The sequence below is a fragment of the Peromyscus eremicus genome, chromosome 1 (genome assembly GCF_949786415.1).
Source record: "Peromyscus eremicus chromosome 1, PerEre_H2_v1, whole genome shotgun sequence".
Classification (NCBI taxonomy): domain Eukaryota; kingdom Metazoa; phylum Chordata; class Mammalia; order Rodentia; family Cricetidae; genus Peromyscus; species Peromyscus eremicus.
In genome coordinates, this window is record NC_081416.1 from 28,227,503 (window position 1) to 28,299,591 (window position 72,089).

General features: G+C 41.5%; 1 protein-coding gene across 1 annotated transcript; it reads right to left on the reverse strand.

Annotated features, from left to right (window-relative positions):
* Window positions 1-11,731: 11,731 nt before the first annotated feature.
* On the reverse strand, window positions 11,732-50,356 carry Fas (Fas cell surface death receptor). The gene is made up of 9 exons (XM_059258872.1): window positions 50,156-50,356; window positions 27,808-27,961; window positions 23,229-23,366; window positions 18,414-18,522; window positions 16,336-16,397; window positions 16,120-16,185; window positions 15,567-15,631; window positions 14,265-14,289; window positions 11,732-13,576 (listed from the first exon to the last, which is right to left on the reverse strand). Exons 1-9 carry the CDS (start codon window positions 50,183-50,185, stop codon window positions 13,227-13,229), a joined length of 999 nt encoding a protein of 332 aa, XP_059114855.1. The 5' UTR covers window positions 50,186-50,356; the 3' UTR covers window positions 11,732-13,226.
* Window positions 50,357-72,089: the final 21,733 nt, after the last annotated feature.

Here is a 72,089-nt window from a genome sequence, read left to right on the forward strand (position 1 = left end):
GTATGCTATTGAAACCAAGAAATGGTGACCAGAATTACCAACTCTAACTGCAGATGGTCAGGTGGAAGACACAGTACACCCAGGACACTAAAAAACAACACTTAGAGCAATGCAGAGCTTTTGGTACAGTGGAGACAGATGGACAGTTGTGGAGGTAGGTGGAGACGGATCTAAAGGGATACATGAGGTTTGTGTGCCATACACAAGCCTCCCTTGGCTGTCATTGCTATAGGTACCACACTAGGGTCCTGATTTAAAAGAACTCTATATACCGTTTTTACCTTTGGAGAGGTTAAGCCTCTGAGATGTTATGTATTTGATCAAGGTTACATGGCTAGTAGATGTTGAAGCTAGGATTTAAATTGAGATTTGCTTGGTCCCACCTTAGTCTATCTTTTGTTGTTATCACAGGACGCCAAAGACGAGGCTTTTCATAAGAAAGCATGCAATTGCTTTGCCTTCGGTAGCTGGAAAGTCTGAAAAGCATGATGCAGGCGACTTCTTGGTATTGACAACTTCCCCTCAGACACAAAGTCACATTGAGCTGCACGAGGAGGACAAGGGAGATGTAGGGAGGGAAGTTCGAGGAAGGGTAAGAGCGTTTATTTCATGGTTTTCATCTTAACAGAACTGAAATCAAAGTTATAGTCACAGAGCTTATGAAAATCAGTAAGATAAAAATAGATGTTTTCCTGAAACATTTATTTTGATTTAATATTGGAGCTACAATAAGGAAGCTAAATAAATAAAATGCTACTTTTTCAATGAAATGAACATGATTATAAGTGTGAAACTAAATGAAAGGCTGAATTAAACATTTTTATGAAAAATACAGGCTCACTTACCAGATCTGAGAGACAGACAGCATTTCTGTGCTTTGGATATTCTGGTGGCAATACTCAACACACAGGCAGCCTTTGACTTTGTCATGGCTGGTCAACATGGCCATAAGTATGAAGTGTTGCATTTCACTAGCAGAGTCCATTATTGTTGCTCATGACTTAGAGGTAAGAACGTCGTATTAAGGAGGAGGGATACAAAATTGGGTGGGGAAATAGGCAGAACCATTTGAAACATATTAAAACTAAAAATGACTCTATCGGTTTTGTTTTCTTTATTTCAATTTGGTGGCAAGGAACAGATGATGGCATGGAGAAAACCTCATTAATGACTCACCAAGCTGCAGAATTCTTGTCCTAAATTTGAGTGTGGGGTGGGGAAGACAATAACCAAACACGCTTGAGTCAGTGGCCATTCTTGGGTGAGAGAAGAAATGAAAACTTAACTTGGGTGTAAAGGAAATTGTTTCTTTATGCCCAATAAAATTATATAGTCCAATGGTTTGAGCAGCCAGCACCGTACCTGTTTAGAATGCTTTCCCCATCTTAAGTCTTCACCCTTCACCACATGGAATGCCCTTCCTCAACCCAGCCTCAGCCACCCAATGGAATAGAATTTGCCCATTAAAAGAAACAAAGTACTGAAAGGCTGCAATTAGGTGAGTATTGAAAAACGGTAAGTGAAACAACATAGTCACAAAAGACCACAAATCACATTCCATTTCCATGATGTGTCCAGACTGCTGTTTCTGCACCTCAATACTAAGGACCTCATGGTAACCTATCAGAATGGCTACTTAGTATTAGAAAGATTTTTAAAATTTTTGCATGTGTCATAAATTGAAGAGTAAGACCACATCTGTGCTCTTCACTCATACTATCCACAGAACACAAGCATAGCAAACCTCCCAGCTCTAGTCTGTGCTGATTTTGATAGGGCAGAAAGTAAGTTATGGTGGCTATGATATGATGTGTCAATGCCATTACCAACGTCATCCATTTTTTCTGAATCTTTGTCCAAGCACAGGTAGAAACCCAAGGAAACAGAAGGGCTCACATTACATCCCACCACATACATTTATATTTGAGAAGCATTAAAAGCATCTTATTTCTACCGTGCCGCTTTGTAAAATTGAGGAAAACTGGGAGATTTGAATTCTGTTTTCACATGATCTAACTGGTTGCCATTACATTCCTTGTCTTACTGTGGAGCAACTAAAATCTACATCTTCATTTGACTATGTTTTTACTGCTTATAAATGCTTTCTTGAATGATGCCCCACATATAAGGCTGCTCAGACAATGACTTTTCCTGTGAAATGCTCAGAACAGTTGAACTTACAGACATAGAAATCTGAATACTGACTCCTGATGGGGGATTGGAGTTAGGGGAGAGCTGCTTAATGGATACCAGTTTTCTTTCGAAGCAATGAAATTTTTTGGAACTAGATGGAAGTAAAAGTTGTGCAATGTTGTGAAATACTAAATACCACTGAATTGTATACTTTATGATGGTTAGTTTTTATGTTATGTGATTTTCGTCTAGATTAAAACAAAAGGGATGGGAAGAAGGGACTTTCCGAATTCCAAGTTCTGAAGAAAGTTCTTTCTCAGTGAGAGGATGAGTAAGGTGTGATGCGTAGGTCAGTCAAGTGCTAGGGCTATGAGAGAGGAATGTCAAACCCCACAGGCCAAGTGTGCTCTGCACAGGAACGCAGCAGACCAGAGTGGAGAAAGTGCTTCAGTGCTTCAGTCCTGCTGATTCAGCCAGTGGTCTCTGCAGACCACCCCCCTCCAAGCCACAAGGAGTTCCCGCATCTCATCAGAAACCATTTCCCATAACCTCTCCATTCCTAAAAGAACATTCATTTCCAGAAGGCCTGTCCTGCAACCTTGTCCTGTCTCTCCCCCTGGATTTCTTTTAAATAATAAGACTACACAACATAGATATCTGGTCCCTGAGATTAATTTTTGCATTAGTTGTTGGGAATAGAAAGATGCATTGGCAAGGTCTTTGTTCCTCATCAAGATCAGCTCCAGACATCTAGAACCTGTTATCTCTCGTCTCATCATGTATCACATTTCCCCACTTGTACACTGCAGCCACACTGATATCTTTGCTATTCCTCATAGGTGCCCGGCTTGCTCTGGCTCTGAGAACTTGTTCTAGGCCTTGCTCTACTTTGGACCCCCTTCCTGAAGATCATTGCTTCATCTCACTGAGGCTTGTTCTGATCACCCTATTTAGTAATATACCTTGCTTTTTTTCTCTCTCACTGCCCTTGCCCTAATCCTCCACATCCTCATCTACTAACCACAGAGTTTATAATCTTATGACATAATGTCCTATACAGTCATGACACAGATTCTTTATCTGTCTCCTGCTGCAAGAATTCCAGCTCCACATTGGCAGAGTCTTTGGATATTTTATTGGCATTTTAGCCTGGAACAATGCTTGGCTCCAAAAACTAAGAACTATTTCATAAATGGCTATAGAAAGACTGAGGATCCTATAGCTCAAAGCAGATTCCTTCTTTTGTTGATCAATGTTGAGTACATTTCCAAATGAAGCCAGTTTCACAGCAACTTCTAAAAGCTTTGCTGCAGATGCTACCTTAGAAGGGATTTGTACACCCATATCCAGGTTCTGAGGCTAACACATGCAAGTTGTTACACACTGGCCTCAGGCCTAGAGCTGGACTTTCAAATCTTCCCCACTGTATATTTCTGGGAACCAGACTGAGAACCCCTTGAGATGGAGATGAAGGAGGAGGAGGGATTAGGAAAGTTCCATTGAGACTAGCCAACAAGCCCTGGCCGTCTGTAGCCATGGTGACAAAGAATTCCAAGAAGTTCAGGGGACACTATTGCTAAGTTTTCTCACTATTTTAGCAGAGTAGACCACTCCAGCCTTTATTAGAAGACACCAAGTCACTTGTTTATAGGCAAATGTGAGTGCATCAGGGTCCAAAGGCAAAGCCAAAGAGGATTCTAGCAATTCTGTCAGAGGTCTATGTCATGAGTATACCTGTGAATCAGCTGGCCTTTGTGTGTTCTACACCTAGCTTGCCATCTGCTTGTCACCCAGGGGACATTTCCTTTCCAAATGTGTTCTGTTAACTTAAGAGGGTGGTGACAAAATAGACTTATATCTTTAGTTCGTCTAAAAATGGTAGAGCACTTGGTCAACTTTTAGTAAATGGTGAAATTAATCTCTAAGTTGAAAATAACTTCTTTCCATGGGTGTTGGAACAGTGAAGCCTCTCAAATTGTGATCCAAGGCCTTGTACATTTTCATAATTGCAGATTAATAGGCAGAATATGAATATTTACAGTGTCAAAACTCTTGTTTTACTCTATTCTATTCTGTTCTGTTCTTGGTAAGTAGAGTGGGAGAGTCAAACTATGACAAAATTTGGATAAACGGCCAACCAGGGTCTGAATCAGTGCTGGAGACACAGTGCCATCTTGTGGCTATGTAGAGCCACAGCACCGTTTTCCTCTGACTTGTGCATCTTTCGGTGATGGGTTTGGAGCCAGATTCAACCTTCACTGTTGGCATTTTCTTAACAGATCCTTGAGCCTTTGATTTTTATAGTTGAGACATTTTTATCCTAGATTATGTGAATTTACTGATCCAGAGCAAGGACCATAAGGATCACTAGAGTCATGTGATAGTAACCAATACTCAGGTGATTCTGGTGAAAGACGTAAATGTAACATGTCTCCAGCCTAGATCCTAGCGTCTTAAAATTGCTTGTTGTTTAGAGAACTTCTTCTTATTCTTGTCTTTTTTTATTTGTTGGGGAGTAGGACCATTTTGTCCACTTGTGTGATTCTGGATTTGTGGCTCAGGTAAATGCTTCTACCCAATAACTGGAGGCATCTTCCAGTGACACTCAAAGTATCAGAGACGTGTGTCCTCTCACTAAGAAGCAATAATCTTTCCCTTCAAGCATTATTGTAGTAGAAACAAAGTTAGAGATTGACCACAATTTTACTGATGGTGAACATCTCTGGGATGGAGTTCTCATCTTTCTGAAATTAAACATGTAATGTTAAAGCTGGATATGTTTTTTAAAATTGTCATGTCTCCTTGCTGCCACTTGGTTACATAACATCTTCTGTAACTCAAATGTTAAATGGTCTTTAAATAAATACTTGGAACGAGATATTGGGATGAAAGCTGAAAGATCAGAGAAGCTGAGCAAGCCATAGCCAACCTCACCTCACCAACTCCTCAGCCTGAAAGAGCCTCAGTGGAAAGCCTCTAGCTGAATGAGTTTCCTCAATTGAAAGGGATGCTTCTGCCGAAAAGCCTTTAGTTCCTGTCTCCTCATGTCTTATATACCTTTCTCTGCCCAGCTATTAATGGCGAGTGTGCTTCCCAAGTACTGGGGTTAAAGGTGTGTGCCACCACTGCCTGGCTCTGTTTGTCTCCTAGACTGAGTCAATCTCATGTAGTCCAGGGTGGTTTTGAACTCACAGAGATCCAGACAGATCTCTGCTTCTCAAGTGCTAGGATTAAGGGTGTGTGCCACCACTGCCTGGCATCTATGTTTAATTGAGCAACTTGCTCTGTTCTCTGATCTTCAGGCAAACTTTATTAGGGTACACAATATATTACCACAATTTTCCCTTTTTCTTATTTAATGTGTGTGTGTGTGTGTGTGTGTGTGTGTGTGTGTGTGTGTGTGTGTGTGTTCAGGCAGGCACGCTTGCCTGTGCAGGTGCATATGGAGCCCAAAGATTTACTTCAGTATGTCCTCCTCTATCACTTCCCACCTTTTGGTTTTGAGATGGTCTCTTACTCTTACAGTTTTGGCTAAACCAACTGGTCAGGGAGTTTCTGCTATCACTTGTTTCTGCTCTGCAATGCTGGGGTTGCAGGTACATGACACTATTACCCTGATCGTTTCCTTTTGTAAATATGTGCCGGGGATTCGAACTCAGCTTGTTGTGCATGTGCATCAAACACTTTACTCTCTGAACCATCTTCCCATGCTCTACCCCAACTTGTACTTTAAAATACAAAGTTGGATGAATCTAAAGAAAAAAAACCCGAATCTCTTCTGTCCCCAAAGCTTATAAATAAATATAGCATCTGCATCTCAGATCATCAGTGTCTCAGATGACTGCACCAACTTCTTTGGTGTGTTTCTATCTTTGGGGTCTTCCACTGGAGGGTACCTGGAAGGGGGTTACTACCCACAAAACCACTACACAGGGTCAATGCTTTATATAATGCAGCAAAACAGCTCTTTAAAGTTTCTTCATTGTCTTCTTTCTGCCCAAGAGCAGGTTATTCATCCAAGCACTGAACTGCCACATGGTTTAACTGAACAACCATGCCAACCAAAACTTAAGCTAACAAATGTGACACATGGCCTCCTACATCTTTCTGTCTCTGTGATCTGTCCTCAGGCAGATCACCAGAGACAGGATGACAAGCCAGAGGTATTCAGGAGTTAAAGCCTCAGTGGGATTCCTTAGTTACCAAGGGATCAGAGTTGGTGCCAGAAGACAGCTTAAACCAAGCTCCTACCAAACACTGCCATGGCATTAGGAAGTGGGACCAATAGGTGAGCAAGCTTCCCCTGGTGTGCAAATCTATTATAACCCTGCAATCATTGAAAGGGATAAGCCCCAAGATACTAAGAAATCCTGGCTCAGAACAGGAGTCCCTGGAGGAGTTGGCAAACAAGCCCACAAAACTGCTACACATGAAGTTAGTACCGATAAATAGAAAAGATGTCATTCAAGAGACCTGCAATCCAAGTTCAAAAATACATCAAGAATGTCACACAAAAATAGTTAGAGAGATGGCTCAATGGGTCATTTTAGTTCAAGTCCCCAGAACTCATGCAAAAAGCCACCGGGTGTGGCACGTGTGTTTCTGTAACCTCAGTCTGAGTCCAGGTTCAGTGAGAGTCCACGTCTCAACAGAATAAGGTGGAGTGTGCTAGAGCAGGACACCTCTTGTTCTCCTCTGGCCTCCCTCTTCCTATACATAGGCATGTGTGTCTGCACACAAACATGTGTACAGTGCACATGAGCATGCACATGCACACATATACAGAGATCACATGAGAAAAGTGAACTCACAATTGGCAGCACGAAGTCACAACAAATAAAATTTAATTAAAAAAACCACTTTTGGAAAGGACTTCCAGAGAACTACAGAATTTTTAAAGAAACAATGGTGGGATAAAATTGTGATGATTAATCTTGATGGCAACCTTGGCTGGATTTAAAGTCACTTAAGAGACACACCTCTGGATAGGTCTGTGAGGTTTTTCATGATAGATTTAGTTGAAGAGGGAAGACCCATTCTGAAAGTCGGCGGCCTCATCCTATAAGCCATGGTCCTAAAGACAATAAAAGGGAAACAGAACAGGATAGAGAGCAGCAATACTCCTGTCTCTACCTCCTGACTGCAGTCACAATGGGACAGATACCTCACAGTCCCTCAGCCATGACCTACCTTGCCATGATTGACTGTCCACTCAAACTACAAGCCAAGCTTTCTCCCTCTGGTTTTTTTTTTTTTTTTTTCGAGACAGGGTTTCTCTGTGTAGCTTTGCGCCTTTCCTGGAACTCACTTGGTAGCCCAGGCTGGCCTCGAACTCACAGAGATCCGCCTGGCTCTGCCTCCCGAGTGCTGGGATTAAAGGCGTGCGCCACCACCGCCCGGCTCCTCTGGTTTTTGTTTACAACAAAAAGTAACTAACTGATAAAATCTCCCACATCATGTTAACATGTCATGAGAAGCAAGCAGAAACAAAATTGTACAGGTGAGCATTTAAAAATAATCACAAATGTTAAGAATAATAAACAAAACAGTAAAAGAAATGGTTTATTTTAGGAAAATATGAAAACATCTCCCTAAATGCAATATATATATATTTTTTTTTCCAAGAGAGTAGAGAGGAGCCCAAGAAACTTCACTAGGTAGTACTGTGTTTTGGAAGGAAAGAATGGGGGAAACACACAGCAGCATGGTCAAAGAGAAAACAGTTGAGTTTTCAGAACAGAAAAAAGAAAAAAGAAAAGGAAGAAGGAGGAGAAGGAGGGGAAAGGAGGAGGAGGAAGAGGAAGAGGAAGAAGAAGGAGGAGAAGAAGGAGAAGAAGAAGGAGAAGATACTTCTGCCTTTCTTATAAAAGACAAAAGAGGATCAAAGTGCTTGCTATGAGATGATGTCTTCTATGAATGTCAGAAGTTACACCATGAAACCTCACCAACTGGACTACCTAAAGATGGTCTGAACAAGAATGACGTCAGTAGACATGCTGATGTGGTTAGAGGAAAGCTTATGAGCCTCAATTCTGCACAAAGGACTACAGACAACTACAGAATGCTGAGAGACAGAGAAATAGTCTTTCCCAGGGAAGACACACAGTTGATTATCCAATACCGGATGGTCAGCCCTGAAAATATACATAAAAGTAATATTATACAGACTGAGCTGTATGTTTATGTATATAGGAATGTGTATGTATTTACATATATCCATGTAACAGCAATTAATGGGAAAAAAGGCCATGAGCTTGAAAGAGAGGGAAAACTGGATGGTTTGGAAAGAGAAAAGTAAAAGAGAAATTATTTAATCATATTATAATCTCAAAAAATAAAAGAAATAATCTTTTAAAAGATGCACTACTGTGGGGCGTTTACCCAACCACCCCCACAGTTCCCCAGAGTTTTCTTGAGTGTGAGCAGCAGGAAATATTAGACAGAAGGATTTATTGCAGAGAATCTTGCGGAGATAAACAGATAGAAAATAAAGGATAGCCTCGAGAGGGCCTGGACCTATTCCAATGGGCCCCGACTGCCTCTGCCCCAGGGTTTTTATAGAGACGCCAAGGGGTGGAGCAAAAGACCTCCTCCCCCAGCACAGCCAAGTGCAGACCATCTCAGACACCTGCACTCAGGCCGGTGGTCTAATCATCCTCTATGTGGACCTGCTGGGTAAAGCCACGAGGAACCCGAGAACGGGCTCCCACACACTACTTAGGAAATGAGTTAAAAGTAAGTCCCCCATAATTCCAACAATAAAAAGGCTGAGGCAGGAGGATTGCCACAAATACTAGGCCAACCTAGACTACAGAGAAAGACCTCAAAAAGACAAGGTGGGTGAGGGGTGGGGAAAGGAGAAGCAGGAAGAGAAGGATGGAGGAGGTGGAGGAGGAGGAAGAGAGGAGGAGGAAAAAGAGGAGGAAGGGGAGATAAATAAGTCCACATGGAAACTCTTTTAAGTGAAATTGCAGAACATCAAGGAAATGTACCAGATGAAGCTTCAAAATCTATCAGAGGGGAAAAAGGGGTTAGCTAGAAAGGCATATTTAGGTTAGCATTGGGCATGTCATCAGCAACAAACATGAAACAGTGTTCATGAACAGGTTTTAAAGTACTCCCAAGAAACTGCAAGTATCTTGCATTGTGTAGACTTTCCCTTTCCATTGTTCCTTCCTTCCTTCCTTCCTTCCTTTCTTTCTTTCTTTCTTTCTTTCTTTCTTTCTTTCTTTCTTTCTTTCTTCCTCCTTTCCTCCCTCCATCCCTCCCTCCCTCCCTTTCTCCGTCCCTCCCTCCCTCCCTCCTCCTCTCTCTCTTTCTTTATATATTTATATATTTACCTTGAAAGTAGGGATTTATCCAAGGGCCTTAGGAATGCTCAGAAAGTGGTCTTCTACTGAGGTACACCCCAGCCCCTGGTATAAAATTCTGATCCAGATATATTTACATCCAGAGGAGCACATGGAAAACAATTATAAATAATGCTGCATTGTATGCCTTATCTAGATCACTGTACAGAAACTGGCAATTCAGTACTACATGGTGTGGTGCCTGGTCAAACCAAACACCGGAAGACTCTGTGGACTTACTAAGGATGTCAAAGTTTGCAACACCCACGAGGTCTCTAACCTTCTTTTGTCAATAGCCTTTTACTGCAGCCCATAAGGGACATTTGGGTGATATTCCTGCTCAGGATGTCTACCACAAACGAGATGTGGATCACTAAAGCAAGGTAACTGGACCAAGAAGCCACTTGAAGTCCAGAACACAGCCATGATTATTGATATGGGAGCAGTCATTTCTGGAGTCTCTGGGTGAAGCCAAAGGGGAAAGAGTCACATCCTCAAATACAAAGCCTTTTCAAAGGGACTCAAAGTTCTTGGTTCAAGTTCAAACTCATCAAAGTAGGCACAGGAAGTTCTCACAGCTAATTTCACCTTGAAGAGTGGGAGTTTCATTGCTAATGCAACAACTGTACTAGGCTTGCCCTTCTGCTGTTTCCAACTAGAAAGCTATTCAGGACAGCTCAGATTGTCATCTCTCAGAGAGACATGGAGGCAGAGCCCAATATGAGTTAATCTTTCTTCCGAAGGCACTTTGAGACCACAGTGGTCAGATTCCTTAAAAAAAAAAAAAAAAAAAGCAATCATTTGCCAAACTAGAGAGTGGAGATTGGAGTTGAGGAGGCTGTCACCATTGGAATGGAGAGAATGGAGTCCTGAGGAAAGAAAGCTGAACAGAAGAATAGGTTGTAATCTACTCAGATGTTCCTCCAGGTCTGAGACAGTGAGGCTCCCAGAGCCAGGCGAAGAACAATTTTAGGTTAAAGAACAACTACTGATGGATGGAAGCAAAACATTTCCCTAAAGCTGACTCATGGATGAGAGATGCTGGACTTCCAACCCACTACAGGGAAGCTGTCTAGTACGACATATCCAGAAAATCCAGACTTCCGGTAGTAGAGCTGACTGGTCATAGAGTTACAGTTATTTTAAGGCTCTATAACAAAGATAAAGATGAAAACTATCTTCTGCAATAGCCACTGTCCCCATGTGGCTACCGGATCTATGAAATGTGGGTAAACAAAAATGAGATGTACTTATAGGTATAATAAAACACAAGCTATAGTTTTAAGACTTTATGAGGGAACGTAAGCTGTCCCATCAATAGTACTTTGTTAGGGTGTTTTTTAAGGGAGAGTTGCTTTGTTTAATTGTGTGGCTGGGGACTGAATCCATGGTCTTGCTGTGCAAAGCTGTTCTTCCAGTTCTAATTAATAGTTTTAATACTGATTGCATGCTAAAATGTCAATTCTTGGAAATATTGGGTTAAATAAGCCTATTACTATAATTAAAAATATTTAAAGACATGAAAAAAGTCAATGATAGGAAAAGAGGGTTGCTTTTTCAAATATTGACTTAAGAGGGGGAGAAAGGGGCACCTCCCACATACAGCAGAACCTCAAAAGGCTCCTTTGGTTGTTTGCTATGGTGACGTAGGAGCCATAGTCACACTTCCCATAAATACTAGTGTGCTTTCTCTATGTGACTGTTAAACAGCTTCAGCTAAATTTGATTTTAACATGAAAGCTGTTGTTTTATGAATGTCTGTGTTGAGATGATATTCTCAAAAGGAGAAGAAAAATAAGGGGATAAATACATTTTAAGGGCTTCTTGGAGAGAGAGAGAGAGAGAGAGAGAGAGAGAGAGAGAGAGAGAGAGAGAGAGAGAGAACCTAGTGATCACCAAGTAGCCAGAGTATAGTGTTTGAATTTCCTCCTTTCAGCTCACTTACCCCAAAAGAGCAAAACAAAACAAAAGAAAAAACAAAAACAAATAAACAAACAAAAACTCACCCCTTAACATTTGTATTTGGTTACCAGTATTTCAGTGCCCCTGGTTGACAAATGGTTGTGTTCTATTTGGGAGTATTCTTGGCAGGAACAACCATGGAATGAACCATGTAACTATCAAAAGGCTTTACAAAAGGAATTTCCTCCTCAGATGTCAAAGCAAGCTTTAACGATTCATCGAACAGGTAACATTTAAGTGGTCGGTGGAGTGAAGGAAAATAAAACAACGGGCAAGACAACAGAGAATCAGAAATGCCAAAATGGTACTTTAATTAAAAAAATTCCTCTGTTATACATTTCCATACATAGAGGGAAAGAATCATCCAACAGTGGAAGGTCTTTAGGTAACTGCAAATATTTGTTTCCGTTTATAACTCTCCTCAGTTCACAGCACATGAATATAAACACAAGCACTGCAGATTCCAATTCACATTTAACACAACTTTCATACAGGTTTAAGTGTGAAAATAACAGCATCACAGTAGACGGAGGAAATGGTTTGTCTCAGAACCTGAAGAGAATATCAGAAGCAATTCCTAGAACCTTCTGCCTATTTTATCTTTGCTGGACATCAGCTGGCATTTGTAGGTGAAGAGAACACACCAGAAGTTGACACATGGCAATGAAGTGGCCTTTCATATCGTCCCCACCTTTGGTGGTAGGCACAAGTCCATAGCATGCCCTAAAGCTACTCCCCAGAAAAGCAATGCACTCCTCCTTCCAAAACAGGTCAGAATTTCCAAGGCAGTTCTGGGTTTTTGGGGATGGGGGGCAGGGACCATTATTTCTTTAGAAATGTTTCCAGGTTTAGGAGTACATAAAGCTGTATCGGATTGAACAACAAGGAGAAAGCAGAGAGGTAGTGTGGCTGGAGTAATACACTCTTACTCAAAAACACTTTGACACCTGAGACACAAGCAAATTATTTTGGAAGAATAAAATGGTATATAAATAGAATATATTCAAGCATTTGGATTTATTCTACATTTTCCACACAAATTTAAATTAGAAATATTACATCACAAAACACCAATGGTCTGCACACACACCCAAAAAAAATCTTTGAGACAGACCTTATTTAATTCTACATTTAAATACATGTGCAAGCTTTGCATGGATATGTTCTGAAGATGGCTAACCAAGTCTCTATATATAGTAAAATCTCTAGGATTATCTTGGAGTTGGGGTTGGGACAAAGTATCCTTACAGTGTGTGTGACTTCATAGCCAAAGTCATGCCTTCTGTGACCATGGAACAGAGTAGACTATCACAGGCCAGCATACAGTAACTACTCATGCCTAGAGCATGCTCTTAAGTTAATGTGCTTTTGTGTAGACTTCTGTCTGGGTACATAAATCACTACTGCAGTTACTCTAGCACCTGTCCATCCTCCACATACATATAAACATTACTCAAAACAGAATCATGAAATCTTCCAATGTTATAAATATATTGTCTCTAGAAATCTAAGGAAATAGAAAATATACTCAATAAAAAGTCAAACACCATTTATAGATTTCCATTATTAAAAATGTTCTTCTTTGCTTTGTAATTTTTCTTTTGTTATATTTGAGACAAGGTTTTACTTTGTGATCCAGGCTAGTCCAGAGCTCACTATGTTGTACGGTCTGACCTTGAACTCATGGCAAGACTCAGACACCAGCCACAGCGCTGGTTTAGAAGATTCTCTCTCTCTCTCTCTCTCTCTCTCTCTCTCTCTCTCTCTCTCTCTCTCTCTCTCTCAACAGCTAGAACTGAGGTAGTTTTCACTTGAGTCTTGTCTTTCATTTTCATTTCTGAAAGTTGAATTTTCAATGTCCTCCCGGACTATGGCCTGAATGTTCTCTACAAGATCACAACAGTTGATTCTTTTGAGGCCTCTTATTAAAGTGTGATACGCACCCTTCCTCCCATGAGACTGATACCAGTGCTGAAGCAGCTGGATTTTCTGCTCCCCTGTGTTTTGGATATTGTCATTCTTGATCTCATCTATCGTCGTTTCAGAGATCCCATTCTTCCGAACAAATTTTTTAACATCACTTAATTTCATTTGTTCGGCAATATTCGAGATGTGTTTACTCAGGTCAACGTCTGAAAAACAGAAAACAGTCTCCGAAAATGTCTTTCTAAGAGGGATTTCCATTACTGAAGCCATGTGCACTTACTTCTTCCCTTAAAATTTGGAGTGCAGGTGAGTCCTATTGCTCCAAACAGAATGAGCTTGAGTTGTACTCCCAAGCTTGCTGTGGCTCTTATACTTTTACTCTTTGGGCGTGATACAAGACATCTTTATGTCTTCTTACCTCATTCATGAAATCAGAAAATTAAAAAAAGATCCAATCTAGTACCCCCTAGAGACCTAATGACCAGACCCACAAACCTAAAAGGACAGTTCTTCCTGTCTCTGAGTCACAGGTCAAAGGACAGGAGCAAATAGAATTGGACATGTTGTTGCAGAGGTGAGAACATGCTAACTGAGGCTATGGTTCCATTTGACTTGGACATCAATTTACAAGGAGTTTTGTGATACAGCTGATTATGAAGAAAATTTTTCTTAAACCTCTAATGATATACTGTCTTATCACTACCTGGTTTATTTTTAATTAAGAATGTTACAGATCTAAACTTTTGATAGAACTGACAGTTTAAATAACAGGAAAGCCTAAAGTGTCACTGAAATTCAAACATTATTCACTCTAAAATCTTAGTGTTTGTTCTAATTTAGGCTTATTCTGACAAAGAAAGCCACTTCTGTGAAATAAATAATAGAAGAACTTACCTGAGAAATTAATTGGCATGTTTTCCTGGGAAGAATAAAACAGAGGCAGAGAGACAAATACACACTTAAGTGTCATTTAATTCTTTCTAAATTCAGAAGGAAATATTTTACAATTGCCTACTACTACTACTACTACTACTACTACTACTACTACTACTACTACACACAAAATTAGGAAATTAGACTTTATGGTTAAGATGAGTTCTTTTAATCATTCAATTTAGATACTGAAAGGTTCCATCTGCCTGTATTAGATACTATCTACCATTAGCTCCAGGGCTAGAGAGAGCCATACTATGCCTGTTAAGTGTTAAAAGCAAAGTCTTGGCTGGGGTTTGGAATCAGAGTCGTGCACTATGGCCAACGGCATTTATGCCGGGAAAATAGCAAGGTGAAATGTGGCGCTTCGCACAGCACATCCCTTTTCCAGCTCACACTGGTAGGCTTCCAAGCTCCTTTACTGTTCCTTATAGTATTTATGTAAAGCCTTGTAAGGATTTATTTTATTCTGGAAATGCCTCTTATAAGCTTGCCTTCAGAAACCCAGCTTTTTTGAACCAAGTTAGGAATATGCTTTAAGACCATTTAAAACTATCTATTCAGTCTGTTTCCTTTCTCTTGACATTTAACCCACCTTTGAGAAGACAATCCAACCAATCCAACTATGCCTTGGACTCCCCATGTAATTCGTTTTTTACAAGATAACTTTAATGCATGACTTTAATCTTAAACTGTGCTCCTTAATCATGTCCCTCACCCATATAATGCACGTGTGCATGAGCACTATGACAATTCAGTGTAACATCATTCATTCCCTGGCAGCAGCCAGTAGACTGACAGCAACCTTGACAAATATCCACTGTAAATGCTGAAGGCGACATGTAAATACAGGTTGAAAAAAAGTCTACTTGTGGTTTTGAGTGCTCCTCTGGGTCAGTAGGGTCCAAAACCAACTTCTTCTCTTGGAAAACTCTGGTAAAAGAGTATTTCCAGTACCATGCTTTATTGTACTGTCCAATAGATAGTGCACATGGTCTTCTCTTTAAGAAAGACATGAACAGGTCAGCACGGGCTCCATCTTGACTCTAATGACTATAGAGGTAGATAATGCTTTTATATAGCACCCCACAAAAATGTACTAATAAATTAGCTGCTGCTGTGTTAATTCATTATTAATGTTGTTCTGACTTGTGGACAATGGACAAACACATATTTGTTTTAAAGAAAGTACTAATTTTTGTTTGTTTGTACCTTTATTTCTTTTGTTTTTCCAAGAAAGCCAATGACACTTTGCATACTCACAGGCTTTGAGATCCCAGACTCAGGGTCATCATGACCTCTTCTCCAATACTTTTTATATAAAAACCCTGAAAAATCAAAGAGATTGCTGTCAGACTCACATGCCATTCTGACAGGAAATCCTCACACTAAGCGAAGTGAATTGAAGAGACAGTTACTTGTTCCGACAAAAAAGGAAAAATTGCAAGATTCTCAGTCACTGAAAGTTGGTATATCTTGTCACCCCTAGGCTTCAAGGGGATTTTCTAGAACAACTATGATGATACCTAGCTTTCCCTTAACTACTGTCATTATGAAGTAGTTTTTGGATAAAACATGTTGTCATAGATTTTTAAGTTAAAGACACAAAATAAGAGAGAGTGATCAAAAATAAATAAACATAAAAATTAAATAAACATTAAAATAAATGGTTTATTGAGGGAGGTCAGGCCCAGAGAAGGTCAGGTTTATCAGGTGTCATTGTCACACTCTCCCTGGCTTTCTGTGGTTCTCTATGGGCACACTGGCTATGTCTCATGTCATTTTAATCTAAAGTTTAAGCAAAGAGAGAACTTACCAACCAACAATACTACCAAAAGGAGGATGACGATCAACCATAGGAAATGGTATCCAGAACCTGTGGCTGGAAATATTGGACATTTCATATGAAATTAAGCAGCTTTTAAGATAAAGCGAAGCTCTGTTCTCTCAATTAATAATAAACCAATAAGCATTTACTCTGACACGATGATGGGGATGGGGAAGGAATGTAGTCATAAAAACAAATGATTACTTTCTCTCTTGCATTTGGTATTGCTGGTTGGTGTGCACGGCTCAAGGATTCCATGTTCACACCTGGGGGGGAAAGGCAGAAGAAGCTTAGAAGGCCTGTGTAGAATCCTCCCGTGTCTTTCATGTACATGACACATCAGGATTCATTTCATTTGCCCTTTTATCTCTGGCACTTGTTTCCTCTCAGACATTTCCAGATCACCATCAAAAGCTGGTACCACCTAAGAACTGTGATTGGGTGTTTGATTGAGCAATGTTAAGTCTGCCTTAAGATATAGGGGCTAGAGAGATGGCTCAGTGGTTCAGAGTGCTTGCTGCCTGTTGAGGGGATCAGAGTTCAATTCCCAGAACCCACACCAAGCAGCTCATAGCCACCGCTAACTGCAGCTCCAGGGTGTCTGACAGCATCTTCTGGCTTTCCCAGCATTGCAGTCACATGCATATCCCTGTGTCACATGTTTAAAAATAAAAATCCTAATGGTACCAAGAGTTTTAAAAGGCAATAAATACTAATATACAAAAGAAATGGATAGACAAAAATAAACTTAAAATTGGTAATAAATTGAATTCTTAAGTTCAATACAATTAAATTGATACAAGAGCTTAAAATAAGCTGTTTTAAAAATGACTTATCAAGAGAAATTTGAAAAAAAAAAGTCTTATAAACCATTAAAATGGCCTGAAGGGAGCGACTGCCTGGGATATTGCCCAGGGCCCCAGCTAGGAGTGATCAGGACGGATCAAGAGGCACTTGTGGGATTTTCTTCAGATACATAAACTCTGACAGTCCAAGTTCACAGCCCACCTCTTCCTTGAAGCCTAAGCAGGTATGTTGAGAGATCAGGTAATCTCCCGGAGCCTGTAATCTCACTGACAGCATTACACTATACTTCAACCAGTACCAGCACGAAGAAAACTGAATTGTGATTATAAAGTGTACAGAGCTATTATTGTGCTATTACTTTACCAAGTTAACTACTTCCCTGCATTCCCCACCTTGCCCCTCATCACTCTCAGACACTTGGAGCTAGAGAACAGAGCAAAGGTAAGAACACAAATGTTTTTCCTAATAAATAAGATAGGAAGCATCATGTCTCTGCTTTTCAACCAACCTATTAGATGAATGCCCATAGGTTCCAAAGGTGAGTTACAGGATTACAGAATGGCAAGGGAATAGCAGTCCTAAGCATTCTCCAGAAAACCAGCATCTGACAAACCAAAAGCTGCTTTTCTTTCAGTGCTGGGCATTGAACCCAAGACCTTGCACTTGCTGGGCAAGTGTTCTACCACTAAGATTTACCCTGAGATGCAAAAGCTGTCTTTGCAACATGTACTACCTAATGTGATCTCCAGAGAAATGTGGCAGAAGGGTGGTGCTAATTAAATATTCTTTGCATTCCACGAGAGAGAAAACTGAAGTTCAAATGGGTTAAGTGATCTGCTCAAACTAGTCCAATTAATCAGCAGATAGGTGAGCAGTACAAGCAGGTTTTCTAGATTTGAGTCAAAAGCAAGCCCTTTAGCATCAAGGCAAAGTTCTCATGATCTGATTCATTTCCAGGCTTTTCTACCCTCCAGTAGATATGGAAGTATCTTATGCCTCTTTAGAGCTGTTGTTCCCTGCCTGAACACACTTCCCACCGACATGTACTGCTGTCTCTTGCCTCCTCAAGACTCTCACCTTCCATACAGAGTCAAAAGGTCTTCTTGCATAACTTGCACCACTCCTAGCACAAATGTTTTATGCTTGCCATACACCATAAAGTATTGACATGCAATAAGCATTTGTTTTTTAGCTTTCTTTGCCCCTAGAACCAAAACCATGATGACAGTCGCATCTCCCATAACCATCACCAACCTAAGCAGCCAGCAGTGTAACTTGAACAGAATGGTTTTGGTAATGTTCAGAAACTGGAGACTACTCAGTGATGTCTGGTGTTGATTGGTGGTAACTGAGCAAATAGAAAAGACAAGAAGAGAACTCAGTTCCTAACTCCCCATTCAGTGTGGCTCTTCTCTAAGAAGGTAGGATGTCCCAAGTTACAGCTAATGTTTTAGGCACTGAATACTAAAACTTACGTGACGCAGCGATCACAGTGTTCACAGACAGAAGCATTACAATAGAAGTCCTGTTTGCACTTGCACTTGGTATTTTGGGTCCGGGTGCAGTGTGTTTCCACTTCTAAACCTAGAAATCCAGTTTATAAAGTATTAATTATAGCAGCTAGTTAAAAATAAGCAATGAAAATAATGACTGGATTCTGCATAGACTTTTTTTAGATCTACTGCTTATTATCAACTGTTACACTATCACATCTTTTATAACAATGTTTTGTGCTGATATATTGGGTGCCCCAATAAACTAGCCTGAGGATCAGAGGACAGAGCCAGCCACTAGATTAGACATAGAGGTCAGGCAGTGTTGGCACACACCTTTGATCACAGTAATTGATATCTCATACCTTTGCTTAGGAAGCACACATGCCTTTAATCCCAAGAGGTAATACAGCAGGGCAGAGAAAGGTATATGAGGTGGGAGAAAACAGGAACTCACTTTCTTTAGACTGAGGATTTCGTAGAGGTAGCTCCTTTGAAACCCATTCAGGCTTCTACTGTTCTACACAGAAGCCCTCAGCCTCACATCTGAATCTTCACCATTGGCAGAATTGGGGGAGACAATTGGGATTTCTTAAAGGGAGAAATTAGTTAAAAAAGATTTTTTTCCCATATTAAAAAATGGGAAATATTTTTACAAAGGAAGTGTTTTGGATATTGCTCTGTATAAATAAAACACTGATTGGCCAGTAGCCAGACAGGAAGTATAGGCGGGACTAAGAGAGAGGAGAGAGGAAAAGAAGAGGAAGGTAGAGGAAAGGGAGACACTAGCTGCCATTCAGGGAGCATCATGTAGAGGCAACAGGTAAAGCCACGGAACACGTGGAAACATATAGATTAACAGAAATGGGCTTAGTATAAGAGTAAGAGCTAGACAATGGTAAGCCTGAGCTAATGGCCAAGCAGTTTAAATAATATAATAGTCGATGTGTTTATTTTGTAAGTGGGCTCCAGGACTGGCGGGACTTGGCAGGAGCTGGAGAGAAATTCTCCAGCTACAAGGAAGGAATTTGATCTCTGTTTGATAATATAATTGACAGTCTGAAAATGGAACAATTAAAAGAGAGAATAATTAATGTAGATGGGATTTATGTAATGTCAATGATAAATATTATTTGTTTTATCATTTAAAAAGTTGGTTAATATGATTGCCAAAATAAAAGTTTTAGAAGAACTTGTTAAAACAGATCATAGAGAAATTCAGACCCAGACAGAAGAATTTAAAGGTGAACCAATCTCAGCATTGCATTATAAGGTTTCAGAGAAACAGCCTAAGGCTTTCAAACAGCCAACCTTAATCTATTCAGTAACTTTACAGGGACTGCCAAATGCTCAAGGCTATATACAAGCTAACTTTACTTCTGTGGAAAATGTTAGATTTGAGGGGATTCAAAGAAGCTATAGTGCCATATGGTATGCATTCCCTGTTTGTGAAGCAGATGTTAAACTTGTGGTCAACTTGTAATAGAACTATCTCTCAAAACTGGAGATATTTGGTTACAGCCGTCTTAGAGGCTGATCCACAATTACAATAGAGGACCTGGTGGAAGGATGAGGCTAAGACCATTGAACAACAATGTAGAGCTAGAGGTACAGAAATCTCCAAGATCAACTTCTTAGAGAGAGAGACTATGCTAATATAGAAAGGCAATCTTTGTATGATGACCACACCCTGGCTTATGCTGAGTGGTAGCCTTGAATGCTTGGGACAGAACTGAATAAGTAGGAAAGAAAATTGAGTCATTTACAAAATTTATGCAGGGCCCAAAAGAAACCTTCATGGATTTCTTACAGAGGCTGTCTTCAGCAGTAAAAAGAATGATACCAAATTAGGAAGCTAGACAGATAATATTTGAATCTCTAGCTTTTGGAAATGCTAATGTACAATGCAAAAGGGTAATTAGGCCATTAAAGGCTAGATCAGAACCCTTGGAGGAATGGATATGAGATACAATTAATATTGAATCTCGTGACCATGGTGATACTTTGATAGGAGAAATGATTTCCAGAGGTTTGAAGAAAAATAGTAATGTCAGATGTTTCAAATGTGGTAAACAAGGTCACCTAAAAAGGAACTGTAAACAGGGCATTCCTAGAAACAATGTTTTTTCAAGGAATAATCCCAACAGAATGCCCCTCTGTTCTGGATTATGCAGAAGGGGTGGCAAAGGCAAACATTGGACTAATGAATGTAGGTCAACGAGGGACAGACAAAGTAATCCTTTGCCTTTGCCATTGGAAAATGCCCTGAGGGGCCTCTCACAGGCCTCCATGAAAAATTCAGTTCAGTCCTTTCCTGCCATCATGGAAGAAACCTCTTCTCAGAGTAATTAAAGAACCTAATGCCTTTTGTAAAAAAAAAAAAAATCATACTTCTCTATATGATAGAACAGCTTTAGAAAATAAAGCAAAAAAAGTTGAGGAAAAGCCATAAATCAAAATTGATAAAGATTAGATTTGGAAACTCCCCCAAAATTAGGGTTGGGGAAGGGTTTTGTTTTTGTCTTCCAGGAGAATAAAGGCATCCAGTTAAAAAATCTGAAGAACACTGGACAAATGAGACAGCTGAAGAAAAATGACAAATCATCCAGAAAAAAAAAGTGTTCCACAAAAAAGATTTTCTGCAGTGAACCATGACCATGCCTAACAGCAACTTTGAAGTCTCCAAAAAGATGTTTCTGTCATTTCTCATATTTTTTTGGAAGTTGCTTGCTTACATTTCCTGCTTACTTAGGTAGTATTATTTCCTTCTTGGGTCTCTGAGGGAGTTGAAGACTGGATAATTATAGTCTTCTTTGTTAACAAATTCAGAAAAGAAACTCACTAATGAGGTGTAAAGTGTGTAAGTTTGAAAGACATCAAAAAACAGTATTTGGTTGATAATACAAATTAAGATAGAAAGTGAATTAGGTACAACATTTTGGACTCACCAAAATAGGATAAATAATGGAATATTTTCTCTAAATCCATCAAATGTTAATGGACTGGACATTGTTAATGTAATTCTTTTTTTTTTTAAGATTTATTTATTATGTATTATATATATATAGTGTTCTGCCTGCATGTATGCTTGCATGCCAGAAGAGGGCACCAGACCTCATTACAGGTGGTTGTGAGCCACCATGTGGTTGCTGGGAATTGAACTCAGGACCTCTGGAAGAGCAGCCAGTGCTCTTAACCTCTGAGCCATCTCTCCAGCCCCAAGTAATTCTTGACTGTATATATTGTATATACTTATTGTACTTAAATTGTATATATGTTTTCTTATATTAGTTATAACCTTTTATTATTTTAGGCAAAAATAATAAAAGGAGAAAGATGATGTATTGTATACACTAATAAATTTGCCTGAAGATCAGAGAACAGAACAAGCCACTAGATTAAACATAGAAGTAGGCAGTAGTGGCACATACCTTTAATTCTAGCACTCAAGAGGCAGAGATCTGTCTGGATCTCTGTGAGTTCAAAGCAACCTTGGACTACATGAGATTGACTCAGTCTAGGAGAGAAACAGAGCCAAGCACTGGAGGCAGACACCAATACTTGGGAGTCACATGCCTTTAATCCCAGCACTAGGAAAACTGAGACAGGAAATGATATGGGTGAGCAGAGAAAGGTATATAAGGCATGAGGAGACAGGAACTAAAGTCTTTCGGCTGAAGAAAGCTTTTCAGGCTGAGGAGTCCTAGAGGTAAGAGGTGGCTTGTTCCTTTGTCTCTCCGGTCTTTCAGCATTCACCCCAATATCAGGCTCTGGTTTTTTTTATTAAGACCATTCAGGAATTTGTGTAACAATATTTACTAACAAAAAAAAAGGCAGTACCAGGTTGAAAGGACCATCAATCAAGTAGAGTTGTTAGTGGATAGATATCCAGAAAGCCAGACACTCTCCACCATTGCATGGACGGCCCCTTTGTTCCTTTAATTGAGAGCCTTGTGCCTTAAATACATGGTCTAAAAATCATCATCATTGTCATCATCATCATCATCATCATCATCATCATCATCATCATCATGTCTAGCACGTTAGAATGCTACATGGTAAGCCTGAACTAAGCTTAAACAGACACATTTTCAGGCTCCACTTGGAGACTGATTTAATTGGGAGCTGAGACCTAAGCATTAATATTTCAACAGCTCCTTGAGCAGCTCTAATATATAACCGGGTTTGGCATCGCTTCTTTACAGTCTGGTGTAAAAGCTTTACGCTGAGAGAAAGAGAGAGAGAGAGAGAGAGAGAGAGAGAGAGAGAGAGAGAGAGAGAGAGAGAGAGAGAGAGAGAGATATCTAAAACTTGATGCCAAAGTATGGCCATTTTTTGTTCTGTTCTGTTTTGTTTTCACCTTGGTCTTGAGAAGAGATTGAAATAGCTGCAAAAATTCCAGTCCCCAAGTAGAATGATGTTGACAGACCAGATCCCCAAACATGAGGGGACATCCTCCCCACATTTGGGGTTTCTCTGTACAGCTGTGAACAAGAACCACAAGCCAAGTTTAAATAGAAGTGGAAAAATAGCTTCTATGGGTGGCTTTGATTGCAGCTGGTGCATCTCCACTCAGGGTTATTAGTCCTTTGCCTCCACTTGGGAGTATTGCTGAGAAGACCCTTAAACGTGATTACTACCTAATGACCTGGCTAACATTACCTAGCTAGCCTCATTCTGCTCCTTCCTATATGTTAGCACAGTACCAGAGTAGACCCCAATCTCAAACTGTGCCATGTGTGGTTCTACATGAAGTATGGGGATCGGATTATTTCAATTGCTTTCTTAGACACATACCATGTTCTCCATCACAGAGTGCACATCTTCTGCATTTGTCAGAATAATGTTCCTTGTCCATGTATACCTTCCCTTCCGTGCAGAGAAGGCACCTTGGTTTGCCACCATTGAATGTACAGTCCATATGTTTTCGTTCACCTGTCATAGGAAAAAAATATATATTAAATGTTTGGAGCCAGGGCAGTTGCCATGTAACAGCATGGGAAGTATGCGAAGATGATAAAACAAATCTTAAGATCAGGGAACAATATGTCAGGCTAATTACATGCAAATGCAATGGGAAAGACAAATAGCTATTGGGAAAAAAATCATATTAAGAGCCTTCCAAAAACAGAAGGCAAAACAATATTCCCATAAAAAGCAGGATAGTTAGCAATAGAAACACAGGGAAAGAGTCAATCAGAGTGACCAAATGCACTTCTCTGAAGAGAAGAAACTAGATAGATGGTGGAGGTGGCTGTCCTTGGCTCTGAGATGACCAGACAAACTCACTTTGTTCTGATTCTCATTTTGTTTTCCCAAATCCACAAATCCTGGTCACAGGCAATACATTTTAAGCAAAAGAACTTTGGAAGTTTCTAGAAATTTCCATCAAATCTTTGACAGAGCACTTAGTGTCTGTAAGCCTAAGTTTTTGTCATGCAAATGATGAAGTCTCTGTCATTACTATCAGAACTGTGCACATGCCACCCAATAAATAGTCACAGTTCCTTCTTCTCTCCCCTTTCTATTTATTTTCTACCGAGGAACACAGCACATTTTGTAGACAAGCACATGTATTTCTAATAAAATATCATAGGGTTTGTTATTATTGCATACAATCTGAAATAATATTCATCTTTGCTTTGATTTATTTAAAGTAAGTCATTCTATTTCTGTGACTAATCATTATAGAACAATGCCTTCTGGAAATATGGTCACATATTGAACAAGTGTTTATTAAATGTCCATTGTGTGCTAAGGGATCTCTAGGAGCAGAAGGAAGTCCTGCAGGAAGTAAGACAAAACATTAGCTTCCGGGGTCTTCCCCTTCTCAGGCAGAGAAGCTAAGTGGCAGCAAGTGGCAGTGGGCAGTGAATAGAGAGGCAAGTGCTGCAGAATATGCAGGGAAGTGTGGCAGAGATGCAGCACCAGCAACTCTAGTCACCAATGGTGTAAATAGTGATAAAGGCCAAACACAGTCAAATCTGCTCACCGTGCACAAAACAGCAAATGCAATCTATTCTGTGTTTCCTATTACATGACTTGGTGAATTTCCTCATAGAATTCTTGTTGTCCAAACACAACATTTACTATGTACAGTCAATTATTAAACTAAAATATAGATGACATTTTGTGATGTTTTAGTAAACAAAAACAAGTCTACTTTAAAAAGGAAACCATGAAAATCTAGAGCAAAATTTAAAGGGCGCATCAGAGCTACACAACCTCACAGCAGAATCTACTGGGGACAGAGCAGAAGAGCATTGCGTTGCCTGCAGGTGGTATGACACTATTGTTTAAGTGAACTGAAATATCTAATGAGCTGGCTTAGAGATTATGCCTAGCTTTATATGGATACAATTAAGATTCTTTCCCCAAACTACACAATCTAAATTACCTAAAATACAAAAAAAAAGTTACTAAAAATAATTAAGATTTCAAAATGCATCATTCTCTGATAGTCACATACTTGCTTATCACAGAAAATTTGGTAGGGAGGGGAAATTATTAAAAGCACCTACATACCAACTGCCTTGAGATATTTATTCTCTTACTTTGTTGCATTCTTATGCATACAAATACAATACATATATACACACACATATGTATGTATATATAGTAATATAGAGGCAGCAGTATATATAAGTGTGTATATGAAGATATAATAAATAATAAATACACTACTGGATTTATCCTATTGGATATCAAGATGTGGTGAGGACTTTTCAAGTATTTGATTTTTATTTATTTTTTAAATTTCTGTAAATGTGCACAGTGTATTATAATAAAAAATATCAGTTCACAGGTGAGATCACTGAAAAACATATTTTATTTTCATTTTTAAAGAGTCTCTATATAAGTATGTCAATCATTTGACATGGAGATAAGACTCTTTCCACTTAAGTCATATCCACAGTGCATTGCCTTGGTTTCTGTTTGACTTCCCTCCATCCCCTTCTCCTACTTTCCTTCATTTTGATGAAAAAGAAAGCTTCATCACACCAACAGTCTGTATGAATTCATGAAAGTATCCAAAATATTCAACCTAGTTTTCTTAAAAGTAAAATTTATCATTTCCCAATATTTGATGTTCACTGATGTATTTCATCATTAATATTACCTATTACTATCCGATCATCAACACTATAAACAGACTTGAAACTAACTTGAATGTTGGTAAGTCTAAAATTCAACCAGAGAGACTAATGGTGGGGAGAGTGTTTGGTGGGTGTTGAATGCCATGTGGGATATACTAGTGAAGGGGCAGAGAAAAACCTTTAACACAGCCAGAATGCCAGTTAGCAACTGCTGAAAGAAATCTGTACAACTGAGGATTAGACTAGAAATATATCAGAAATGTTGGTGCACTTAGGCTATGATCGACACAAACTATTCCAGCCTTTGATTACTCCAGAATTTACATGCACAATCCGACATTGTTGGGTATCAAAATGAAATGCCATACACACAAAACTTTCCATGTTTAATGCACTTTCCTATAAATAACTCATTGCTGTGTCACTGAGTAAAAACATTGTCAAGTTCTCTGCTGTGGGATGTTCTGTATGGCAAATGTATTGCTCTGATTGGCTAGTAAATAAAACACTGATTGGCCAGTAGTCAGGCAGGAGGAAGTATAGGCGGGACAAGGAGGAGAAGAATGCTGGGAAGTGGAAGGCTGAATGAGAGACACTGTCAGTCGCCACCATGACAAATAGCATGTGAAGATGCCGGTAAGCCATGAGCCACATGGCAAGGTATAGATTTATAGAAATGGATTAATTTAAGATATAAGAACAGTTAGCAAGAAGCCTGGTACGGCCATACAGTTTGTAAGCAATATAAGTCTCTGTGTTTACTTGGTTGGGTCTGAGCGGCTGTGGGACTGGCGAGTGAGAGAGATTTGTCCTGACTGTGGGCCAGGCAGGAAAACTCTAGCTACAGTTCTCGACATAGGTCCCATTTTCTTTCTTAAAAGTTTGCAGCAGGCTGAGATTCCCTTTTAAAATACAAACAAAAGTACAGTAAAAGCACACAGCAGAAATCTTCGACAGCTTAACATGCAAAACACACCATTTTTGTTTTAGTTTGCACTTTAAATTTTAAACATATAAATGCAAAATTTCAACTATGAATACAGATTTCAATTCATAGGCTAAATTGATTGTCATTAGCAACTTAAAGAAAAAAGCAATAGATGGTTTCCACTTCCTGTTTGGAAAACAGTAACTGTATAGGAATTTAGGTAGGTATAAAGTAGGTTATATTATAGGGAAAACTTTCTTGTTAGGCTTAGTAAAATCTGGACAGGAGAGTGTCTCATGGACACTGTTGGAGGAGTCTTTGCATGTGCGTGACCTGGGCCTGCTTTGTACTTTTAGTACTGCAAGCCTGTGAAGCCAATGATGGAATCTACAGAAGCCTTTTGGAGGTCTATGACTATAGCCTGACACTGTCACACAAACCTAAACGCCATTGGGTCACCTTCGTTTTTTGTTTTTTTTGTTTTTTTGAGACAAGGTTTCTCTGTGTAGTTTTGGTGCCTGTCCTAGATCTTGCTCTGTAGACCAGGCTGGCCTCGAACTTACAGAGATCTGCCTGCCTCTGCCTCCTGAGTGCTGGGTTAAAAGGTGTGAGGCACCACCGCCCAGCTTGGGTCACCTTCTTATCCTCTCAATGCACCTGAGACAGATCTGCATTTATAAGTAACTGTGGTCAACCCCAAAGTAGAAACGAAGTTTACAGAATTACATTTTCCTTAGCCTCTCATTTGCTGGTGCTTGAAAAAGTTCCAGTCTGAAAGGGATTTGCATTTCAAAATACTGATTTTTGAAAAAACTGCTGGTGGCTGTTCATTGCTTTTCTAGCTCATCTGGTTATTCAGCTGCAAAATGCAAATGTATTTTGCAGGCTTCAGTGCTGGGACAGAGAGCCTTAGCGATAGACCGAAGAGAGGGGCTGAGAAATAGCACTGAGGGTGGAAGTTCCTTGCTAAGGGAGCCCCAGAATTAGTCAGATACACTCTGGTCAGCTTTGAGATGACAGGCTTTTAACCCTCCCAAATAAGTTTTCCTTAGCTTATGAGAAACAGCTAAATAGATGAATCTTCTCATTTTAGACATATATGCCATTTGTAAATTATGTTTCTTCATAAGTACCCCAGACAAGCAACATGAAGATAAAAGAAAAAAAACAAATCAATTTGTGTTTGGAGGATAACTTTATAGTATTCCCCTCCCTCCACTTCTTCTAATGCTGTACACTATGGGACAGCCAATAGCTGTATAACTAACTGTCCAACACATTCTTACTTATAGCACTTCTCAGTCCCTCACCCTGATTCTCCACTCATCTCTGGATGCTTCATGTGACCTACCAGGCTGGCATGGTTGACAGCAAAATTGGCCCCCACGATATAATCCTTTTGAGCAGTTAGTCTCCTTTTCATGAACATTCCTCCTCAACTCCGACCCCTCAGAGATGTTATCAGTCTCTTGGGTATGAATGCTTAACTGTGATCCAGCAAGAACCTGTGGGGGGAAAAAACATACTAAGGACCTTAGTGATTTCTGAACCAAGCAATGTGGGAAATATGTGTCACCCACCCTAAGTGACTGGATCTGTATACAGGTTAAGCAAGGTCATGCTGATGATCGCCAGAGGAGGGGCACCCTGTGGCCCTGCAGGTCCAAGCACAGGTTTTTCTAGCCCACACTAGAAGCACAGGGAAGCCCTGGCTCCACTCACTATTTCTACGCCTGGGGATGGGGGAGGAAGGGGAATCCTATATGGTCTCTCAGTCTCGAGTTCTTCATCTCAACCCTGGAAATAATCTCTGCCTCACAGATCTGTTGTGATAATTAAATGGAACCATGCATTTAAAGCTCTCAGCACAACGCCTGGAATTTAATAAAAATGTTCCCTGAAAGTGGCAGTATTACTATTGTTACTATTAACGTGAAGTTCTAATAACAAAATAGAGGGGAAAACTCAAAGCAAACATAATTTGAAACCTAGTTCTGGCCACCCATAGTGACTAACTTTTTTGTGCCTTTCATTTCCTTACATTTTGGTGAGACTAGCATTTTCTGTCTTTAAACATTGGTCATGAAGATGAAAGTGCTCGTTTCTATCAGACTTGACACTTACTCAGGGCACATTTATGCTTCCTTTTTGCTACCCAGCCACAGAATCAAAGCTCTGGTCAATGTTCACTGCTGTCCAAAGATACAATGAACTTCCCACTAAACCCATACAGATCTCTTCACCTTGTCCCGGAAATATACACTTCTTCTTGGAAAACAAATCTTTAAATCTATTTTTGATTATTTTCTCCTGAAGACATAAATCCATAATTCCAAATGAAGTTATTTCCAAGTTTTCTTTACTAGCTATGGAGTTGGAGTTCCTTGGGAAAATAACCAAAATTATACATTTAAGCAACTTAGAGGTAACACCTGCAATGATTTCTTTCTCGGGATTTCTAAGTATATTTTGCCCATCTGAGGTGGTTTAAATAAGAATGGTCCCATAGACCCATATATTTAAATGCTTGGTCACCAGAGAGTGATACTATTTGAAAGGATTAGGAAGTGTGGCCATGTTTGGAGAAGGTGTATCACTGGAGGTGGGCTTTGAGGGTTCAGAAGCCCAAGATAGGCCCAGTGGCTCTCTCTTCCTGCTGCCAGAATTTCCTGATATAGAACTCCCAGTTACTTCTCCAGCACCAGGTCTGTCTGAGTGATGCCATGCTTCCCACCATGAAGACAGTGAACTAAACCTCTGAAACTGTAAGCCAGCCCCAATCAAATGCTTTCCTTTATAAGAGCTGCCATGGTCACAGTGTCTCTTCACAGCAATAGAACAGCAAGACACCTTATAAACATAAATGTATGCCACTCCTTCTATGTATGATAGAGAGAGCATTATCAATCGTCAAATTCTTTGAGCTACTATTTCTGAATTTGGTTTTCTCTAGATCATTTTTTAGGGTTTCCTGGTACATGATAGGGTGGGAGCTGTTTGTGTCGTTAATTGTTTTGGTATTCTGAGCCGAGAGAAGTTAATGATCTACAGTCACTGCCACAGAGGCCTCCAAGTCCCTCTGAGCCTGTTCTCCTTCATCAGTAAAGTCTATGACCCCTTCAGGTCACGGGGTACCTTAGGACCTCTGACTGAGGAAAAAGGAAGTGATGAAGTGGCCTACATTTTCTCCTGAGATAGATGTGTCTCAAGATGCATCTGTGAGGCGGGCGGTGGTGGCTCATGCCTTTAATCCCAGCACTCGGGAGGCAGAGCCAGGTGGATTTCTGTGAGTTTGAGGCCAGCCTGGTCTATAGAGCAAGATCCAGGACAGGTACCAAAACTACACGGAGAAACCCTGTCTCGAAAAGATGCATCCGTGACATCCACACTTTTAATAGGGAAAAGTGACATCAAAATCTCAGAAAACATTCGACTTGTCTGGAGGTTCTTGTCAGCAAAAGGTACAGCTAGGATGTGTCTTAAATTTTCCCTCGTAGTACAGTGTTCTCTCCCTTGTACTCAGAGGTGAAAGAACTTAACATAGATGACGACTGACTTTTCCATGCTTGAGCAGTTGTAGGTAAAGGGCAGTGACAGGTACTACAAAGATGAGAAGAACTGAGCCTAAATAGGCTGGCATCACCCCCAAAGTATTGATAACTCAACCCAACAGACATTTGTTCAGCTAAGTTCTGATAATATAAATATAACTACAATCGATTATTAATGGAAAATAATTAAGTTCCCAAAGGCAAGGAATTTGCATATGAATTTGTGCTTTATTACAAAATAATATGCGGGGATGTTTCACAGTTTATGTTTGCATGGTCTTGTTTTATTCCTTTGTGGTGCTGGGAATTGAACCCAGGACCTCATGGATATCAAGCAAGTTATAGACCACCAAGCTTCACCCACAATCTGTTGCTTTTAAAACACACTCAAATCTGGGCTCTTTTCTCTAAGACATCTCTAACATGGAAGCTTACATAAACTATATTTATTGGCATCAACTTTTCTTTTCAGGATGACAATATCTGTCTCTTGCTTTCTCAGCTGAAGGTTGTGTGCTAGTCCAGTTAATGGCAGGCTTTCTTTCAGAGCAGATAGCCACCAGCTGTGGTGACATAACTGGGGCACTAGGGAGTAGTGACTCATCTGGAAATATACCAAAGGATTCATTGTTCAAATCAGAGAGGTCTTGCACAAAAGCCATTCAAATTCTTATGGCTTCTTACTCTCTGGCTGTGTCAAACTCATACTGATCAATGAGGGATGATTATCAACACATGAAAATTCCCAAACTAGGGCTGGGAGATGATGGTTCAGATGTGATGCAAGCATGAAGCCCTGAGTTGGATCCTCCAGAACCCACATAAAAATAAAAAGCCATGTGCCAGCGTTGGGGAAATAGAGACAAGGTAATTCCCGGGGCGTGCCACCCAGTCAACCTAGGTGAATCAGCAAGCTCTGGGGTCAGTAAAAAAAAAAAGCTTCTCTCAAGAAAATAAGGTAAGGAGTCATACTAAATGTTGACCTTCAACCTCCACATATACTCATTAAATACACATATGGGAAGGAGGGGAGAAAATTTGAGTGGGGGGAGTGTGTATGTTCTCTAATCTGGAAAATATCTCAGGAGCTAGAAGGTATCACTGAATCCTACTGGCAACAATAACAAAGACTGAGTCTGAACAAGCACCCAGAGGAGGGGCAATTCCTTTCTATCGTCAGCCACGCTGGTTACTGTAAAGAGCAACGTTAGTGTCGAATCAAACTTACTTTTCTTTTCTGTCAATTCTGACTTTTCAGTAAAAACAAGAAAATGACGCAGATTGAAACTCAAAGAGAGGGCATTTGTAGGTTGGGGCTAGCCCAAACTGACAAATCTAAAGCACTCAAGCTTCATGCCCAATTGTACATATGTGTATGTGCCCTGTGGATGGATATACAGCCTGTCCTTGGTATGAAAATTTTAACCAACATCTGAGAGAAACTATATGTGCAGGTCTTCGATTCCTAGCGTAAATGGTGAAGTAACCAGAGGAGAAGGACAGAAGGACATACATTTATGGATTGCTTCCACTAGTACCGTTCCCAGAAAAGGATACATATATTATGCAGTTTCGGGCTTTCTGAAAGAAATGTACCACTCTTCCCTACTTCACCCTAGTTTCTTGGGAGTCTGAGGCCTCAAGTTCAAGGTCTATTGGACTACTAAGCGAATTCAATTCCAGCTTGGCAACCTAATGAGACCATCTCAAAATAAAAAGAGTGTTTGTTGTCGTTTATGAAGGAGGCCTGGAGATGCAGCCCAAAGGCAGCAAATTTGCTGAGCATGCCTGAGTGCTTTCCGAGTACCGAGGGCAGGGAATCACTATCCAAAATACATTCCGAATCTGAGAAACGAGCAATCTGTAATCAAGATGAGTAAAGAGTCACAAGTCTCTAGAGATATCCCGGCAGCAGCCTCCCTTCAGATGTGCTCACACACTTTACAGAATCGATTTCTTCAGGAAATGTTCCCTACTTACTACAATATCAGCGACTTCTGTCAGGTACCAAGAAGAAAGGTGGTCTGAAGTACCTATCCTGACTGTTTCCAGAGGTAAGGCAAGCTACACTCCACCCAGTTCGCACTTTAAAATGTTTGCATTTACTCATCTTTGCAGAATACAGTGGTCTAACTGAAACTGTTTAGGCAGAGACTGGGGCATTTCAATTATGATAGGGTAGGAAACCCACACAAACGTAAATGTTCTGAGTGTTTTTTTGGTTTTGAGAAGCAGGAAAAAAAAGCAAAAGAATTAAGGATAGGAAAAGTTGGTAAACTATGGCAAATGACAGGAGGGGAAAGAGGGAAATACAAGTTATTTAAATACCCACCTTCTAATTAAGACTTTTTTTTTTTTTTTTTTTTTTTTTTGGTTTTTCGAGACAGGGTTTCTCTGTGTAGCTTTGCGCCTTTCCTGGAACTCACTTGGTAGCCCAGGTTGGCCTCGAACTCACAGAGATCTGCCTGGCTCTGCCTCCCGAGTGCTGGGATTAAAGGCGTGCGCCACCACCGCCCGGCCTAATTAAGACATTTTAAAGCAAGAGAAACCTCGACATTATTTTCTACAGAAAGAACTGTAAGTAAGCAAATGCACTGTTAAGTACCTACTGTGTGTCACACATTGTCTGGTCGATGCCTGAGAACTAACCAGTGGAAAGATAAATCCTCTCCTAGCATTGTTTATATATGTGAGTGGATTTGTCACCAGGGAAATGGAAATTTATCGTGTGTGTGTGTGTGTGTGTGTGTGTGTGTGTGTGTGTGCGCGCGCGCGCGCGCATGCGCGCGCATTGGGGATAGGGGTTAATTAATTTTAAAGAATTGACTGTCTCAGCCCTCAGATCAGATGGTATAAGTCAGCAACCAGAAAAATCTGCAGCTCGAGTCCTAAGGCAGTATGGGGGCAGAAATTTTACTGAGGAGATGAGCAGGCTGGTGTTTGTTTATTACAGCATTCCACCCACTGAATGAGGTCCACCTATAATATGGAGGATTAGCTGCTTTACTCACAGCACATGGATTTGAATATTCATCTCAGGACACATGCAGAATGTCTGACCAAAACTCTGGGTGCAAGCTGACGTAAAATATTAACAATTTCCAGGGAAGAAATGCTAAATAAAGAAATGTAATAGATCTGTCAGGGAGAAATCATCCTATACAAATAAATAAAGGAAGCTAGGAAGTATAGGGAATTTGAGGAGTGGGGGCATATTCATTAAGAAAAAGTGGTCTCTGCACAATGGAGTATTACTCAATGATTAAAAAAAACCAATGACATCAAGAGATTTGCAGTCAAATGGATGGAACTAGAGAAAAAAATCATTCTGAGTGAGGTAACCCATGCTCAGAAAGACAAATACAGTATGTATTCACTCATAAGTGGATAGTAGATGTACAGCAATGGATAACCAGGCTACAGTTCACAGCCCTAGAGAAACTAGATATCAAGAAGGACCCTAAGAGGGACACATGGATTGCCCTGGGAAGGGGAAATAGATGAGATCTCCCGGGTAAACTGGGGGCAAGGAGTTGGAGTAGGGAGGGGATGGGGGATGGGAAAGTGAGGGTTCAGGATGGTTGAGTTGGGGGAGGGTCAGAGAGAGAGACTGCTATGAGGGAGATATCTTGATAGAGGGGGCCAGGATGGGGTTGAGGAGAGGCCTGGTGCCTGGGAGGCTCTTGGGGGTCCACGGGGATGACCCAAGCTAGGACTCCTGGCAATGATGGAGAGGGTGCCTGCACTGGCCTTCTCCTATGGTCAAACTGGTGACTACCCTAATTGTCATCGTAGAACCTTCGTCCAGTGACTGATGGAAGCAGATGCAGAGATCCATGGCCCGGCAATGGGCCGAGCTCTGGGAATGCAGTTGAAGAGAGGGAGGAGGGATTATATAAGCAAGGGAGGATGGGGATCAAGATCCCACAGACACAGCTGACCGGAGCTTGTGGGAGCTCATGGACTCTAGACCACCCCTCTGCATGTGAATGACAGTTGTGTAGTTTGATCTGTTTGTGGGACCCCTAGCAGTGGGACCAGGATCTGTCCCTGATGCATGAGCTGGCTTTTTGGAACCTATTCCTTATGGCGAGATGCCTCGCTCAGCCTTGATACAGGGGGAGGAGCTTGGTCCTGCCTCAACTTGATATGTCATGCTTTGTTGACTCCCCTGGGAGGCCTTACCCTTTCAGAGGAGTGGTTGGGGTGGGTAGAAAGGAGGTGGGGGAGGGAACGGGAGGAGAGGAGGGAGCAGAAACTGTGGTTGGTATGTATAATAAATAAGTAAGAAAAAAAGGAAGGAAGAAAGGGAGGAAGGAAGGAAAGAAAGAAAGAAAAGAAAAAGAAACAAGAAAAAGTGGTCTCAGCTAGGGGAAAATCTGCTAGTATTATTATAATAAAGGTAAATAGCAATAAAATGACTTTTAATGAGATATTGCTATACTCATTGGTCAGTGCCTCACTCTGCCCTCATCAGAGAAGCTTCTTCTTGCAGTAGATGGGAATCAAGACAGAGATCCACAACTGGACGATGTTCAGAGAGTGAGAGATTTTGGAGCACTTCGTCCTAAATGGGACATCTTTATCTAACCCTGTCCCTCAAGGCTCAAGGATTTATGTGGAAGAGGAGGAAGAAAGATTGTATGAGCTAGAGGAGGTAGATAACTTCAAGGAAACCGTGTCTTCCAGGCACAACAGGAGTGATATATGTATAAACTCACATAGACTATGGCAGTATGCACAACACCTGCACAGGTTCAAGACAGATGGGGTTCTGGCACTGAGAGTGGACACTGGCTCCCACCTTTAATCAAGCTGTTTGCAGTTGATACCACTGGCAATGGGAAAATCGGTTTTATAAGATAGCACAAAATGAACTCCATGCTTTCTCTCTCTCTCTCTCTCTCTCTCTCTCTCTCTCTCTCTCTCTCTCTCTCTCTCTCCTTTTCTTTCTTTTTTTTGTGTGTGGTCCTTTGTTTAATCTGGGCATTTTTTCTTTTGTTGTTTTTTTTTTCTTGTTTTGATTTTCATTTTTGTGTTTCTGTGGGAGGTGGGAGGTAGTTTTTTTTGTTTGTGTGATTTTTTTGTTTTTGTTTTTGTTTTTTTGGGTTCTTTTTTGAGGGAGAGAGAGAGATCATAGAGTGGCGATATGTAGAGAGATGGGGAAGACCTAGGTGAGGGGAAATATAATCAAAATACATCATATGGAAGAGAATTTTTTATTTTATAATTTAATTTAATTTTACATATCAGCCACGGATTCCCCTGTCCTCCCCCCTCCCGCCCTCCCTTCTCCCCATCCCACCCCCATTCCCATCTCCTCCAGGGCAAAGACTCCCTTGGGGATTCAACTCAACCTGGTAGATTCAGTCCAGGCAGGTCCAGTACCCTCCTCCCAGGCTGAGCAAAGTGTCCCTGCATAAGCCCCAGGTTCCAAACAGCCACCTCATGTACTGAGGACAGGTCCCATCCCACTGCCTGGATGCCTCCCAAACAGTTCAAGGTAATTAACTGTCTCACTTATCCAGAGGACCTGATCCAGTTGGGGGCTCCTCAGCTATTGGTTCATAGTTCATGTGTTTCCATTCATTTGGCTATTTGTCCCTGTGCATTTTCCAATCTTGATCTCAACAATTCTTGCTCATACAATCCCTCCTCTTTCTTGCCAATTGGACTCCTGGAGCTTCACCTAGGACCTGGCCATGGATCTTTGCATCCGGTTCCCTCAGTCGTTGGATGAGATTTCTAGCCAGTCCCAAACGAACGTGGTCATCCCTTATATATCATCAGGTCTGTAACTTTTTCCTTTTTTATTAAAAATGTTCTCTGAAGAGACCTGGTGATGTATAAGGGACAGCACGTTCATTCAGGACCGGCTTTCTAGGGCTCCTGACCTAGGGAAGAATCCCTTTGGTACTCACAGCCACAGCAAGAGCCTATGTCTCTAATGCTGCATTCACATTCAAGCCTGGAACGTCAATTTAGAAAGGCATCATGGCACCTGCTCAGCTTCAAGGCCGATTTTAATAATGGATCTCCTTCGTGCTAGAGATGGATCAGCAGTAAGATACATACACTGGTCTCACAAAGGACCAGAGTTTGATTTCCAGCTTCTAAGTCAGGCAGCTCACAGCCCCTTCTAACCTCATTACAGGGAGATCTGTTGCTCTCTTCTGGTCTCCATGGGCACCTCTACACTCATGTCCACATGTCTACTCACATACGCACAATTAAAAAAATATATTTTAAAAAGAGTATCTACTGGAATGTTTCATTACCTATAGATTTTAATATTTCCTGCAAATCAGAAATTCTGTCTTTCTCTCTCCTTTTCTGAATCCCCTGTGGCCATGTGATGTGAGAGCACCCACCCTTATTTGCATTCCCCCATGACACTTGCCTAGCTCATTACAACATTCATTAACATATACTGCCTCTTCAGTTACAGTACTCATGAAGACTCGCCATAGTTGAAGCTGAGCACAGCGCCTGAGAAATGCTTTTCCCCAAAGTCCAAATTTAGGAATGGTTAACAAAGGACTCCAGGTCAGCCACTTCTGTTCCAAATCTGGGCTGGGCTCCGATGCACATTTGTGAGGATTTCCTTAATTACTTTTGCTTCATTTAGGAACACTAACAATGGTTTTCAGACAGTTCTGAACAAAAGGCAACAAGTTAGTTTTAATGAGGAATCTTCTGTTGGGAGGATTTTGAAAGGATTTCTCTCAGACTCTGAAGTCAGCCTCAAGCTTGGGGGCCGCGGGGGAGGGCTGGAGGGGGGTGCTGTAGGAGGACCACTAAAGCCAAGGCTGGGGCTTGCAGGGAAGGTGAAGCTTGCCAGTCCACCTCAGTCTGCCGGTCTTTCCTCCAGGTGGGGCAGCATTTGTGTGAACAGCCATGGCAGTGATGCAGCGTCTGACAGAGGTGTCCATCCGGAATGCGGACGCCTGAATCTTCATATTTGTCGCCTTGGGATCCCCAGAAGAAAGGATGGTGAGCACCTGTCCCTGTGACCAGGTCATGAGAAACCAAGAACAGTGGACATTTTCTTGTCTGGCAGCATCGTGAGGAACTGCTTTTCAGAAGGACTCAAGTTATCAATCAAAACCGAAGACGCGGTACAGGAATGAGTGCACCCGTAAGGCCCAGTGCCCATCCCATGTCACCCACTAGTACAGGCTCAGCACACCTTCTTCCCAGGAAAGGAGTAACAGTACTCAGGAAGTAACAGGTCGATGACAAGCAGAGAGACACCCGAGTGACTGGTGCCCGAGGATAAGTGTGACAACTGATCTTGAGGGCTGAGGCAGATTTTAAAAAGACAGAGAGGAAAAAAAAAACTTTTTTTTTTTCTGTTCTCAGGTTTAAAACAAACAGGAAAAGACTTTTTTTTTTTTAAAGTGGAAGGGGGAAAAAAGGTGTTAGGTGATGAAAACGTCAGCTTTCTAACTGGCAAGAACGAGTTGCCAGATGCCTGGCTCAGCCACACTGTTCAGTACTGATACTGATGTCGCCGTCAGACTGAACACAGTTTGTAAAGACACAGTGACGCCGCAGCTCCACGGTAGGTAATCAGTAAAATGAAAAGTGATTTACTTCTAGCCAAAGCCACAGGGTGTCTTCATCAGTGAGACCGCAGTGCACAGTGACTACAGGAAAATGCTCCCTTGGTGAGAGGCTAGAAGTTGAGGAGTTGGGAAAGGAGGGGGAAGAGGAATAAAAGGATGTGTCTGAGCCAGCCATAGCTCAGACACATAATCCCAGCTCCTGGGGAAGTTGAGGCAAAGGGATCACAAGTTCGAGGCTAGCCTGACCCTTACATGCCCAAAGAGAGGGGAGAAAGCGGAAAAACAAAAAACAAACAAACAAACAAAAACAAAAATGTCAACACGAAATGCTCATTTAACACACATCAAAAACTGAATAATGTTGGTTGCTGAAAGTGTGAGTTCATTACATCACAGCTAACGAGAAGCTTTGGTGGTAGCAAGACTGCATGGATTCTCAGGCTCTGCAGTGGTTTCTGGTTTGTGTTCTCTGATAAGATTAGAAACCTGGATGATAACAGTAGAGAATGTGCGACAAGAACCACTTAAGACATCAGAGACGGAAAAAGTTTGTGCTTGAGTGAGCAGCATTTGATCCGTCCCAAAAATTTAGATTTTGTCTTTGGGTTTTGATGGCAGTCCTATTGGTTTCCCGAATCAAGCATCCCCAATACAACCTTTCTTGAGTTGACCCTATCTCCTCAACTTAGTGTGTTCAGGGCTCTTTCATTTCCCCTGGTCCTTGGGGACCTGCTATGTTATCCCTATCCACCAGCTTTGCTTCATCATGAGGAAAAGTCTGTCTTATTTAAACAGACCAGACAAAAAAGAAAAGAGGCTATTTCAACGTATACTGAAAAGAACTGTTGACTTCACTGAGAGCTCTGTCACAGAAACCACCACAAACTTGAACTGTAGTTCATGGTGAGCTGTGTTTCCAGTGAGTCTCTGGGTATCCTTCTTAAAGGATACTTACTATAAAAGTATGCCTCCTTAACCATGTCCTGACAGATCCCTGTGGAGAAGGCACCCAGAGTCACTGGGACAGCAATGAGACGGCAAGACAAAGTGACTTAGAAATTAATATTCAGTGCTTCTCTAGAAATGGGAATAAGTAAATATATTTCTTAAAAATTGCATTTATACCTGGAGAGGTGTGGGCTGACTGTCTTCTGTGAATTAGTTGTTTTGTTTTGTTTTGTTTTGGGAAAGAAAGAATATCTAAAAATGTGATAAATGTAATGTTCCTAGTTATCCATAGAGACTACTCTGGGGAATGTACCAGAAAAGACTTTTTTTAACACATACAATTTAGGAAGTTTGCTTTTAAATTGTCTGTAATACTGTTTTACATTTGCACCATACTTTGAGAAATCCATATTATTATGTAATTACTCTTGTAGCCCTAATATGTAAATGTAATAACATAAAAGAATGCTTCTAAAGTCATTTAAATGCCCGTTGATGGAATTATCTGAAAGACAGATAACTCAATTTGAAAGTGGGCATTTTAACTCCAAAGTTCAAATAGATGGGTGAAAACATGGGTAAATAGTGTCCCTTTATATACTATGAAATTTGTCTTTCAGAATTTAGTGAAAAGGTTACAGGAAGTGGTAGCTGGGGTTCATTTGGGTGAATGGCAGAAACAGAAAATAAGAAAATACGTTAAAGTTGTCTACACTAACAAAGATTCCAGGTAATTCCTAAGCTCTCTGATAGTGAACCAAGTTTGGTATCTCAATGGATTTACAATTTTATTTCTTTTCTCCCTCCCTGGATTTACCAGAGCAGAAAGGACCTGCAAGGTGATTTGACCAAGTCCCTTCCCTGGTAGACAGAGCCATGTTTTAAAATGTTACAGTGGCTAGCCCAACCTCATGCTTCCTGTTGACCCAAGACTGATGTAGCTGTTCACCCACTCCAAATTCTTGTGGTAATGTCCTAACTCCTACAGCTCTTTAAAACATGGTCACATTTTGAGATAGGACTATTTCAGAGATGGTTTGATTGAGTTCAGTAGGGTGAGTCTTAATCCAATTTGGCTGGTGTGGTGGTTTGAATAAGAATGACCCCCCCATAAGCTCATATATTTGTGTGCTTAGTCACAAGGCAGTGGCACAGTTTGAGAAGGATTTGGAGGTGTGGCCTTGTTGAAGGAATTGTGTCACTGGGGGTGGTCTTGGAGGTTTCAAAAGTCCACACCAGGTCCAGGCTCTGTCTTCCTACTGCCTGTGGATCAAGATGTAGGACTCTCAGCTACTCCTCCAGCACCATGTCTGCCTGTGTGCTACCATGCTCTCCACCATGTTGATTACGGACTACACCTCTGAAACTGTGGGCCAGCCCTAATTATTGCGGGATGATTGATCACACTGTGTGAAGATGTGTTTCTGTCCTTCCTTGCCTTCCAAAGGCACCTTCTGATTTGTTTAATAAAGAGCTGAACAGCCAATAGCTAGGAAGGAGAGGATAGGTGGGACTTCTGGGCAGAGATAGGAATGCTGGGAAGAACCCTGCGTGGGAGGTTTGCCAGCCAGATGTGGAAGAAATCAGATGTAAGGTAGGGAGGAGAGGTAATGACCCACATGGCAGAATGTAGATTAATATAAACAGTTTAGTTTAAGTTTTAAGAGCTAGTTGAGAATAATCCTAAGCTAAGGCCAAGCTTTCATACTCAAGAAGTCTCTGTGTCATGATTCAGGAGCAAGTGGTACAAAGAAAGTCCGACTACACTCAATGAAATGCTTTCTTTTATAAGAGCTGCCTTTGTTGTGGCGTTTCTTTACAGTGACTAAGACAGCTCTTTCATGAGGAAATGTGGGTGCTCACAGATAGAGGAAGACGACATGAAGACACAGAGACAAGGCCATTTGTAAGTGAAAACAGAGGCCCGAACAGACTCTTCATTGCCCTCAGAAGCAGATGACCCTGTCACTTTCATCTTTGATGTCTTGAGAGGAAAATGGTGAAAAATAGTTCAAGCTACCCTGCATGTGGGACGTGGTTATAATAGCCCTAGCACACTAATACAAATGCAAAACTATAGCCTCTCTCTTCTCTCACACTCCTGAGTTGACGAACATCAGAGACACATATAAACCTGGGAACCTCTTATAGCTGAAGGGTTTCTCATCTCGAATGATCAGGGAGCTCAATGGATAAGAGAATTTCCATGAAATTTAGAAGTAGAAATCACCCAGGGGCAGATGCAAACCAGGCTTCTTCTTTCTGGACTTCTTGGCCATACGAGGCTGCTTTGAAATCTCACTGCCCTACATTGCTGAAGAAAACAGCGAAGCAACAGATGAAGATCTGCTGACTAGTTCTGCGAGCTTGCTTACTAGACCTCCTAGAACTTATTAATATTTGATTGAACAGAAATTCTAAAAAAGACAATCATTGTTTTAGCAGTGCATCAATACATAATTCTCATATCTACCAGGAACTTAATGCATCTCTAATTGTGTAAACCAGTAAGTAGTATTGCCATTTTATATTACTACATTATTCAGAAAATGAAATAAAGATTTAAACATCTACATGAAAGAGATAAGTGAAAGTTCCATGTGTTTTTATTTATTTCAGAATATAGAAGAGTAGAAAGGAACCCCATCCCAGACATGTCATCGCTCTTTCTTCAAGCCAGTCTCTGGAAATCTCAGGAGAGAAAGAGTGCAGTAGCAGGACTCAGTTAGGTCCGTAACTGACCAAGCAGTAAATAAGAGAAACGGAAAGAACCCAGGAAATCCCATCGGGAGTCTATTTTAAGTTTAATACTTTAAGTTTTAAAGATTAAGTTTAATTTCTTAAAGTTAGAAAAGCAGTTCTCAGAGACAAAGGGTGTGTATAGCTCAGTGGCGGAGAACCTGCCTAATATGTGCAAGTTCCTGGGTTCAATTCTCAACACTCAAGAAAGGAAGGAAGGAAGGAGGGAAAGGAAGAAAAATTGTTCTCAGAAACCCTAATAGACATAAAAATCTTTAAGTAATACATAAGCAATAAACACTCTAAAAAATACCAGAATCATACATGGTGCATTTTGATAAAAATGCTTAGGCCTTAGCAGCAACTCAGAGCATCAAGATATTTGAGTGGGAGTGGACTTGTTAGGCTGGAGTGCTGTACCTGGACCCAGGGACTAACTGGGTCTAAGCTCTGGGAGATCAGAACTGCTACACTAGCCCAGATCTGTTTTCCAACAGTCATAAAAAATATCTAACATTTAAATGGTTCCAACTAGCAACAAAAATAAATGTATAAATTCATGCATATGTATTTTATACATCAGCACTACATGTGCTAAATTACAAAGCATAGTCTAGAACAATGTGTGGACTATTTCCTCATTGCATTGTTTTGACAAGAAGCAGAGAGATGACAAGTTGTCTTTGACCGCCACAAGCACCATCTCACACACACACACACACACACACACACACACACACACACACACACGCCTCCACTGCTTCACATGCTTTGCTATGTATGGCCAAGGCCACAACGAATCTTCCCCAAAACCCTTATTGTGAGCTAGTCAATCTATAGATCCTATATTTATGAAAGATGTCACACGCATTCAATCTGTAGAACCCATCTTTATGGAGTATGTCACATGTACTTCACAAGGAAGTTTCGATGTAGTCATATCTTAAGCTGGAGTGTGTACATGGAGATGAGTTAATTATCACCAGGAAAGTTATCATTATTTGCTATCCTTAACTGTGCCTGAAATAAACTACTCAGAGTCAGATTCCCAAAATGCGAACCATCACCAGCTACTTAGTTGTGTTGAGCTGAACAGTATGCCTTCTTGCCTGCTGTGAACTGTTACTCTGCTGGCTGTTGTGGTCACAGACACCCCAACAATTCATCTCCACTGAGTGGGCCATGGACAATTGTTTGCACCAACTGTGACTGCTGCTTCTAAATTCCCATGACTAGGATGGTGACTGGGCTGTGTGGCGGTACAAGAAGGAGTAGTAATTAGAGAAGATGGCCAGCTCATTTCCTTCTTAGAAAGGAAAGGTTGCTCAGTCTTATAATAACAACTTCATGCTTGCATAGCATGTGGTTTTCCTGATGGAGCCAGCTTCCAAGCCCCTTCTATTTGAGAGCCAAGATTTTGAGTGAGAAAAGAATGGCCGGTAACTAAGTGGGTTTTCTTTCTGTTTTTGTGAATTATGCAAACACACCCATGTGTGTCCCTAAAGAAAAAAACTGGAGGCTACGGTACTTACATGAAACATGTGTGTGTGTGTGTGTGTGTGTGTGTGTGTGTGTGTGTGTGTGTGTATCTACACAAGTGGAGGTCAGAGAGCAGCCTGCAAAATTGTTCTCTTTTACACCATGTGGAGCCCAGGGACCCAAATCAGGCTGTAAGGTTTGGCTGCAAGCACTTCTACCCACTATTTTCTTTTCTTATGGATTTTATTTATTTGTTTGTTTTAGGTTGTTGGGATCAACCTCAGGGCCTGGTACACGGTAGGCAAACACTACCACTGAGCTACTTCTTAGACCCAAGAGACAATTATTTATAAATTATAAAATTAATAAACAAAATTATGGTAATTCAAGCTCCCTTACTAAATACCCTCACTATAAAATATCAAATAAAAATTATAAGATAATTGCACAGAAACACAAGCAGGTTAATATACATACAAAGTGTCAAGGAGCAGCCCATATACGGCACTGATTAAACATACAATTATGTACATGTGTGGATAAGACTCAGAAGCTAGAAGTAAAATTTTAAAATGTTCCCATAAGGCTGATTTAAAAAAAAAATGAATGACTTTATTTTCCAGTATTTACGTTTAATTTCATTCTGTTTGGGCAGTTTTTAAGTATTTATCTACTCAAAAAGAAGAAGAGAAGGATTCATTATCCTAAACTTGGTTTCAAGTTACTTTTTATTGCATTGTTTTATTGCAGTTTTAAATCACATGCTTTTTGTTACTTTTCAGTAAGTGGTCTCTGGTACATAATGTAAAACATGTGCTTGGTAGGGGACTTTTGGAACCAAGATAATTCATCCAAAACACACAAGTTAGAAGGGGCTTTTGCAGGGGGATTTCCTTATTCAAGTTTCTAATCATCTCAGAAAAACTATGATTCTCTCCAAATGGCAATTGGATTGTAGTGGTCGGCCTCCCCACTGAGCATGCCCCAGCCCTCGGAAAGTTCTCATGATACACTAACACTCCAGCCCTGAAACCACTCATTCTCAAAGAGACAGCATCAAATTCTGGTGCATCCGCTCTTTTTCACCTTTGACCCTCCTGTAATCTCAGCTTCAGAATAAAATCTTTTCCTACATTAAAGTCTCCATCTGCTCTGCCAGCGATACTTCTGTCTATTGTGGAGAGGGACGGGCAGCAGAAGACTTTCTGTTTGTGAGCTGTAGCTAGTGAGGGATGCCGATAGCCTCCAACTTAATTCTTGCTTTTCAGTCTTACCATGATTTAAAAACATGTGTTTTGGGCTGAGAGAACAACTTAGTTGGGAAAGTGCTTGCTTTGCAAGCATGAGAACTTGAATTTAAAGTGTCAGAACCCATAAAACTTAGTTTTCCACCCTTGTTAATGCTTTGATTTATATTTAGTCTTGTGATTGCATTCATAAAACTTTTAAGTCCCTTGTGGGATAAACAAAGTCCTTCCAAAAAATTGGAAAAAACATTTCATGTTTCTAGAGTTGTTTTAAAGGAAATGATTAAATTATAAACAAAGCAGCTGTCTTTGTCCATCCCTTCAATACAAACCCCAAAGACCACAGTTCACGATTCTTCTGTAGGATTGCTTGTAAACGTGTCATTCTTTTCTAAATCTCCTCCCATTTTCTTCAACCATCATTTTTAACAACTGCTCTAAGAACTATGAGGAAAGTGGCTGTCTAGTGAGGGATTGGTCACATCCCTAAATAGTGCAGGACGAAACCTTTAAGGACCTTGCACCACTTCATAACACACACACACACACACACACACACACAGGACTCAAGACACGTAGACACGGAGTAAAGTAATATAGACTGCTGTTCTATTGCCTCTAAAAACTTGTGAAAGTTTGGTGACTTCAGACTTACTCACTGGACAAAAAATTTCCCAGAAACTAGGAGAGGCAAAAGAATCTCTGAAAAGCAGAGAAAAGAAAGAGAGGCAAAGGAGGGTCCAGTTGCTGTGTCTGCAAATGGTCCTGGAGACAGGAGAACTTGGGGAAGGGAGTCAAAGGAAACTCATCCCCAAATCTACTTCCTGGAAATCACCAGTATTTAACAAAACTTGCTTTTGTGTTCCAATTCACTCTGCCTCTATTTCACTTACGCTACAACTGAGGAAGTCCTACTACATGGGGAGGCATATTTTAGGAGACACACAGGATGATACAATGCTGGAATCATGGGGGCTCGATGTTGGATAAGGCCAGGTTCTGAATAAGGAAACTTCCGAGTCTTATGTGGTGGGTGGAAGGTACAATGAAATGCAGCAATGGCTGTGTAGGTGACAGGGTTACTATTACAATTGTACTCCTCTGTCTTTATAACGTTAGTTAGTAAACTTTAATTTCCTAGGCCATAAATCATAAATTTTACTTAACGTTGATGTACTAATGTGTGTGTAAAAATTCACATAAGCATACATGTATTGTGTGCATGCTTTTAGGAAGGCTGTTTCTTGGGTCCTTGAGGCACACACATCCTATGATAAAGACACAGCTGTACCTAAGTTGAGCATTAGCTCTAGGCCTTTGGCATACTGCGAAGAGCTGAGAGTGTTTCCAAGTCACCCACACTGATGGACTGATGACAAGGATATTTACACCGAGGAGAATCTTAAAACTCCCTAAAGACATTTCTAAAGGCCAAATACTATATGTGACTTCTTAAAGAACCAACGGGATTTTTTTTTTTTTCACTCCTTCACAAGTGCCAAGTATATGAGCCTTGGCCATTCTACTCTTGGTATACTCTGGATATCAGATGCAACCAGCAAACTGTGTAGTCCAAAAGAACCTGCAATTCCTGAAAACACCAAAAGGCAGTACAAATATCCAGAAATGAGCTCAACCTGGACTATAGAAGGATTTCTGGCAGTTAGATTAAAAGGCAGCCAAAAGGAGTCAGTTTCCCTTCCTGTTGACAGAAGGCCTCTAAGTCTGTCCCAGCACATGCTGGTATCACAAGTACCATGCTAGCATCCTAGCCCCTCTCATCTCCTCCCCTACCCTAACCTCCCTCCAGCTCATGGGTTTCCTCCCTACAGCTACTCTTCTCCTTATAGCCCTGCTATTCTAGCTATGTGCCCCTCCCCCATCTCTGCTCCTGCTTCTCTCACTGTATTTTCTCTATTTTCTATCCCCCGCTATTCTATCCTTTTCTTTCAAATAGCTCTGGCCATGTCCAGACTGCTGACCATGTCCAGTCTGCTTCTTTCTCTCTGTTCTTGACTGTTCCAGATGCCTCTGGCTATTCTTTCTCTCATATCTACAATAAAAAACCCTTCCCCTTAACCATAACTATGGATTGGTCATGTCATCACTTTATACATCTGTTGCCCAACATCCAGGAGTGGTACACAGAGACCCCTTTCCAAGGTTCCTAGCCTCTCTGAACCAAACCAAGCTACTGTCTTGACTCTCCAAAGGTATGGAACATTGTTTCTTCTGGCTCCTGATGCCTACCATGCCTCTTCTTCCCCCCACCTGCTCTCTCCTTGGAGCTCCCTTGTCTGTCTCTCTGTCAGCTCCTAGAGCTTACTATGTTACAAAAGTCATGCTGGTGTGTCAGGCAGCTTCTATCTCCCTGTTGGGAACACATCACATAGGATGCCTCTCCTTTGTGACTTTGGACATTTCTCCCTGACAAGTCTCTTGGTCCACTTGGGGATGCCCTGGTTTGAAATTCTTGTCACCAGGACACTTAGTGTTCTCTCCCATCCTTGCTCTCCCTCCCGACATGGTCTCAGCTCCCTCCTAGAGCTTACTCTGTCTCTCTTGTCCATCCCCTCACTCTAATCCTGGCTGCCTCCTTGCTAGCTCTGTCTCTCAGCTCCCTCCTAGAGCTAACTCTGTCTCTAACCATGGCTAACTATTTGTCTCTCCTCATCTCTCTCTGGAGCTTCCTACTCTATCTCTGTCCTTCTCATTGGCTCACTGGAGCCTGCTGCTTGAGACTTGCAGGTATATCAGGCATTTTTCTATGCTCTCCTGGGCCTCTAAGATATTGAAATCTTCCCTCTGGTAGAGTTTCCCTAAGCCTCTCCCATCCCACCTTCTGTTCACTGTGCTTCTAAACAATGTCTCCTTTCCTGCTCTCTCTCTCTCTCTCTCTCTCTCTCTCTCTCTCTCTCTCTCTCTCTCCCTCCCTCTCCCTCTCCCTCCCTCTCCCTCTCCCCTTCCCCTTCCCCCCTTCCTCTTCCCCTCCCCCTCCCTCCCCCTCTCCCTCTCTCAGTTCAGTTTGCTCCTGGAGCCTGTTCTTGTCTCTAGCCATGGACTCTTCCCATTCAGAATATTCCCCCCACCCCCACCCCCACCACCTTCTTCTCTAATGTCTTTTCTTCCTCGGACCCAGAGATCTCATTAAGCTTCACTGTCTTACTGCAAATGGCTTGGCCTCAGTACAACTCAATGGCCAAAGATGGCCCACTAGATTTCCACATTCTCACACAGTGTGACAACTTCTATTCCTACACAAATAAATGATCCCCAAATATCTTATCTGTAAAGTTTCTCTGCTCTCATTCTCACAAATTTCTTATCTCTAAGCCTCCTCTGCTCCCTGCTCTAATCTCTCCCTCTGGTCACTAAATCCAGTTTTACAGAGGTTGAAATGTCTTCTGTGTATGGATAATATTTAAATATTGTCACATGCTATTCTGCTTTATTTAAAAAAAATCCAGCTCTGGAGTTGGGGTATGGCCTCCCTCTCCAGGCCCAAGAATGATTGTTTAAAAGTTTCCTACAAATTCTCTGTCTTGAGTCAGGTGGGGACACTTGTCTTTGTGTCTGGGAGGACAACAAAACAGAACAACACAGGAAAAGACACTCCATGCTTTAAAACAGCTAAAAAGTAAACTATTCCCAGTAGGGATCATTTGTTCCTTACCTCATACTCCTCTTTTTGGTTTTACTTAACTCTCTAAACACTCCCCTCTCTTCTAACTCTAAAAGATTTGCTAAAGTATCAACTTTAGCTCAAGGTTTGTAAGACTACTGTGTATACTTCCTGTATCTCAGGACTTGTAAATTCATTGGGTGTGGTTAAAACAAAAACAAAAATTAAAAAAAAAAACTTGTAAAATCTGTAACAAAAAGTTAGCTTAAAATTTGTAATGAGAAAGTTGATAGTTAAAAAAATCTATAGCACACTTAGAACACAGGAAGCTTGGCGAGCCGTTGACCAGCATTGACCTGTGAAGGGAATCCTGCCATCTCTCTAGGCTCTGAACCCACCCACCAGTTCCAGACAGGAGACTTGGTTTGGATACAGAAGATCCCTGCCCAGACCCTGGAATCTGTCTGGAAGGGACTCTACCCAATCATCAGCACCATCCTACCTGCTGTCAAAGTAGCTGGTGTGATCTCTGAAAAAGGCCACTGAGGATGGGGGCAGATGGTATATCACTTGGACCTTGGGCCCTTAAAGGTAGACTGACTGGAGTTTACTAACCCAGGATACACAGTCCCCATCAGCGCCAACCCTGGACTTGGGAATTCAGAAAAACTGAGGACTGGAAACTTTCAGGTGGACCTCTGTTCTCCTATGTCCCTTCCAGGCATAGAACAATATGAGTCTAGGGGAGAGAGAGGAGTCAGTAAATCAGGTTGTTGAAAAGTGGCTAGAAAAAGACCTTCACAGAATTTAATTTTTATGTATACCTTACCAAGGACAGGGTATCTGCATCATGTCCCCAATTTATCTGGCTTGCTTGTACTAATGGCTTGACTAAATGTGCCTCCTAAGACTCACTGGAAAGTCATTTCTTTTACCTCTGGCAAAAGGGACACATGACTACCTATGGCACCTATCAGCATATTAAAGCACACGCTGGTATCACAAGTACGTGTTACACATTTCGAAGTCTATGTTAGTATCCTCGCCCTTCTCACCTCTTCCCCACCGTAAACTCCCTCCAGCTCATGGGCTTCCCACCCAACAGCTACTCATTCTCCTTGTAGCCCTGCTATTCTCACTATGTTCTCTCTGTGCTCTGCTCTTGCCTCTCTCGCTGGGTTTTCCCTATTCTCTGAACCCTGCTGCTCTCCCCTCTCTACGGTAGCCCTGGCCATGTCCAGTCTGCAGGCCATGTTCAGTCTACTTCTTTCTGTATACACTCTGGACTGTTCCAGATGCCTCTGCCTGTTCTCTTTTTCATATCTATAGCAAAAACCTTCCCCTTAACCATGCCATGGAGCTGTCATATCATCAGTTTATACACAAACTGCTTGTGCCTTGGAGTTAGGGCTAAGTCCAAGCCCAGGGCTGTCATGAGCTAGCTGTATTATCTCTGCAGTCCTTAAGTTCTCTGAATTTCATTTCCACTTGTAAAAGCGAGCAGAGAGTCCAGTGGCGGTGGCGCACGCTTTGAATCCCACCACTCGGGAGGCAGAGCCAGGCAGATCTCTGTGAGTTCGAGGCCAGCCTGGTCTACAGAGTGAGTTCCAGGACAGGCACCAAAACTACACGGAGAAACCCTGTCTCGAAAAACGAGCGAGCAGAGGCTGAGCAGAGCCTGTCTTCCTCTGTTCTCCGCTGCTGTGAAAACCGATTTCAGGGCCCCAACAAAACACTTTGTCTAAACTCAGAACTGGATGAACCTCCCAAGGTAGAATCCCTTTGATTGGCCATTATCAAGCTAGCATTGCTGAGCAGGGGACTCTCCTGTAGAGGCAGAAAGCTTGCTTACTCCTGTGCCTGCAGCAGACAGGGGCCGAGACCCAGAGTTCAAGGGTTACAGAGACAACCTTGCCTTGAGAGTGTGGGAACAAACCGACAAAACAGCAGCATAAAAACACCCATCAGCCCAGCCACCTACAGTTTCACAGCTGAATTCCCGGAAGGGAAGAAAACTGATTTATATGTTTCCGTGTTGTCACAAGAACGTAAACAACTCTTCAGAGGCTTATTAGTCCAAAGTAACTTTTTGAAAGTTATTTTGAGAAAGGGTACCTCCCGACTCCTGGGTCGTAATCACCGCCCAGAGTTGACTCACTTCCCCAGTTGAACGAACTGTCACAAGTGTCAACTCCACTCGTGCCGCACAGTCTCGAAGGGAACCCCTCTCCTGGCACAGAGTGGACCTTTGCCTGGACATGTCTCTCGGCCCGAGTCCCTCTCCAGCCAAGCAGAAACCATTCAAGACCAGCAGCAAGCTCCTGCCATTCCCCACCCACCCTCTTTCCAGCAAAGCGCTCGAGCTGCAGGGTCTGTGCCTGGGGATCAGCCCTGAGCACTGAGCCAGGAAAGAAAGCAGCTCCCCTGCCCTTCTGAATATCTGGACAGAAGGGGATGGCCGTCATTCAATGTCAGCCGCATCCGGATTCCCGCGCGGTGGTCCCCAGAGTGCAGCGTCCCACATCCCAGGCTTCCCAAAGCTTACCAGAGGCAGGAGAGTCCAGATCCACAGCATTTCTGTACCCCAAGGGAAAGCCAGGCTAAGTCTCCACCTCTTAGCAGTGTGAGTCACCTACATGGGCAGGCCGGCCCCACGCCCTGCTCTAGAGGGCCTCTGTGTGTGTACTTTGCCTGGGCCCGCCCCTGGCATGCCTGCTGGCCACGTGGTTCTCAAACCACTTCCCTCTGGTCTCCCCAGAAATCGCTTTGAACACTTGTATGTCACTTTTTCTGAGGGAGTAAACACAACCTATGTAAAGCCCCACCGTTTGGGAGGAAGTTCTGCAGGGCTCAGGGGAAATCCACTGATTCATCAACTCACTGGTGGGGGCTGGGGAGAGGGAAGCCAGAGTAGTGCTTGATTGCACAAATGGGCATTCCCCGTCCTGGGTGCTTCCACAGTCACGTGAGAGCCTTCTCCTCCTTTTGCTGTTGCACCCAGGAAAGAATTGCAAACTCCTGAAGGAGCTGGACCTTGACTAAGTGCTGGAGACAAAAACCATCCCGGCCCCTGTCAGTGACTGGATTGTTTAGGCTCCTGGAGCATCTGCATAGTGTACAGAGTGGTAATTACCATAGAGGATGCTGGGATTCTGACGAGGGAGGGTCCCTCCACGGAGCCCATGAATAGTGTATGGAGTGACAATCACCATATAGGAAGGAGGTAGAGATACTGGGCTGTGGGATCCTGAGGGGAAAGCCCATCCTGACTGCATTTCTCAAGTGAAGATCGAAGCTAAATGACAAATCACACAGCTGTTGTTAAGTCAACGATAACGAAGCCAGAATCCGTAGACCTGCAGAGGTTAGGGTTAGAGTAAGGGACTTGGGGGACAGACAGATCCTGTTAGGAAAGAAAAATAGAATAGTTATGACTGGGGGGGGGGGCGGGGGGCTGGGATGGGAGGATCAATCCGGAGGGGAGAGGAGGAGGATGGAGGAGATAGAGGGAGAGATGGCTAAAATGAACTGCCATTTGGGAAGTAATAGGGAAACCGGATACAGAGGAAGCATCCTAAAATATACACATGCACATACACATATACATATACAGTGGTGATCGGCCTGCAAGACATGCTAGGGCAATAGTGGCACAAAGTTTGTGGGAGTAACCAACCAATATCTGATCTGACTTGAGGCCTGCCCACTCCACTAGGTGAAACCTATACCTGACCCTGCTTGGGTGACCAAGAGCCAGAGACTAGATAGCCTAGGGACCTAGAGTAAAACCAAGTACCACTGTTCTAAAAAAAGAAAAGAAAAAAAGAAAGATTGTAATAAAATGACTCCTAATGATATTTTACTATACTTGTAAATCAGGGCCTCGCTCAGCCATCATCAGAGAAGCTTCCTCCTGCAGCAGATGGGAACAAACACAGAGACCCACAGCCAGACATTATACAAAAAGTGAAAGCCCCAGGAATACTCAGCTCTAAATGGGATATCTCCATCAAACCCCTCCCCTCAGGGTTCAAGGGAAGCCAGTGGAAGGGGAGAAGGCAGGAAGAGTGTAAGAGCCAGAGGGGATGGAGGACACCAAGAAAATAAGATCCTCTAAGTCAACATGGTCAAAGCTCATATGAGCTCAGACTGAGGCGGCATGCACCAGGCCTGCACGGGTCTGCACTGGTCTGCACCAGGTCCTCTGCACACGTATTACAAATTCTAGTTTAGTATTTGTGTGGGATTCCTGAGTGTACCAATGTACAATTTCAGTGTGTTAGTTTTTGTTTTATCTTACATTTTCTTTTCTTAGTATCCCTTAGAAGCCTGTTTGTTTTCTAATGACAGACAGAAAGGGAGTGAATCTGGATGGAAGGGGAGGGGGAGAGGGACTGAGTGGGGTGGGGGAGCACGGGACACGATGGGATGGGGTACTGTAATCAGGATACAAGGAAAGAAATCTATTTTCAATAAAAGGGGAAAAAAACCTCACCCAGTTATATTAAACACTGCTATTACTTCCTCCTTTTGTCCCTGATTATTTCCTGACCAATTTTCTTTGCAAAAATTCAATTCTTGTCATTCTTTACTGCTCTAGTTGATTAACACAGCTCAAAGTCACTATTATTTTGGAAAATAGATACCACTTTAGTGCCGTGTGAATGTTCTAGAACAGTGATTCTCAACCTTCCTAATGCTGCTCGACCCTTTAATATAAATCCTCATGTTGTGGTGACCCCCCAACCATAAAATTATTTCATTGCTGCTTCATAACTGTAATTTTGCTACTGTTACAGATTGCATGTAAATATCTGATATGTAGGATATCTGCTCTGCGACCCCACGGGGTCACAACCCACAGGTTGAGAACTGCTGTTCTATAAAGTATGTTAGTTCAAGAGCAGCACTAAGAGGTCCTGGTCAGGAAATGGTTCCTGAACTCCACCTCTACTGGTCAGAATGTCTGCAAAATCCAGAGTGCTCACCTCATATTTCCACCTTTTTTCTTCCCTGGAGGATTCATCTAATTAAGAACACACACACACACACACACACACACACACACACACACACACACACACTCTGAGGGGAGAGGAGAGAGAACATCTGGCAGCATTTTCTTCTGAATTCCTTTCAGTGCTCTGAATGTGGGGTGTCACCCTCCTTCCTGCCCCTGTTTCTTCACTCTGTGTCACCGCATTTACACCCACCCCATTACCCCTCACCCCTCTCTCCCCTCCTCCCACCCCCATCTTGCATCTTCTTCCTGTAGATTATCCGGTGCCATGAAGAAGGCTCAGGCTATGCCTTCCTACAACTATCCTAAAATTGGAAGGAAGGAAAGAACATTTAAAATAAAACATTCCCTGCAAAGAGGAAAAGGAAGAAAAAGAGGAGGGGGAGGGGAGAGGAAGGAGAAGTAGAAGGGGGAGCAGAGATGGGGTGGGGGGAGCACGGGCACTCTTGGTAAAAGGACACTTGGTAAAATCAACATCCCTTGAGTATAAACTATGACGCAGCAACTTTCACTTTTGATTCACTCTTTCTTAATAGTTTTCAACTTGGCAGGGCGGGTGACTGTAGAATTATTTTAAAGGTGTTGGCCTGAAAGAGCAAACAACCTAAATCCTATCCCCAGAACCCACACCCCAATGTGAAAATTGACTCTCAAAGGGTGTTCTCTGACCTCCACATGTGTGAACCGTGGCACACACACCATACATACACACACAATAATAATAAGGTAAAAAAGTGTTTAGAGTTTCTTAATCTGTGACTTCTCATAGTCTTTAATATGCTAACATGTATTGTTATTATCTAAGGAATAATCATATCTGCTGTACCCCCAAGTTCTTTCTTACAGAACCTTTGAGGACTATGTATTGAATGAGTAAATCTTGAACATTGATATTCTGGGGAGAGTACTTTGGATATTTGCACTGGGCAGTTGTTGTCAATTTGACACCAATAGAGTTACCTGGCAAGAGAGACTCTCCACTGAGGAACTGTTTCCATCAGATATCCTGTGAGTTTGTCTGTGGGAGCATTTTCTTGATTGCTGATTGACATGGGCGGGCCCAGCCCACTGTGGGCAGGGCCACCCCTAGGCAGATGGCTCTCAGTTGTAGAAGAAAGCAAGCTAAGCAAGCCAGTAAGCAGCACTCTTTCCTGGCCTCTGCTCCAGGTTCTTGTGCTGACTTTCCCCGTGATGGATTGTGATCTGGGAGCTGTAGTATGTAAGATGAAGTAAACCTTCTCCCTCCCTAAATTGCTTTTGATAGATGTTTTATCACAGCAACAGAAAGCTAACTAAGACAGTATTTCTAATGGTTATTTCTATTCCACCAGTACATTTTGAAGAGTCATCGTGCCTGCAAGTGAAAAAAAAAGGAATAAATAAATAATTTGTATGTGTATGCAAATGTGTGGCCGTGCATGTCACAGAGTGTCCTCTATAACTCTCTGCCTTATTCTTCTGAGACAGATTTTCTCATGGAACCTGGAGCTTGATGTTCTGTGTTGCCTAGCCTGGCTGCAGGCCCAGAAAGCTCGAGAGATCCTTTTATATCTCCCCACCTTGCCAGATGTGAAGTTACAGGAGGACGGCATATCTGGCTTTTTTGGTGGGTGCTGGGGATCTAAAATCAGGGATTCATGCTTGCACAATGAGTAATCTTACCACTGAACTTTCTCCACAGTTCTAACAAATACATTCTATAATGTGGTTTCAGGCCCTCCAGCAATGGGAAAGTGTTTTGGACAGTCATACTGTCTTACCCAATCCATACCATGTAAGTTAAAGTATATTTCTACTGTAAAGATAACTATGTTAGAACATTTGGCGTATCATTTACATACACATCTGCTTTCATAAAAACGTAATAGGTAAACACATCAGCTTTTACTGCCAGCAGTAGTTTTGTTCTTTCCTCAGTGGAGAATGTTTTAAAATATTGTTGTCAGTCAAACTGCTTTGATTAAATAGCAATAAGTTGATTTAATAGTTTTCAACTGTAGTGAACATCCTTGGCTTTTTTTTTTTCAACCCTATATCTGTTCTCCTCCTTCCTATTAACAGGATTACCAAGATGGTTTTGGAAAAACTACCCATCTCCTCTCTCCTTGACTATCTGATATGGGTGGTTCTTTTAGTCAGTGCTTTCCAAGGAGTGAGAAACAGAATCAACAGAATAGAGAACAGATGGATGGATGGATAGATGGATGGATGGGTGGGTGGGTAGAGAGAAGATAGATGATAGACCTTCAGGAATTAGTTTATATAACTGCAGAATCTTGTATGTCTAGAATCTACAGTGTATGTCAGCCAGATGGAGACCCATGAAAAAGTTGAAGTTCAAATCCAAAGGCAGCTTGTTGGTGGGATTCCCACGTTCTCAAGTGTGGTCAGTCTTTTTCATAAAGCCTTGAGCTTCTTGGATGAGGTCTAGTCACATTGTGAAAGGCTATAATCTTACTAAAAGTCTATGGATTTAGGTATGAGTTTCATCCAAACTACAGTGTCTCAAAAGCATAAATAGTATTTGACTAAATATATGGGTACCATAGTTTAGTCAGCATGACAAATAATATTAACCATCACAATTGACACCAACCCTAGAGCCAGGGTAGATATGTGGGTTAGAAACTCCACTTGGCTAAGGAAAGCAACATATCATATTCAGTTGGCTATCTACTAAAACAACTGAGATACAAACTGTTTCTCACTGGCTTTGAAACGGGAATGAACATATTCTGTGAGATGTGCTCTTGGTATGGTTGGTTGTGGAAAAGAGTTCGTTGTTTGACTGAGCTAAAAACAGAGTGCTCACACTGAAAGGAAGTCATGTGGAGAGATGGAGCCTGGGGTTCCTCCTGACTTATCCTTAGGATTGAAGCGAGGGCTCCCCGCACTGCTTAACCTCAACTTTTGTGTAAACCAAATTCTTACAATTTTAAGGTTCTTTAGGTGCCATTAAAGCTCATGGTCAATGTAAGAAATCCTTTATTACCAATAATAATTGCTTAATATTAGTTATTCTGTTTTCAAACTTAAATAAGCAAGATTGACTTCATATTTCCTCAGAGACTGATGTGAAGTCCAAGGAGATCTTCTGTCACTAGAGGGCGTCAGAGCTCACACTGACCAAATGATGCATCAAATTTTCTGTCAACCAATGAAAATGTATTTAGGTTCACTGAAAGGGAAAAGGGAGAACTTTAAGTTCACAGGTAATCTGCAGTGCTGGTCATGCGAGTATTCTCACCTCCCAAAGACTGTATTTCTCAGATGGTGGAGACTATGTTTGCAAAAAGCTTAGCACTTGGGGAAGCAGCTCCCAAATACACATTGCCAGTCCCAGGTGGTTTTACAAGTCAAACTACTGACTTGGAGTCACAGACAAGATGAAAAGGAAGATAAATTAGCGGTTTCTAGTGTGCTTTTCCGAACTACCTCCTGCACAAGCACGTTCACATGCCTGAAGGAACAGCACTACCCCCAGAAAAGAGCCCCAGAGCCTAACTGATGAGAGCTGAATGCCTGGCCCCTGAGATGTGGAAGAAACAATTTCATCTTCCAAATACTCCCACCGTGAAAACTGGCACACCAATATCCCTCTTGACCAATGACATGGAGATGACGATGTGTTGGAAAACATCCAGAAACTAAGGTGCAGCTGGGGAGGGGGCCTGGCAGCACATAGGTGGGAAAAATAGTGATCAGCAGACCCAGACTTCAACACCCAAGTGTGCCTCCTTCCCCTGCCATTTCTGCATGCGGGGCTGCACTGAACACAGAGACCCTGCAGGACTCCAGGCACGACAAGTGCAGTTATCACCAGGTGCTCAGAACTCACACACAGAAGGAACTCATTGGCAGAAGTGCTGACCTAGCGTGGGCGGGGTTTAGTCTTGAGTAGGCTCCACTTGAGACAATGTTAGACATGAGGATCTTGCGCCATCTCTACATTGGGAAAGATTGGGTGATGGGCTGTAAGTTACTCAGCATAACTCATCCTACTTCTGGGTAAGTACCTAAAGCATGTGCCCAACTGATAAGCATGTCATCATTCTATCGTCAACAGGACACTTGGCTAAAACAGACATCTGGCCAACTGATGACAAAGTTAAAAATTCAACATCACTTAGTTAAGTATTATCACGTGTATTAGTTATTTCTTTCTTTTCTTTTAGGTTTACTTATTCTATGTGTATAAGTGTTTTGCCTGCATGTATATGCACGCCATGAGTGCCCACAGTATGTATTATATGCTTGTTTGAGTAAAATGTATTTTTAAAAACCAACTGACTTTTTTCTTCAATAATTTTATTTTTAAAACAAGACATTACATGGTAGTAAAAAATGGAAAATCAACATTCCTTGCCAGAAATAGAAAATATCTACAAAAATAAATATGAAGTAAAATATTTGCCTGCATACCACTAAAATTGTTTCCCAAGTCATTACCAGTAAGAACCTGGTAGCTCTGGAAGGGTTGGGATCAAGCAGGGTAGTGCCCACTCTCAGCCTTATCCTGTAACCGGTCCCCAAGTGACAAACTAAGACTCTCAAACCTGGCCTTGGGCCCTGGCAGAAAGGGGATGTGAAAGAAAATGCTGGATCATGGGGTGCAAGTGGGTGGGGTGGGTGAAGGAGTGTCTCTGAAAGCTCATCTAGTTCCAGTGGAGTGGGCTGGGTGTCATCTAGTTCCAGTGGAGTGGGCTGGGTGTCCTCTGCTGGCACATCCTTTTCCTGTCAGCAGATGCTAAGAGGCAGCCAGAGGGAGACAGCAGATAGATAACAAGACAGGAAGAGCACAGCGAGTCCTGTGGAGCTACAGGGATAGCGTGAAGTTGAAGTTGGGAGAGAGGACAGGAGAGCCAAGGCCCAATTTAGAGTCTACGGTACTTGAGTCAAAGCGGAGATAGGGGTATGGATGATTTTCTGCAGAAGGGAGTTTTAGTCATTTATGTAGGACTTCTGGCTGGTACACTGGGAACAGGGAAGAAGAATCTAGAAGGTTTGGTTTGTTAGACCGTGAGTGCCCCTGCTCACGGAAACTTTTCCTTTCTTCGAAAACACCCTACTTGAGCAACTTATTCTGTGAAGCGTAGACACCAGGAATTTATGTTCTAATTCAATCACTTCACTAGCTGAGCATAATTTTAATCTCTCCCAGCCTCAGTTTTCTCACTCAGTAAATAGAAGTCTATTAAATAATAATGACTTGCATGAGAATCTTCCTTGCGTTCTGCAGTTTTATTATCGTATAAAAAATGGCTTTCTCCAGACCATGTGATTCACCAACACCCTCTCTAAATTACCTATAGTTACCAACATTGTTACAGTATGCTCACCTGTATCATCTCCCTGTCTAGCTCAGGGAGCAGGATTGCTTATAGCCTTGGCTGTTCTACTATGATCTTATTTCTTTATTTTATTTTACTTTTCTATTCTTTTTAAAGCTTCAGAAAACAGCTGCCTCAATCTCTTCCATGTTGCCAGCAACAAACTAAGCCATTCATAAGAAAGGAAATTTATTTTGTACAGTTCTAAAAGCTGGAAGCCTGTGGTCAGGGGCCTTATCTGGCTGCTTCCTACCACTCCGAGATCCTACAGTGAGAGAGCAAGATTATGCAGGCTTAGGTCTCTCTTCTCATAAAGCCACCAGGCCAGTCCCTCAAGGCTTCTTCATCCCCCTCCTTGGTCACATCTAATGCCAAATACTTCCAAAAGACCCCCAACTCCAAATAATACCAACATTTAAATTTGTAGTTTAATTTTTTTCCAATGCAAGAAGTGAAAAGAATCACTGAGTTAGGGTTTTTTATTCCCATGAGAATCTATTGTTGTCTCTCATCAAATCTTAAGATGAAATCAATCTCAATTTCTCTTTGTCTCTTTTTCTCTTCTCTTTCCTCTCTCCCCCTCTCTCTCGCATAACTTTGGCATTGAGATAAGCAAGAATAACTGAACACAAGAACAAGATTTTCTTAGGTTGAGAGGGCTGGATCAGAGAGTTTAGGCCACATGTACTTTTGAAGTTCTTACTGCATTAAAACAAAAAAAGTCAATAAAATTATTGAAATGAGATCTCTTTAATGCTTCTGTATGACCCACTGATGCTTTTAATACTTAAACCTTAAATTCAGAATTATATCTGTGTCACAATGCCATCTGACATTTAACATGTCAATATCTTGGTATCTGAGACTCTTGATGGTTGTGAAGCCTGGTAATCCCAACCTACTCCTGACAACTTTTGACCTATGTAGTCAGGAAATTGGGAAGAGTTAGGGGGTGGAGGAACTTGGAATCATGAAATTAATATCCATCATTTCAAACCTGACTCTCCTCCCTATACTCTTGGGGCCTGAGTACCACTCGTGGCTTAAACCCTTCCAAGGCTGACTCCCACCATTTTCCAAGGCAGTTTACTCCATAATAGAGGACCTTCCAGTGTCTAGAAATCCTCCTTGATTCTATAACTTATTATGACAAAGTTTTTCTTAACATTCACAGTGCAAAAAACAATACTTGTAAGCAAAACTAAAATTGTTCCATAAAAAAAATTGGTGATAAGGGAATGGCAAGGTGGGTCAGCAGGTAAAGATACAAGTCTGACAGCCTGAGTTGAAGCCACAGGACCCAGGTGGTAGGAGAGAACTGTATGTCTGACGTCCCAGATGCCCAGACACACACACACACACACACACACACACACACACACACACACACACACACGACCTCCCTCTAACCCTGTACAGTCCTGCACCTTGGGAATTTTTCATCCAGACAACAAGAATAATGAGGCAACCCGACTTTCTAAGTATAGTAAACTGGGGTGGGGGGAGCAATGGATATTTTTATAGCAGCTTCCACACTGAGTAAAGACACTGGGACAGTGGTCCTCTACCTGGCAAGTCAACCAATGGATTTGTGTAGTGTTTGACCATATGTTGAGAAAAGGTAGTTTAAGGCGCTACACTTATTCACCTAGCTTGGCTGAATGTGGACGCTTTCCGTAATATCGATACACCTAAGTTTCTCATTTCCCTGGGAATTCCTTGGTCCTGGGCCAAGGTCATTCAGTGACTATGTAGGCTTTAGAAGTGGACTTGTCAAGCCCAATTCCTTTCAACTCTGTTGTGTCAGTGGCCTTATGACCATGGAAGCACAAAACCTAGTTGTTTTATTGTTCAGTCAAATACTTGGCTTCCTGCTGATTCATAACATACCTTTGCCAGATTCTTTTCTTAAATCTTTGGCTTTCTTGGGCTGGAGAGATGTCTTAGTGGTTAAGAGCACTGGTTGCTCTTTCAGATGTCCTGAGTTCAATTCCCAGCATCCACATGGTGGCTTACAACTATCTGTAACTGTTGTCTCATAGGATCCGATAACCTCTTCTTCTGTGCAGATAGATGTACATGCAGACAAAACATCCATATATATAAAACAAATAAATCTTTTTTTTAAAAAAAATTCCTAACATTTCTTGACTAACATCCTAATATAGTGACCTAAGAACCTCTTCATTGCACTGAGTAAATCTATAGAAAAGGAAATTTGCTGTTTGTACTGACTCTCTTTTGTAAGAATGATAGCTTACAAAGCCACACAAACTGGATGGAAATACAGAATAATTAAAATGGTATGAGCATAACTTCATACTCTAACTTTCTGACTTTCAAATCTCAGGATAGAATAAATCACCTATAGCATGTCTGATGGTGCAGGCCTGGAATCCCAGCTACATCGGAAGCTGAGGCAGGAGGATCACACCCAGTGTCTTAGGAGGCTGAGGCAGGGGAATCACAAATTCAAGGGTGTTGTGAGAAATTTGATGAGACGTCATCTCAAATTCACAAGGATGAAGAGGGCAGGAGCTATAGCTCAGTGGTAGAGTGTGTATTTAGCATGTCACGAGACCCTGGATTCCATCCCCAGTACTACAAAAGTAATTATTAAGTTTGGAATTTAATCCATTAAAGTCTGAGAAGGATAGGTGGCTGTAGCTGCCCAGGCAAAAGGATATCACGACCTGAAAGGACCCAAGAAGTGGCAAGAGTGTAGCCAGTTCAGGGAAATTGGCCGTCAATCCATTGTAGTGGGTAGCCATTCCAGCTTTGATCTGGAAGTTCCAACCCCCATTGAGGCTTCGGTAACGGTCACGCCTACAAGGCAGGGCTGAGAGAGGACCCTGAAGACCGGAGATCTGGATGTGCTGGCTCTCTTGGTTCCTGGACCCTGGAGGTAGACCGAGAAGAACACTGCCGGACTGCACTATACCTTTCCCAGACCCTGTTACCTATCCCTTCACTTGTGAGTTACCCCACAAAATAAACCTCCCTTTTAACTACGTGGAGTTGCCTTAATAATTTCACCAATAATCCATGAAAACAAAGCTGCCTTTTTTTTCTGTCTTTAACATTTTTGTCAGTTGTATTATTATTTGAGCATCTTTGCAGTTGTGTTAGGGGAGAGATGCAGGAAAGTTAGTGAACTCAGTAATCTCTTAACAGGCATGTTACTCATTTCCTATTTACTAAAGCTTCATATCGTAAATGTGTGTGGAAGCCACCCCTCACTGCTCCGGAGACAAGTTTGTCTTGAGTGCATAAACACATATTTTTCCTAACAAGAAAAAAAAAAGACCTTAGCTCCTTTTCAAGCACACTGAGCTTTTCTGTGAACTGAAGGAAAATTGGCTGGATTCTGCTGTGTCCCTCGGCCAATCAGGAGAATGTGACCATAAATGTCCAGGAATTGCCCCTTCTGGGAATCTCTGCCTTTTTTATTTCTGTCCTGGGGACTTGTATCTTACAGTTCTGTGCCACACCCTCTTCCTTTTAGTTCTGACTTTTCCACTTCTGAAAAGACATTTAAGTTCTGTGTGATTACTCATCTAAAAATCCACTGCTTCTTACATGAAAAGCCCTTAGCTAACTCATGCACTGTTGTTGGTTCTTAATAATCATAACTAACCCATTTAGAGCACTCAGTAGGAGCCAGGCACAATTGTAAGGGTTTTATAAATATGATTGTAGTTCATGCTCACAGAAGTTCCCATAATTCCCTGCTGCACAGGGAAAGTAGCAAAAAGACCCCAGTAGGAAGGATCATGCATGTATCACCCAGTGAGTAAGTTACAGAGCTGGGATTTGAACCAAGGCAATTCCTCCCTGAATTCTGCAATGTACTACTTATATACGTCTTAGTTAATTAGGAATTCAAAATATTCTGGACCCTTTTGGATATATTATCTTCTTTAATTCTTGGACTTCTCTAATTCATATAACAGAACAAATCCTTGTTGCAAGCCAGGCATTAAGGTACATCTGAATAAACTCTGTGGTTTGTACAATAGCATGGTATCTCTTGTCTTTTTGTGAGTGAGACCATTTGCCTCATGTTTTGTTTCATTTTGAATTAAAAGCTGATCTTAAATGTTTCAGTGGCCCCTGCTCAGGATAGAAGAGAAAAAGGGTGGAGAAGATGTTCGACAATGATCATTCCAGAGAAAGTGTCTCAGGCCCATCTCTACTTTTCTATCTTCCCACCCCTCTTAACATTCTCTCTTTATAGTGCATCATCCACCCATCTAGCTCTTTTTAACAACATTAACCTGGTGGATATTGGAGGGCTCGGGAAAGGGCCTTATCCAACCTTAACTGGGCTCTTTCTTATGCCTTAGGATCAGATTTCTTCATTTTGCATTCCTTTTCTTGAATACTAGCATAGACCTCACTCAAAACTGACTTTATTACCCAATTGCCACATTACGAATACAGCTAAAACACCAAACACCATAGCCCACCAATGTTGAAGTAGAAGACATCTGCCAGTCTCCTTACAAGTAGGCATTCCTCTCTCTGCCCGGTGATTAATATGGGGTTAATATTTATCAAGAGCTTAATTGCACCAGACAACTGATAGATAGGCAACCATATTTGATCTTAACTTTATCATAGTGTACGCTCTCTTTCCTGTTCCTCTATGGAGGAACGGAAGTCTGGCGAATGAAAGTTACTTTTACATGTCTGCTTTATGCTTGGGCTGAGGCTGCCACACAGGTCTGAAACCTTCTCAGTTCACATTGTCAGCTGAACTACTTCCTCTTTGATGTTACCATTCCTTAATTCTGAATTCCTTGCAGCTAGCCTCTCTGTGTTCTGTCCCTACCCTGTCACCCAAATGTCTCTTCTGAAAGGACCCTCGTTGAGTCCCACTTCCCATATAAGGCAAAATTAAAGGCTTGTAGTCTCTCCTGACTCACATTACCCACTTTTGACCTTTCCAGCTTAGAGCTTCCTTGGCATGATTGAGGAGCAAGTGAGAATGTTGCAGTGGGTTCTGTGACATGTAGCTTCCTGCCTTTTTTAATGAATATTTGATATCAATCTAGATTCAGCTGGAATTACATCATTGTCTTCTATATATCAGTAGCTACTTGATCTTACATGCATGCGACATTTTGCTTATCAGAATACCAAGTACCCAAGAGGATGATATTTCCCAACAGGAAGAAATAGCATCTTTTGATTCAATGGTGTTGAAATGTACCCACACAATCGATCTGTGTTTTCCTCTGTGAGGACAGCATTCAATAACTCAGAAGCAGCATTAACAACATTATTATAAAATAGGCTTTGTGAGGTCATATGCCAGTTATCCTGGTATGTGGGAGGCCAGCCTGAACTATATAGTGAATTTGAAGCCAGCCTAGGCTACATAGGATATAAAGTTCCAGTTCTTGCTGTCGTGGCCCTACCAAGCTAGTTTTGGATCCTAACAGGCAAAGAAAGCCAAAGCTTATGAACAAAAATTGTGTTTTGGAAGACCCCAAAACAGACTTCTTTCCTTTTGGAATTTTATTGCTTATTTGGTTATTCGCTTTATTGTTACAATTTTCTGGTTTTTTGGCCCAGGTGTAAACGAAAGAGTTTAGTTTAGGCACAGTAAGAATTTGAGAGATTGAGCAGAAAAAGAAGTGGAAATTGCATATAATGAGCTTGAACTATAAAGTTAAGAAGCTGGAACATGAGGTATAGATCTGCATATCCTATTGTGTGGGTACACTTCAACACCATCAAATCAAAAGACCATAGCGGAGCCACTGTTGAGTTAGGAAGCTTCTGTACTTTGTTTTTCTGAGATTTTAGTCTTCTGATCTATGAAGCAAATGACAACAGAATGAATGTTCATTTACGAAGGTTGAAGGAAATAGCTCAGATAAATTATGCCAGCTACACAGTAAGTCCTTAGGTAAAATTCTAGACTTTAAAATGGAGGAAGGGATCTGGGCAGTGGTAGTGAATGCCTTTAATCCCAACACTCAGGAGACAGAGTTCTGTGAGTTCGTAGTCAGCCTGGTCTACAGAGTGAGTTCCAGGAAAGGTGCAAAGCTACACAGAGAGACCCTGTCTCAAAAAAACAAACAAAAATACAAATAAAAAAAGAGGAAGGGTCATATCTAACCTCAGGTATTATAGGAAATATTTAAGGTAATCTTGCTTAGATTGAATATGGGTTTAGTAGCAGAGAAGATTGAGTTTAATAGCACCCCCCCCCCGACTCTTGGTATATTCCAACAAGGAACCTCCTTCCCGTCATTGGCAGTACGGTATACTGGGGATTCGGTGTTAATGGAGTGTCTTTTCTTACTGGGCCCAGATCTTACATAGGCCTGCCTGGTTGGCCTTTCCTCCTTCTCTTAATATTGAGTTTCGATTGAGCAGAGCATCTCCCCTCTCTTACCCCTGTTTTGGACAGGGAAGAGTAGGTGTGATAGAGACTTGAGCTCAAAGCAGGTACGTTAGTGTGCAGCTGGCACCTCATTGCAAAAGCCAGCAAACACATGCAGAGCTCTTTCCTAGGTTTCCCAGGGTTGTGTGAAAGAGGTAGTCAAGAGCTCACCCTGGCTTTTAAAACATTTGAACAGTTCTTCACAAAAGCAATAATTCGTTAGGTGCCAGAGGAGTAGCCAATAAACCAATTAATCAATCAGCTTCGGTAATGGGATCCCCAAGAGTTTTCATGGCTGATTGCCCAAAGAAATCTGGAGGCCATAGGCAAAAATTCCCTCATCCAGAGTTAAGCATCTCAAACCCAGTGAAAGTCCATTATAGATACTGTAGATATGGTATTGGGTTAAGCCTCTATGACAGTTTGGTTATGTTTAACAAAAGAATTATTGAATTCCATTTGCAAACCTCATCTCTACCCAAATCCATACATTTATGCTTTAACTTACTTAATGAAAAAACTACTAACACATTTAGTTCGGTATTTTATTTCTTTCACTGCCTCAGATTAGTTGGAAGTGCCATCAGTCTCAATATTAGGTGCATTTTTTTGAACCAGTAACGTCATTAAAGGTCTACTCATATTCAAGACATAATTGATATTTTCAAGTCACTGATGGGGAAGGAGGTTTACATTCAAGAATTTTGAGACCAAATTATTTGAACTAGGTCAATGCAATATAAAGGATATTTAAATGTGATAAATGTCTTCCTCTACTTTACATAATCTTTATCATGAACCAACATAGTGTCCTTCATTCTCTCAGTCTGTGTATTTATGAATACATATCATCTCTTTCCTTTCCTGTCATGTGTGGCAATATAATTTGTTAATACATTACTTTACTCATTATATGATTGCTATAAGTAATTAAGGATGACAGTCTGTGCTAGGACACTCATATTAAAGGAAATGTAAGATTCAGTGGGAGGACAATTCAATCTTGGCCTTAAGTCTGAGGGGGAATTTGGATTTTGGTGGTAATTAATTGGGGAATCTAACGAAGTGGCTCCTGCTGAGGCCTGCATCACAACAACCTTCAAAGGTAAGCTCCTAGTTCCAGTTGTGTGGCTCTGTGATTCAGCACTGCAGCACTAGTCCAATGTGCTAATTCTACACTGAACACACCTCAAGGCTGACGGAAGAAGACAACTCAAAAGCAGGCCAAGCTCCACAGTTGTACATGGCCAAGGAACCATTTAGTCTCTTCCTACCTGAAGAGTACCTTGCACCAGTTTGAGAATATTTATCAAGGGCCCACTACATAGTTGGTCATTTTACACCATGAGGCTGCAGCAGTAAAGAAAAAAGAGAGAAAGGTGTCTAAGGGGTGGCTCAGTTGGTACAGCGCTTGCCAGCAACTTGAGTTCAACCCCAGGGTCTCTCAAGGTAGAGGGAGAAAATGGACTTCTGTGTCCTTCCCACGTGTGCTGTTGAATTCACACCCCCCCCCACACTAAATAAATGTAATAACTATTTTTTTTATTTCTTACCCCCACGGAAGTTACAGTTTGGGAGAAAATCAGTCAGGGCTTGAGTTCTGCTTATTCCAGAGTTCAAAGATGTGTTTTCTGGAAGCTTCATTTGTCTGTTTCTAGACCCTTTCTTTTCTGGGCTCTTTTCTCTGCAACAGAGACATCTGACCTATAAGAACACTGAGAAAAGAGAAAGGGGAAAGATGTTATTTCTTCTGCCTATTCTAAACACAACACAAATTTTTCTGGCTGTGTGTGTGTGTGTGTGTGTGTGTGTGTGTGTGTGAGAGAGAGAGAGAGAGAGAGAGAGAGAGAGAGAGAGAGAGAGAGAGAGAGAGAGAGAGCTTTGGCGAGAGCTTTTGGAAGATAATGGCTTCTGGGGGCAGAGAGTCAGTTTCTTCAGCGATGTGGCCCATGCTACAGTGAGTGGCCCAACAACCTCAGACACTCCAGCACTGCTGACTGGACTCAGTGGGTTACAACGAAAAGGAAGAAGATATGAATCGGGAGTGGAATGAGGGAGTCTGGGAGAAGTTGGAGGGGGAAGGGTGGATGTGATAAAAATACATTGCACATACATATGCAATTCTCAGAGTAAGTAAATAAAATAAAATAATTTGGAAAAACAGCAGCGTATTTTCCTACTCTTTAGATTCCTAGCCTTTAATAGCTTCTAGTTTTTTCCAGAGGAATGCCCTTTACCTGTTCCTGTCAATAACTGAGAACATAACTTAAACAGGGGCCACATGCCACATATTTCCTGACCCCAGAACATTAGAACATTTGTCAGGTTCCAAAAACTGCTCCCTAATTAGGAGAAAAGAGATTTATTTTTACCAAACAAAGCTTAAAGTAACTTTGCCAAGGTCCATGGTCAGATGGAATTCACAGAAGTGTTTTTATTACTTGCTGACTATTAGCTGATCTATCTAGGTACTCAAGAAGAACGAAAGGCCCTTAACAAATTGCATTCTATGACGGGACTGCTTTATCCAAAGTTTTCAAACCAATGGGTAGGGTTTTAGCTTTAATCTTCCTTCTAAAGCATGAAGCATGAATTTAAAGGGCAAACATCTCTTTCTGGGGAAACAAGAATGGTCTTCTGTTTGCACTGGTTTCCTAGATAGGGCGTGAGAGCTTAATTGAATTACCAGGTGACTAATTAAATCTTGAGAACTTACTCCTTCATCAAGTAGCCAAGCTACTGTTTATCTTTTTTTTTTTTTTAAACACTTATGAGTCACCTTGACATTTCAACCCTACTTTTAAAGTTTAATAGTTTTAGGCTCTGGGGCTGGTATATGGCTCAGCGGGTAAAAGCTCTTGTCTACCAAGCCTAGGTTCAATCCCTGGGACCCTTCCAGCACTCACAGGGTGAGACGGGAGGCAGAGACAGGACAATGTCACAGCAGCTCTACAGCCAGCAGCATGAGGTATACATCAAGGTGGAAACAAGATCCTTTCTTAAAAAGCTGCAAAGGGAGAATAGAGTCCTCAACGTGGTCCTCTGACCTCCACACACATGTCACAGCACATGCACACCTGTGTTCACACATACACACACACACACACACACACACACACACAGATCACAACACTAATAATAATAATAATAATAATAATAATAATAATAATAATAAATTGAATGCTCTGAAGCCATCTACACAACTGGCATCCATTAGAGTTGGACTCTGGAATGCCTCCACAGAGTCACATTTTGAGTGCTTGCTCCCTAGTGTCTTGTATGATTTTGATGGCATCAGAGCCTTTAGGAGGCGAGGCCTGGTGACAGATTGAGGGGAGGTCTTTGGAGCTTTCGCCTGCCTCTGGTCTGGTCTTGGGTTTTTGTGTCAGATCTGCTGTATGTGAAGCGTCTCCACTACATGCTCCTGTTGCTGTGAGCTCCACTGTGCCTTCCCGGCCACGATAGACTGTACTCTCTAAAATCATGAGTCAAGGGTGTGGAGAGATGGCTCAGCAGTTAAGAATGCATACTGCTCTTGCAGAGGACCTAAGTTTGATTCACTCCAGTTCTGGGAGATCTGACACCCTCTTCTGGTTTACATGGGCACCTGCCACACACAGACAGCATATATTTACATAATTCAGTGTTTTTAATCTTTAAAAATGTGAGCCAAAATGCTCCCCCTCCCTTAGGCTGTGTCTCCTGGGTATTGTGCCATTGTGATGAATGCAGTGCCCCAGCCAGGGCCTAGGTGCCAGTGCCTGACACTGATAAACTGACAGCTGAGGATGATGTGATTTAGCAATGGGAAGGAAGGGACTATGTCTAATGAGTTGTTTTCTTCATTGTGAATTGTGAAGGGTTTCACAATTGTTGCCCTGAAAACTTCTGGGACTGCCCCATCACTTTCTCCATTAAAACATGGTAGTTCCTGCTTTTCTTAAAGCTGTTCAGAGAGGGACTGGAGACCTGGTTCATCACTTAAGAGTGCTGGCTGCTCTTGCAGAGAACCCCAGCACCCACATGGCAGCTCAGAACTGTCTGTAACTCCGGTTATGATTCGCCAGGTCCCAGTGTAAAAGGAGGGGAGACACACTGACGTGCCATGAATGCCATGCAAAACGGAAGCAGAGAAATTAAACAGACAAATTAAAACTACTTTAAGAAAGACTAAGGATTTACAAGTTTAGTTTGTAAAGTTCCCTATCAGTTCAACTTTGATTCTGTATTAGTCAAGGTTTTTTTCCAGGAACTTGGTCCTATATATAAACATACACACATTCAGGCCCATAATCTTTAGACGGTCATCCAAAATACCTTGGAATGTTATGGAACTGCTCTTAGGATCTCAGTTAGACAGACCTTGGTAACCAAATCAGAGATTCATTAAAGGGTAAGTGTGTTCACTTAGATGGTGTATACCCAGTATTAGAAATAATGGAGAGACTACTAAAGGAAGAGTGTACCACTGTATGGGCTTGTTAGCAGTGTCTACATGAAGGAACATGTGGACGAGGCTCTCGGAGGGTTTTAATCCTTTCCATCAGCAAGGCAGTATTAACTCCAAGTGGGTGGTGACTGTTTGAACATGTCTATTGCAATCCTTAGAACAACTCCTTCAGAATTACAGGAGACAGACATAACATGGTGATGCACAAATTAGAAAACATAGAAAATATTCAAATACTATAAAAAAAAGATGGGGAAGACAGTACAAAATAACAGAGGCAGTATGTGTGAGCTGGTCATAGAACGGCTGAGCTAATGTAATCATTTCAAATACTTCATTACTTGTTAATAGACTAATCATAAAAGGATTGTATCAATCCCTTTCCTAAGCTTTCTTTGTGACATGTCACTACTGTGCAAACAGTAAGTATCTCTCATATTCTTGCAGTCCACAGCTCAGACAACAACTAATTTTAAACTGATCTGTTCTTTTTTTATGAGGATTTGGAGGTTTTTGTTTCATCTCATTTAAAATGGCCAGTTAACAAGCAACCCCACCAGCCAGCAGAGTTAAGGTTTTCTACCGCTCTTCCTGGATAAGCTGCCAAGAAGCTAGGTGTGTGTGTCTCTCTATGAGAACAGCGCCCTGTGGCCGTTGATTCTTGGCTGGTTTCTCAAGGAGACTATGCAGCAGGGGCAGGAAGTGCACATTGTACAAGTTGCCGTGGTCACCCTGTACTCATCTGTATTCAGGATCTGCATTTTCAAATGCCGTTTCCTATTAGCTTGGAAATGAAAAAGCAACTGTTTCAGTGGCTGTCATTCATTTCTGACAAACCAATAAGGGGGAAAAAACAAATCCACATATTTAGAGAGGAGTTAAATGAGTAATATTTGGGTCTAATCTTCATCAAGTGGTGTCTGAGAAATAAAATGACCACCCATTCTTAGTTTATTTTATTTAACACATCACTTAGATCCTAATGTGAATTTAAGTGGGTCATGTAGACAAGGAGTGAGACAGCATGAGTTGTCTCCCTCCCACTGAAACTGATATTGGGGAGATGTCTTACCAAACATTTTACATGGAATTTGTTCATTTAAATTCACTTTAATTAATTAATTCTACATCTGTTGTTGTTATTATTATTGTTATTATTATTACTATATTGTTTAATGTTATATGTTGTGATATGTGTGTGAGTGCAGGTATGCACATACTACAGTGCACACATATGTGGAGATTAGAGGAAAACATGGGAGTTGAATCTCCTCTTCCACAATGGATTCCAGAGATCAAAGTCAAGGTGCCAGGCTGCAGGAGAAGCACTTTTACCCACTATGCCATGTCACTGGCTTGTGATTTGCCTGTTCTGTGATTGCATTTGTCCTTAGCTGTATTTATTTGATCAACTTATGCCTTTGAAGAAGGTAAATAAACACATTATCTATTATCATACCTACTTGGAGTAGAGACACGCATTAAGTAGTTGAAATGTTGAACATCCAAAAAAGTGAAGCCAGTGTAATGTCCCCTTTTGTCCAGTTCAGGGAAATACATTCCAGTTCAAATCCAATTGACTGAACAAGGCTGGAAGATTAGATTCTAGTAGTCAGGAAGATGTCTGTCTCTTTGGTGTGTTTCTTATGGATGAAGGAAAAGGAGACAAACTGTGCCCAGTCAGACAAGAACTCAGATGTATCCTTTGCCACATCTTACAGGCATAAATATCAAGTTGGGAACTCCAGAGCTATGTTGACTGATTTGTGGACTTTCCCGGTGAAACATTAACATTTTGGTCTTTCCCATTCCTTAGCACTAACATGAATTGTGTTGAACTAGGCAATGACTCATTAGATGGTTCCAGCACTTCTCAACAGGTGCTCTCCCTGTTTCCTGAGGGAGGAAACTGATACTAGGGAGAGATTTCTTGGGGAGACAAAGTCACAGGAACATTGCAAAGACTTTGCCCTTTGGTAAAGAATGAACAGGTAGGTGCTTTGACATGGGAACTAAAAATGAGTCATTCCTTAGCATCAGATCCTCAGTTTCAACATTAAGCAAGGTCATGTAGAGTCTGGATATTGAAAAGTATTCTATTCTAGAAGCTTGTCAATTCGTATTTCCTTCCAATAGTAGTACAACTGTATATGAAGCTAATATCGGCATACTTTCCAAAGAGTATCTGATTGTCAAAGAATTACCGGCATTCACTTACTCACGTGGAGTTTATAATAAAACAACATCCATGTGAGCAATATTTACCAGGGACCTCCTATGTCAACACTATGATAGACACTGTGGGATCCGATGCAGAACTAACCTCTGTCAGACTCCTTAATATGGCCCAGGTAGGAAGGTGAAATTAATGAAATCACACCATGCACAGATCTGCTGTTACAGACTACAGTAAGCACATGAGGAAAAGACAGTATACTATGAGGTCTATAAGATCTAAGCTGGCCGGGCGGTGGTGGCGCACGCCTTTAATCCCAGCACTCGGGAGGCAGAGCCAGGTGGATCTTTGTGAGTTCGAGGCCAGCCTGGGCTACCAAGTGAGTCCCAGGAAAGGCGCAAAGCTACACAGAGAAACCCTGTCTCAAAACACCAAGAAAAAAAAAAAAAAAAAAGATCTAAGCTGGGTATGGTGGTGTACACTGAGAGTCCCAGTTGTAGGGAGACTGAGGCAGGAGGATATCCTTGAGACCAGGCATTTGAGGCCAGCCTCAACAGCATACCAAGATCACGTCTCAAAAAATAAGATCTGATTGAGAGGGAGAAGGTGGTCAAGACAGTGCTTCCTCACCTGAAAAACTGATCGTTGAGACACCTGAGGGGAAAAAAATGATACTGTGAAGGCCAAAATGCGTTGATAAAAAGATAAAAATCTGGTAGCTGGAGAGACAGTTTGAAGTCAAGAGTACTTGCTGCTCTTGTGGAGTACCTAAATTCGGTTCCCAGTACTCATGTGTGGTGACTCACAGCCACCTATAACTCCAACTCCAGGGGATTTAAACCCCCTCTTCTGGCCTCAGAGGTAGACATACACACATCCCACATCCCTCACACACATAACACATACACTCATATACACACATGTACACACACAAATAAAAATATTTTAAAAAATTATTAAAAACAGATCATCCAACACCAAAGCTCCAAAACTCTCCTTTGGGCCATGTAGGACACTCACGATTTTTCTCAGATTTGTAAGCTTTTTCTTTTCTTTTCTTTATTCTTTTTTTAAAATTTTATTTTATTTTATTTTACAATATAATT

Bases quoted from the DNA above. Each gene is read 5' to 3' on its own strand.
- Fas (XM_059258872.1), bottom strand. From the start codon at position 50,185: ATGCTGTGGATCTGGACTCTCCTGCCTCTG. The intron at 18,523-23,228 runs GTATGTGTCTAA...CTGGATTTCTAG, and splicing joins ACTCTGTGATGGAGAACATG to GTTTAGAAGTGGAAACACAC. The intron at 14,290-15,566 runs GTGAGTATGCAA...TATTCTTCCCAG, and splicing joins AGTCTGGGATCTCAAAGCCT to GAAAACATGCCAATTAATTT.